Source organism: Leguminivora glycinivorella, chromosome 18 (genome assembly GCF_023078275.1).
Source record: "Leguminivora glycinivorella isolate SPB_JAAS2020 chromosome 18, LegGlyc_1.1, whole genome shotgun sequence".
NCBI classification, from domain to species: domain Eukaryota; kingdom Metazoa; phylum Arthropoda; class Insecta; order Lepidoptera; family Tortricidae; genus Leguminivora; species Leguminivora glycinivorella.
In genome coordinates, this window is record NC_062988.1 from 11,485,369 (window position 1) to 11,557,457 (window position 72,089).

Sequence of the window (72,089 nt, forward strand, 5' to 3'; positions counted from 1 at the left end):
TTGTAATTGTTGCTCGAAATATTGTTGTTTAGATATAATTGAGTCGGTGGTTTGAGTAAAATCGACGGTTATTTTCGTGACGGCTTGTTTAATTTCAGTCTGTATTATACCTGTCAAATTGTCTTTATGAAACAGAATTTTCTGCTAACACTGTTCGCGAGGTTTTGCTTTCTGAGAACGCCGATATTTGGCATCGTCGGCTAGGTCACGTATCGGATGTGCCGCGTCTAGCTAAACTGGTGAACGGTATCAAAATTGGGGGGGAACATAAAGAAAACTTTTGTGAAATATGCATTAAAGCAAAAATGACTAGAAAACCTTTCAAAAATAATAGAATTAAAGCAAAATTTCCTTTAGAAATTATCCATACGGACATTTGCGGTCCGATAGAAATTCCCACTTGGGATAATAAAAAATATTTTATTACTTTTTTGGATGACTTTACACATTTTTGTGTTGTCTACTTAATTACTTTTAAAAGTGAAGCCTTTGATAAAATAAAACAGTTTGTGACTTTAGCGGAGAACCATTTCAATACAAAAGTTAAGAAAATCAGATGCGACAACGGAAAAGAATACTCGAACAATAACCTAATGTCTTGGTGCAGCTCTAAGGGCATAATTATGGATCTAACAATACCCTACACTCCTCAATTAAATGGAAAAGCAGAGCGATTGAATAGAACCTTGTTAGAACGAACGAGAGCATTAATATTCGATGGTCGAGTTCCAAATTATCTATGGGGTGAAGCTCTTATAACTGCAAGTTTCTTAATCAATAGAAGTCCTACCGAAGGCAAAGACAAAACTCCAGCAGAGATGTGGTTTGGCATCAAACCTGATGTATCACATGTAAGACGTTTTGGTTCAACAACTTATTATAAAATAAACTCTGGTGTACGAAAACTAGATGTCAGATGCAAAAAGGGAATCCTGATTGGCTATATCAGGAATGGTTACAAAATATGGGTGGATGAAACAAAAACAATTGTAAGAGCGAGGGATGTAAGAATAAATGAAGATGAGCAAGGTATATATACAAATGAAGAAAATGATGAAAGTATTAGAGGTCTTTGGACAATCGACGAAGAAACTGAAGAGACAGTTAGAGAAGGCACAACACAAAATGAAGATCAAATAAACAGGCAGGAAGAAAATCAGGTCAGAAGAGTCAACAGTAATGAAGGTCGAGAAGGAGATACATTAAGAAGAATTGAAACAAGTAGCAATGGAGAGGAGGGTCGAGAAGGAGGTACATCAAGAAGAGTTGGAGGAAGTAGTAATATAGAGAAGAGTCGAGAAGGTGATATGTTAAAAAGAAAAGTAAGAAGTAGAAATGCAGAGAATGTTCGAGAAGGTGTTATTCATTTAAGAAGATTAGGAAGCGAAACAAGTGAAGATGAAACAAAAGAAGATGAAACAAAAGAAGATGAAACAAAAGTAGATGAAACAAAAGAAGATGAAACAAAAGAAGATGAAACAAAAGAAGGTGAAACAAAAGAAGATGAAACAAATGAAAGCGAAACAAATGAAGGCGAAATAAATGATGGCGAAACAAATGAAGGTGAAATAAATGAAGGCGAAACAAATGAAGATAAAACAAAAGACAATAATGAAACAAATGAAATAGAAACAATTGAAGAAGAAGAAAATAATGAAGTATTTTATGATGGGAATGAAGAATTTTTTGATAATGAAGAAGTTGAAAATCGAGTTGGAAGTATTGAAAATCAAAATATTGATAGTGATGTTAATCAAAATAGAAGAGTTCAACCGGCTAGAGACCGCAGATTACCTGATAGATATAAAGATTATTTAATGAATTATGATACTGAAGCTTCAATGTTAACCTACGAGGAGGCAATAGAATCAAAAGAAAAGGATAAATGGAAAAAGGCAATAAAAGAAGAAATTAAATCACTTGAAGAAAATAAGACGTGGTCATTTGTGGATGAACAGGAAGCAAAAGGAAGAAAATTAGTTACTAGCAAGTGGATTTTTACAGTAAAGTCTGATGGCAGATATAAAGCCAGACTAGTTGCAAGAGGTTTTCAACAAAAGTACAAAATAGATTATGACGAGACGTACAGTCCGGTAGTTAATAGTACGTCTTTAAGAATCTTACTATCTATTGCAGCGGCAAAAGGGTTAAAAATAAAACAGTTTGATGTGAAGACAGCCTTTTTACATGGAGACTTGAAAGAATGTATATACATGAAGGTACCCAAAGGCTATAGCAACAAAGAAGGCAAAGTATGCAAACTAAACAAGAGCTTATACGGTCTGAAACAAGCTCCACTAATGTGGAATATTAAGTTTACAGAGTTCTTAATAAAGATGGGGTTCAAGCAGATGAAACTTGATCAATGCATTTTTGTTATGGAGGGTGAAAGGAAGATTATTCTTGCGGTATATGTCGATGATGGATTAGTTCTTGGAGAGAAAGAAGAAGATCTAGTGTACATAATAGAAAGAATTAGAAAGGCTTTTGAACTAAGAGTCTTAGATGAAGTCACCAATTACATTGGTTTGGACATTAAGCAAGATGAAAATGGGATTAAAATTTTTCAGAAAACATACAGTGAGAAAATCATTAAGAAATTTAACCTAAACAATGCCAAAGAATGTAAATGTCCAACAATTCTGATAGAACAGCATCCGTCAGTAAAGGTTGATACTAAGTCTCATGAGCTTTACCGAGAGATGATAGGGTCATTGTTATATCTTTCGAATAAAACGCGACCAGACATTAGTTTTCAAGTGGGTTATTGTTCGAGGCATCAAAATTCTCCAAATTTAAATGATTTGAATAATGCTAAGACAATTTTGCGATTCCTGAAAGGCTCAACAGAAAAAGGGATTCACTTTAATAAAGATGATAAAGTACTCAGGGGTTATTGTGATTCGGATTTCGCGGGAGATCCAGACACTAGGCGCAGCACTTCTGGTTTTGTGATTTGGCTGAATGGTGGACCAGTGGCATGGAGCTCAAGAAAACAATCAGTAGTCGCACTGAGCAGCACAGAAGCAGAATTCATAGCAGCAGCAGAATGTTGTAAAGAACTACTATTTATAAGGGATCTGATTTTTGAGATAACCAAGGAAAAACTAGAAGTTGAGATGAGAGTAGATAATCAATCTGCAATTTGGCTTATGAAAAAAGGAATCATGGGGAGAAGAAGCAAACACATAGACGTAAAATACTATTACCTAAAAGAGAAAATTGACGAAAATCAGATTACAGTTAAATACTGTCCGACGGGATCACAGCTGGCTGATATATTAACTAAAAGTTTACCGGCTGTAAAGTTTGAAAAATGTCAACGAAGATTAGTGTTTTAGTGATATTGTGGCTAAAATGAGTCATTGAGTGTAGTATAAGTGCGGGCTAAAGTGAACGTTAATAATATTTTCGGCTCATGTCGGGGTTTGTTTATAATTATCGTAGTATGTAAGTTTTTATAGGGTGTGTAAAAATAATACAGGAATGTGTATTGAAAGAAAACTTGAGGATTCTGGAAACATGAAATAAAGTTAGAATTAAGGGGTGCTTAATAATGATTCACTTAAGGGGTGTAAGTGTATGTACTAATGGTAAGTGAATCAATATAAAAGCAACCATCAAGCGAACTTGAAAAAAGAGCCACACATTCATTTAGTCATTATTTACACAGTGTTCTGAAGTTATCCTTAAGTATTTTTTCTAAATTTTATTTATTCCAAATATTATTATAATTTTTAGTATTTTAGTATTTGTTTAGAGAAGGGAAGGATACGTAAATTTTATAATCGATATATATATTTGGCAATTAGTAATGATGTATCGAGCGGTGGAGAATAAAGATAAGTATGAGTCGAGAGGTGGAATAAATAAGGAGATAGATGTAGTTAATTTATATATTAGTAGCGATGTATCGAGTGGGAGAATAAAGATAAATATAAAGCGAGAAGTAGAATAATTAACTGTTTATTTATATATTTGTAGCGATGTATCGAGTGGGAGAATAAAGAATAATATGAGGCGAGAAGCTGAATAATTAACTACTTATTTATATATTAGTAGTGATGTGTCGATTAGTGGGAGTTTATATTATATGAGAGTACATGTAGATATGTACTAATTAATATTTGATGATAATGTTTTTTGAAACCTTTTGTTTTTTGGTAAACTAATGTGATGAAAGTTTTTGAAATATTGTTCTGGAAATGAGATTGTGGCCTTTTAAATAAAAGTTGTAAAGTATTAGATAAAAGTTGTAAAGTATGTACTAACGCTTCAAGCAGAGTCGATTGAGGGGGTGTGTTATTGTGAAGGTTGAATATGCAATCGACTCATGCTTGACCAAATTTAAGTTTGGAACCTCAGTTGTCTATGTGCAGACTTTTGAGTTTTCAAACGACACTCTTTTGACAGGACTCATGATGTAAACATGTTTGTGTAAATATATATCAATAAATTATAAATAAATAACGTTCGGATAAACCAAAGTGCCTTCCTATTGTTCCAAGGACCTCCTGTGGGAATTACCACATATATTAAAATTAATGCCGGTTGGAGTCCAATACTCCTAATAATAAATCGGAGTCCTATACTCCTAACAATAATAATTTGGGCTACGCGCCTCTGCGTACCCTATACTTAATACATGGGAATCGTTCCCGAGGGTCTGATCACCCTATGACATAAACACGGCTTATCAGGCCCATCCTTTAGGGATATCCTGTACTGTACCTAGGCACATCTACATTAAGACAACAAAGGTCTCCTACATCTTTCACGGAGGAATACGGTTATTCTCACCATGATCAAGTATGAAGGACTTGTGTTCTAGCTGTATGAGGTCACACAACTTGGTGTGCCTCCACGTTTGCAGTAACTATTTAAGACATCCCGTCTCCAAATTGTTGATTTTATCTAACAAAAAGGACTAGTTACGCAACGCTAACCTATCTTACTCATATATTAGTACCGCTAGCTAATATTCACTATATGCCTGGTAAAATAAGTTGTTTTTTTTTTTAATTTAAGAAAGTAAATAAATTCTACATTCACTACAATCAGGTGATCAGTCTAAACGTAGTTAAGTAGTACTAGTTAAGTTATTAATTGCAATAAAATAATTTTATTGAATGAAGTTTGTAATTATTTTATTGTTGGTATCAAATTTCATTCATTGGATAATTAAAATATCGTAAAGTGGTGGCGATAACTCGCGACCTAGAAAAATTATGCTGACGCGCGGAACGTGCGCTGCCGTCGGCGCGTGCAATTTCGTAAGCTGTTTACTTGGACTAGATTCGACACTTACAATTTATAATTTAGAATATGACTATAAATTATTTAACCATGTACGGTTAAAAGAGAAGTTATGTTGCAAAAACAATAGTAAGGGAGTTAAGATTATTCTGATTATGATTTACATTTCTTTTTTTTTCTTTTAAAATTGGAGCTTATGAAATTTTGTTAACAGTAATGGGTTGGCGGCAACCTTCAAATTTAGAAAAAGAAAGGGGAAAAATAATATACTCCATCCACGTTCTCTTGATACTGTACAGGGTTGGCGGAGTGGTGGGTATGGTGGCGGTTGAACGGTCACTGGTGGGTACCTGACTGGTTCGCTGTGCCGATGCTGATGCAGACTACGTGCCCTTGTAAACGGCGTGGTCTGTGCTGGTGTGCTGAGCGGCGGGATTTCCTGTGCCGTCGTTTGAGGCAGTTGTGCGGCCCGTGGTGGCATTGGTGCCACGGTGGCTATCGGTCGCACGATGGTCCGCGGGGGCTGCGACGGGGCCGTTGGAGCCTGGCTCGCCTGGTCCTGGCAGGCTGGAGGGTTCCCTTGGCCTGCTCGCCTCTGGTGTGTCGGCGGGTCTTGGTAGGCTGGCCGCGCTGTCGTCGTGTTGCTTGATACTGTGATGGCTCGTGGTTGATTCGGTGGCGCTTAGATTGCCACGGTGACCGCTGCGTTAATCGTTAGTTCCACTGTTCGGTTTCCGTCGCTGTCTAGGGTTATCCGCAACGACTGGTTATATTCCACTGGCTTCTCGAGTGAAATGTCCTCTCCTTCCATGGTGATGTTTACTGTCACTGGTGCTGGTGCCATATTTAATTTTGAATTTTCTTTCTGCTTCTGGTTCTTCGGAGTCTTGATATCTTGAAGATTAGTTATTGGTCCTGTTTGCAATTGATCTGACTGCGTATTTGAAGATTCTTCACTGGTTCAAGTGGCAAGGGTCGCTGTACAAAGATGTACATTTTTTGCAACAATGCATATGCACTCTGACCCAAAACAACATCTTAATGCAACTGATGCATCTGGACTTTGTCCAAAAGTAGACCGTCATTTTGCATACGCATCAAAATCTCCCACACAACCTAGTTGTAATTAACCATAAGAATTTGTGTATTCGCATTACATTTTTTACCGTGACAGTAAACACACCTATTCAGATTTTATGCATTTTTGCTGATACCCTGGCGCCCGTACCTTGACATTCTCTTACAGTCGCCATGTAATTAGAGTTTGCATTATCCGACGGGTTTTTAATATTCGAATAATTCGGATAATACAATTTTTATTATTCGAATATTCGAATAATTCGGATAATTTCGGATAATTTATTAAATGGAACAAAATTAATGTTCCAGGTGCGTATAAGCGTGGAATTGATAACGGCTGAGATAGATGAGCGCCATAATGCGAAATTTACCTACATATTTTATTTATTTTTAGTGTAAATCAGCAAACTGTAGAAATTAAAACACACCTAGCTCTCTATATTTACTTCTATGACTAGAATCTTGCAATCAGATAGTGAGCTGTTGATATAAGACAGTAGTAGTGATTAGTTAGGTGTTAGGTATAAGGAGAAGTTTTTCTGACAACATCTTTACCTTGGAAATGGATGGTAGAGAGGATGGCTTGTGTAGAGTGGAACGTGAGACAACATCATTGGATATGATGATGGTTATAGGGCTATACAGCGTTATCATATTATCCGATCCGATATCGGATGTAGGAAAGAGGTCAAAGGCAAAAATCAAAGATGGCGCCTCGAATGATTTCGAGAATGTATAGGAGTCGGTCCTTCGCTCGATCGGATCGGATACTCATCTTAAATCTGCGGGGGCCGCTTCCGGATACACTTCGACCCATCGGGATCTTTTGTGCAATTACCCCCTTCGATCCTAAGATCCTTCAGCTATTCAGAAGCTTCTCGACCATCTCCACGTATCGGATGATGAGGCTCATGGGTAGCTCTCTGATGTCCTTTGGTACTAGGTAGCATGCTCCAGAGTTCTTAATTCTTTGTCTGGCGATGGCGTGACATTCACACATTAGATGTCTGACGGTCTCTTTCTCTTCGCCGCACATGCGACAATCAGTGTAGTCAGCGTGTCCCATCTTGACCAAAATTCCTTTGATCCCGTAATGGCCTGTGAACACCCCTGTTATAATTTGGAGTTGTCTTTTGCCTAGCTTTCCTAACTTTTTGCTCCATCCAGAGTCTACCCTCCGCATAAAGAGCTTTGAATGCTTCAGACCTACCAGGGCATCCCACTCTTTTTGGTGATTAGCCTTTGTTTGGTCTTTCATAGCCGTTTTAATGGTTCCTTGTAAAAGGCCCACAAAAGGTTCCGGACCTAAGCAGTTGTCTTTAGATCTGGCCTTGGCAAGTTCATCAGCATTTTCATTGCCAATGAAGCCTTCGTGCCCCGGTACCCATACCAGTTGCACCTTGTTTTGCCTTCCAAGCTTGTTAAGAGCTTGGATGCCGTTTAATATCAGTCTAGAGTAAACTCTGGGCGATGTGAAGGCTTTGAGTGCCGCCTGACTGTCGCTGAGTATATAGATATTCTTTCCTTGGGTTTGTCTAACTATATTCTTATGTACACAGGTAATTATTGCGCATTTCTCGGGCTCTCGCCTTGGAAGACAGTGGCATAATTGCCCATGCTGATACTACCACTGTAGTCACTAGTCATTTGCATTAAATGCCTACGCCCGTGCCAGATGCCATCTTGGACCGGATCAGATACTTAATATAAAAAGTTGAAAACTCTAAACGGCTCTAAACAAAAGCGTCCTGGTTAGGGTCTTCGAACAGGAATGAGCAAAGATATAGGTACTCGTTCAAAACAGAATAACCAAAAAAGAGAAGACCAATTAGTCGAAGACACTTCCTATCCAGGTGTGGATCATTTTAGACCTTAGTTGCAGAGTGGCTGGTACCAAAGTACCAATTGAAGGGGAGAGGTGATAAATAAGTAAGTAAGTAAATTCTTTATTGTACCACCAACATAAAATATACAAGACATCAAATTTAAAAGAATGAAGAAGGAGGAGGTACAAATGCGAACTTATTTAAATATTCAAATCCAAAACGCCTCAAATTGCTCGGCAGCGATTTGATAGGTTTTACTTTCCAAGGTAATCAGTAGATCGACTAAGATTTCAAAGTATAAGTAGTAATTAGACCGATTTTTGTGTATGCGTGTAACTAAGGACTTAAAAGAAAAATACCTTATATTTCTTAGTGAAGTGGAGGGAATTCTGGCGTAAATTGCTATGGAACTGATAGCAGCTAAATTCGGAATGAGGCGCTAAATTTCAATTTCAAAAAAAAGGGACCAGGAAATCTAGGTATAAATCTCATTATTAAGTTCGGTTTTACAGATAACTTCACTTTATCTATTAGCAGTAATGATAGTAGGTTGGGGTAACGTTTTCATATTAAAAAACAATAATTGAACCTTTTTCTGTTTTTAAACCATCCAATTAATAGAATAGTTTGATTTTGAAAATAAATAGGTATTAACTTGTTAGCAATAAACATTATCCGTATTAAGAATTGATCGAAATTGGTTTCAGTGACGTCTAGCTATTAAATATATTACTTATAAATAAAAAATAACATTTATAGAAATTATCCGGATAATTTCACTTGAATTATTCGAATATTTTCGGATAAAAATATTGGCGGATATTCGAATAATTCGGATAATTGGGAATCTTGCTCGATTTGAAGGATCATACACAACACATTAGTGAGATGTATCGGATGAGAGAAGTGGGGCCTTATCTCAGTGGGAGTGTAGGCGTCCCCTAACTCTAGGTTCCACAAACAGTGATTATTCTCCAATCTGTCGAAGAGTGGGCTTCGGGCAACCTCGATCATGTGGTGGATATAACCTTGTCGGTATTGCGGCACCGACAGCATGTGCTTGTTCGTACATGAAGGCGTTAAAAGGTAATTTCCTATATTACTTTCCCCCAATATTTCAATTCTCTCCGATGGGGTTGCTGATGGGTCCTTGGGTCTCCCTATAACGTAGAATTCATGGTTATGCGGGTGACTGGACGACGGTTTGATGATACTCAAGTTGCATTGGTGAGCTTCGAAAATCTCCCTGAGCATTACGATCTGATACGGGTGTCGAAGGAACATCTTGTTAACAAAGGTGCCCTCTGCATGCAGATATGGCCTTACGATTGGCAAGTAGAGTAATATCTTATCATAGTTGTCTGTGTCGGTTTTCGTCTCCGCATCCATACAAAATACCATTATGTTTCCGTTCAGTCGTGCGATTAAGTCCTTGAACTTGCTAACAAACCCGATCTCTGTGATATCAGTGGCACCCATGCACGTTTCTGTAATGCCAACTAGACGATTCATGGGATTGCACACATCCCCCATTAAGGACGGAGGGGATACATTTAGTATATTCTCTTTGATTTCCACCGTCTCGTCTTGGAGGGTGTTATATATCAGGGAGGCCACAGGAAAAAGATGTGCCAAGTAAGACAATATCCCTCCTGACCCTTCCGCCAGCGTGATGACGATATCTCTTGTATGAGTTAGAACAGGATTAATGCAGCCCAAAGTTTCATGAAGTTTAGAAGCAGCTGTGCTAATCCTACCTATTGGTCGAGTAATGTGGTGAATATATCGTGTCCAGAGGGGTGACTTGTCGCTTCCTGTTCGTCTCAGAATTGATTCACTAAAGGCATAGCATGGTGATTTCCTTGCCGGGTAAGCGAGAAACCCTGACGTCAAGCGAGATATGTTTGCCTTGGTAGACAGCTTCTGGTCGATCGTATCAGCAAGAGGCAGTGCAGGTGAAAGATGCTCAGTGAACTCACCCTTCAGGTCTCGCCAGACCAGGATTGCAATTGCCTGGTCGAACCCGTAGAAGTTTGAATACCCATTCAGTGCCACTACAGGGCACAGGTCAAGCCATCGCCTTGCTCCCTGCTCGTGAACGCGTGTGACGGATAGAGCTCCTGCTTTTTCGAATTTGCTCATCGTCGTTGTCATATCCAAGTATTTCTTTAAATATAAGTTCCAAACGTGTTGCTGATACCCAAGAGTGTCTGAAGCAAAGAATATCGTCAAGGTTGCCTCATAGTAGTCACGCGCGTGTTCTGTTATGTGTTTCTTGACAGATTCCGCCAAGACTCCGGATAGACTCCTAGGTTGGGTAAATATTGCATGCTTTAAAGGTGGAATTTGGAGCCACCTAATGACTTCATTCTCGCGACCGCCATTTAATATTAGATAGGCTAAATGGTCAAACATTCCCTTCGGATAGACAAATGTTTTGCCATGAAGGTAGTTTGTCAAGTCGACACTTCCTTGCATTAATCCTACGATCAAGTAAGGTAGGCTCGCTGAGCGAAACTCTGTCATCAAGTTACTCGCAAGCCTGTCAGTGCAGTCATTAGTTTTGCTCAGGCCTATTGACTCTTTCTCATCGTGAACATCTGTATGTCTGTCTAGCGTGTTGGCCAATTTACGTCCCAGGTCAACTGACATAGCTGCAACACAGTCCCGGATGTTTCTTTCTCTATCACCATCTAGTAAATAGCAAGGATTGTACTCAATTTCTCTTGCTACTCCTATGTTCGGACTACGCTCCATCTGGACTTGCGGGTCTGTGATCAAGTAGGTACATTGCGGACACATAAGCGGAACACCGTACTCTTCTGGAATTCGAGCATCACAGGTAGCTGCTTCGGCGGCATAGTTTTGGATGTAAAGGAAAAGCTCCTGGAAAAATAAGTTGTAATCTTCCTGACCTCTGAGTGCCTGCCCCAACTGATTTGTGTTTATGCTTATATGGGTCGCCAATGTTGTCGAGAGTGCATACAAGGCCGAACGCTTCTGGGATGAGGCTCTAAAACGGTGTTCGTAACTACCACCATAGTTAATCCCGCACCATCTTGATATAGGCTCTGTTGAGAAAATCTCAGGCAGCCCTGCCAGTTTGTTCGCAATCATCTGCTTAATCAAATCTATTAAATTACTCTGAGGGTTCATCCTCTCTAAATAGGATTGTATGTAATACAATTTCATTACTGATTTAACTGCTGGGTTAGGGCTGATCACTGACAGCTTGGGCTTCATTATCTTTTCCGGGGTCGAGGATCCTAGGTACGGAGAGTACGGGCCTCTTTGCTTCATTGCTGCTGCTTTTTCTGTTCTCAACAAATTCGATGTCTTAGCTACGATGCAGTTGCTCTTATCTCTCGGGCGGAGAGAGTCGATATCTACGACTGTGACTTGTTCACATATCACAATCCGGATATTCGAATATCCGGATTGCAAACCCTACATGTAATATTAGAGGACAGTTAAGGATGGTTGATTCATAGGCAAAGTATGAGTCGTATATGAAGCGGTTTATTTAATAAAACATGCCTATATATACATGTGTCGGTTGCCGCTGACCAAGCAATATGCGTTATGTCGCAGTAAACCGTTGTGTTACTGCTAAACATAGAAAGTGGCTAATATGCCATTACACCTCCCCCGAAAGTCCCTTCACCGCCGGGGTGGCAGAAGAAAAAATTTAAACGCATGTTACTTAGTTTACAATTTTTTCTGAAATCAAAGTATTGTAAAATAAGGTTAAACTGGGTATAGTAATTTGAGATAAATGTATTTACATTAATTATTTGCTCCTTGTAATGTCCTAATAGTGTCGTAGTCCTTAATAGTGTTATTAATTTATTTCCTTGTTGCAAAATAAAATTCGTAAAAATCAATATCAAAACTAGTGTTTGTAATTCATTGTTAAAAGTGTATTTCCAACTTCAATTATGTCATTATTTCTATACTCAGGCGAATTAAAGAAGCGTTATCGCTTTAAAAAAAATATCCATGCACTCGTATACATGAAATCATTCCAGAAGTTTAATAATATCGGTACTTTAAAAAAAAAATATATATATATATATTAAAATTAATGCCGGTTGGAGTCCAATACTCCTAATAATAAATCGGAGTCCTATACTCCTAACAATAATAATTTGGGCTACGCGCCTCTGCGTACCCTATACTTAATACATGGGAATCGTTCCCGAGGGTCTGATCACCCTATGACATAAACACGGCTTATCAGGCCCATCCTTTAGGGATATCCTGTACTGTACCTAGGCACATCTACATTAAGACAACAAAGGTCTCCTACATCTTTCACGGAGGAATACGGTTATTCTCACCATGATCAAGTATGAAGGACTTGTGTTCTAGCTGTATGAGGTCACACAACTTGGTGTGCCTCCACGTTTGCAGTAACTATTTAAGACATCCCGTCTCCAAATTGTTGATTTTATCTAACAAAAAGGACTAGTTACGCAACGCTAACCTATCTTACTCATATATTAGTACCGCTAGCTAATATTCACTATATGCCTGGTAAAATAAGTTGTTTTTTTTTTTTTAATTTAAGAAAGTAAATAAATTCTACATTCACTACAATCAGGTGATCAGTCTAAACGTAGTTAAGTAGTACTAGTTAAGTTATTAATTGCAATAAAATAATTTTATTGAATGAAGTTTGTAATTATTTTATTGTTGGTATCAAATTTCATTCATTGGATAATTAAAATATCGTAAAGTGGTGGCGATAACTCGCGACCTAGAAAAATTATGCTGACGCGCGGAACGTGCGCTGCCGTCGGCGCGTGCAATTTCGTAAGCTGTTTACTTGGACTAGATTCGACACTTACAATTTATAATTTAGAATATGACTATAAATTATTTAACCATGTACGGTTAAAAGAGAAGTTATGTTGCAAAAACAATAGTAAGGGAGTTAAGATTATTCTGATTATGATTTACATTTCTTTTTTTTTTCTTTTAAAATTGGAGCTTATGAAATTTTGTTAACAGTAATGGGTTGGCGGCAACCTTCAAATTTAGAAAAAGAAAGGGGAAAAATAATATACTCCATCCACGTTCTCTTGATACTGTACAGGGTTGGCGGAGTGGTGGGTATGGTGGCGGTTGAACGGTCACTGGTGGGTACCTGACTGGTTCGCTGTGCCGATGCTGATGCAGACTACGTGCCCTTGTAAACGGCGTGGTCTGTGCTGGTGTGCTGAGCGGCGGGATTTCCTGTGCCGTCGTTTGAGGCAGTTGTGCGGCCCGTGGTGGCATTGGTGCCACGGTGGCTATCGGTCGCACGATGGTCCGCGGGGGCTGCGACGGGGCCGTTGGAGCCTGGCTCGCCTGGTCCTGGCAGGCTGGAGGGTTCCTTGGCCTGCTCGCCTCTGGTGTGTCGGCGGGTCTTGGTAGGCTGGCCGCGCTGTCGTCGTGTTGCTTGATACTGTGATGGCTCGTGGTTGATTCGGTGGCGCTTAGATTGCCACGGTGACCGCTGCGTTAATCGTTAGTTCCACTGTTCGGTTTCCGTCGCTGTCTAGGGTTATCCGCAACGACTGGTTATATTCCACTGGCTTCTCGAGTGAAATGTCCTCTCCTTCCATGGTGATGTTTACTGTCACTGGTGCTGGTGCCATATTTAATTTTGAATTTTCTTTCTGCTTCTGGTTCTTCGGAGTCTTGATATCTTGAAGATTAGTTATTGGTCCTGTTTGCAATTGATCTGACTGCGTATTTGAAGATTCTTCACTGGTTCAAGTGGCAAGGGTCGCTGTACAAAGATGTACATTTTTTGCAACAATGCATATGCACTCTGACCCAAAACAACATCTTAATGCAACTGATGCATCTGGACTTTGTCCAAAAGTAGACCGTCATTTTGCATACGCATCAAAATCTCCCACACAACCTAGTTGTAATTAACCATAAGAATTTGTGTATTCGCATTACATTTTTTACCGTGACAGTAAACACACCTATTCAGATTTTATGCATTTTTGCTGATACCCTGGCGCCCGTACCTTGACATTCTCTTACAGTCGCCATGTAATTAGAGTTTGCATTATCCGACGGGTTTTTAATATTCGAATAATTCGGATAATACAATTTTTATTATTCGAATATTCGAATAATTCGGATAATTTCGGATAATTTATTAAATGGAACAAAATTAATGTTCCAGGTGCGTATAAGCGTGGAATTGATAACGGCTGAGATAGATGAGCGCCATAATGCGAAATTTACCTACATATTTTATTTATTTTTAGTGTAAATCAGCAAACTGTAGAAATTAAAACACACCTAGCTCTCTATATTTACTTCTATGACTAGAATCTTGCAATCAGATAGTGAGCTGTTGATATAAGACAGTAGTAGTGATTAGTTAGGTGTTAGGTATAAGGAGAAGTTTTTCTGACAACATCTTTACCTTGGAAATGGATGGTAGAGAGGATGGCTTGTGTAGAGTGGAACGTGAGACAACATCATTGGATATGATGATGGTTATAGGGCTATACAGCGTTATCATATTATCCGATCCGATATCGGATGTAGGAAAGAGGTCAAAGGCAAAAATCAAAGATGGCGCCTCGAATGATTTCGAGAATGTATAGGAGTCGGTCCTTCGCTCGATCGGATCGGATACTCATCTTAAATCTGCGGGGGCCGCTTCCGGATACACTTCGACCCATCGGGATCTTTTGTGCAATTACCCCCTTCGATCCTAAGATCCTTCAGCTATTCAGAAGCTTCTCGACCATCTCCACGTATCGGATGATGAGGCTCATGGGTAGCTCTCTGATGTCCTTTGGTACTAGGTAGCATGCTCCAGAGTTCTTAATTCTTTGTCTGGCGATGGCGTGACATTCACACATTAGATGTCTGACGGTCTCTTTCTCTTCGCCGCACATGCGACAATCAGTGTAGTCAGCGTGTCCCATCTTGACCAAAATTCCTTTGATCCCGTAATGGCCTGTGAACACCCCTGTTATAATTTGGAGTTGTCTTTTGCCTAGCTTTCCTAACTTTTTGCTCCATCCAGAGTCTACCCTCCGCATAAAGAGCTTTGAATGCTTCAGACCTACCAGGGCATCCCACTCTTTTTGGTGATTAGCCTTTGTTTGGTCTTTCATAGCCGTTTTAATGGTTCCTTGTAAAAGGCCCACAAAAGGTTCCGGACCTAAGCAGTTGTCTTTAGATCTGGCCTTGGCAAGTTCATCAGCATTTTCATTGCCAATGAAGCCTTCGTGCCCCGGTACCCATACCAGTTGCACCTTGTTTTGCCTTCCAAGCTTGTTAAGAGCTTGGATGCCGTTTAATATCAGTCTAGAGTAAACTCTGGGCGATGTGAAGGCTTTGAGTGCCGCCTGACTGTCGCTGAGTATATAGATATTCTTTCCTTGGGTTTGTCTAACTATATTCTTATGTACACAGGTAATTATTGCGCATTTCTCGGGCTCTCGCCTTGGAAGACAGTGGCATAATTGCCCATGCTGATACTACCACTGTAGTCACTAGTCATTTGCATTAAATGCCTACGCCCGTGCCAGATGCCATCTTGGACCGGATCAGATACTTAATATAAAAAGTTGAAAACTCTAAACGGCTCTAAACAAAAGCGTCCTGGTTAGGGTCTTCGAACAGGAATGAGCAAAGATATAGGTACTCGTTCAAAACAGAATAACCAAAAAAGAGAAGACCAATTAGTCGAAGACACTTCCTATCCAGGTGTGGATCATTTTAGACCTTAGTTGCAGAGTGGCTGGTACCAAAGTACCAATTGAAGGGGAGAGGTGATAAATAAGTAAGTAAGTAAATTCTTTATTGTACCACCAACATAAAATATACAAGACATCAAATTTAAAAGAATGAAGAAGGAGGAGGTACAAATGCGAACTTATTTAAATATTCAAATCCAAAACGCCTCAAATTGCTCGGCAGCGATTTGATAGGTTTTACTTTCCAAGGTAATCAGTAGATCGACTAAGATTTCAAAGTATAAGTAGTAATTAGACCGATTTTTGTGTATGCGTGTAACTAAGGACTTAAAAGAAAAATACCTTATATTTCTTAGTGAAGTGGAGGGAATTCTGGCGTAAATTGCTATGGAACTGATAGCAGCTAAATTCGGAATGAGGCGCTAAATTTCAATTTCAAAAAAAAGGGACCAGGAAATCTAGGTATAAATCTCATTATTAAGTTCGGTTTTACAGATAACTTCACTTTATCTATTAGCAGTAATGATAGTAGGTTGGGGTAACGTTTTCATATTAAAAAACAATAATTGAACCTTTTTCTGTTTTTAAACCATCCAATTAATAGAATAGTTTGATTTTGAAAATAAATAGGTATTAACTTGTTAGCAATAAACATTATCCGTATTAAGAATTGATCGAAATTGGTTTCAGTGACGTCTAGCTATTAAATATATTACTTATAAATAAAAAATAACATTTATAGAAATTATCCGTTTATCCGGATAATTTCACTTGAATTATTCGAATATTTTCGGATAAAAATATTGGCGGATATTCGAATAATTCGGATAATTGGGAATCTTGCTCGATTTGAAGGATCATACACAACACATTAGTGAGATGTATCGGATGAGAGAAGTGGGGCCTTATCTCAGTGGGAGTGTAGGCGTCCCCTAACTCTAGGTTCCACAAACAGTGATTATTCTCCAATCTGTCGAAGAGTGGGCTTCGGGCAACCTCGATCATGTGGTGGATATAACCTTGTCGGTATTGCGGCACCGACAGCATGTGCTTGTTCGTACATGAAGGCGTTAAAAGGTAATTTCCTATATTACTTTCCCCCAATATTTCAATTCTCTCCGATGGGGTTGCTGATGGGTCCTTGGGTCTCCCTATAACGTAGAATTCATGGTTATGCGGGTGACTGGACGACGGTTTGATGATACTCAAGTTGCATTGGTGAGCTTCGAAAATCTCCCTGAGCATTACGATCTGATACGGGTGTCGAAGGAACATCTTGTTAACAAAGGTGCCCTCTGCATGCAGATATGGCCTTACGATTGGCAAGTAGAGTAATATCTTATCATAGTTGTCTGTGTCGGTTTTCGTCTCCGCATCCATACAAAATACCATTATGTTTCCGTTCAGTCGTGCGATTAAGTCCTTGAACTTGCTAACAAACCCGATCTCTGTGATATCAGTGGCACCCATGCACGTTTCTGTAATGCCAACTAGACGATTCATGGGATTGCACACATCCCCCATTAAGGACGGAGGGGATACATTTAGTATATTCTCTTTGATTTCCACCGTCTCGTCTTGGAGGGTGTTATATATCAGGGAGGCCACAGGAAAAAGATGTGCCAAGTAAGACAATATCCCTCCTGACCCTTCCGCCAGCGTGATGACGATATCTCTTGTATGAGTTAGAACAGGATTAATGCAGCCCAAAGTTTCATGAAGTTTAGAAGCAGCTGTGCTAATCCTACCTATTGGTCGAGTAATGTGGTGAATATATCGTGTCCAGAGGGGTGACTTGTCGCTCCCTGTTCGTCTCAGAATTGATTCACTAAAGGCATAGCATGGTGATTTCCTTGCCGGGTAAGCGAGAAACCCTGACGTCAAGCGAGATATGTTTGCCTTGGTAGACAGCTTCTGGTCGATCGTATCAGCAAGAGGCAGTGCAGGTGAAAGATGCTCAGTGAACTCACCCTTCAGGTCTCGCCAGACCAGGATTGCAATTGCCTGGTCGAACCCGTAGAAGTTTGAATACCCATTCAGTGCCACTACAGGGCACAGGTCAAGCCATCGCCTTGCTCCCTGCTCGTGAACGCGTGTGACGGATAGAGCTCCTGCTTTTTCGAATTTGCTCATCGTCGTTGTCATATCCAAGTATTTCTTTAAATATAAGTTCCAAACGTGTTGCTGATACCCAAGAGTGTCTGAAGCAAAGAATATCGTCAAGGTTGCCTCATAGTAGTCACGCGCGTGTTCTGTTATGTGTTTCTTGACAGATTCCGCCAAGACTCCGGATAGACTCCTAGGTTGGGTAAATATTGCATGCTTTAAAGGTGGAATTTGGAGCCACCTAATGACTTCATTCTCGCGACCGCCATTTAATATTAGATAGGCTAAATGGTCAAACATTCCCTTCGGATAGACAAATGTTTTGCCATGAAGGTAGTTTGTCAAGTCGACACTTCCTTGCATTAATCCTACGATCAAGTAAGGTAGGCTCGCTGAGCGAAACTCTGTCATCAAGTTACTCGCAAGCCTGTCAGTGCAGTCATTAGTTTTGCTCAGGCCTATTGACTCTTTCTCATCGTGAACATCTGGATGGTGATAAGCAATAATGTGTCAACCCACAAAAACTAAAAAAATGAGATTTTAATGCCATGTTATAGCTGGATTTTTAAACTTCTATTTGCAAAAATGACCTTTTCATTTTGAAAATTTTTACTATCCCAAAAGTAAAAAAATAGGTTAACACAAATCCTTTATCGTGTGTTGCCTGTTTTGCATTAATGTGTCAAGAACCTTAACTTATTATAGTAATTGGCAGAAGACATATTTAAATTACAATAATGTGTTATGAGGGTTGACTCAACGATTTTTTTACACTTGACTCATTCTTGCAAAACGCAAAAAATGACATAGTTACCCACTATGAGACTTGAATGATTATAGCAAAATGATATTTTATTCGTTGTTTTATGCTACGACCCGTGTTATAAAACATAAGTCATTATTGTTAAATTATATTCGGGTCATAAATTGTTCGTTTTTGGTGTAAGTACCATGACACTATATTGTAAAATATAACTGTTCATATTAATTTATGTTTGAATAAGTTATGACTTAGTCCATTAGTATATTTTTGCACATGAATGGTAAATTCAGTACGAAATTGAACATTTTAAGTCATGAATATACATATTCGTTATTATAATTTGCAAACATTTTTTACAAGTACGTGTTTATATAAAAATCTAATATAAGCTACTATTTTTTTATAATTACTAATTACATTAAGACGTGTTAATGAATGCATAAAAATATTGTTTGATTTTTGAATACTTACTGAATGGTAGTTTATTATTTTGTTAAAGATATTTTATGTTTTGTTCTTGTACAAGTCATGAGTTATTCATTATTTAAATGACTTAGTCTATTTCTTAGCGTAAAAAAATATTTTGTTGTATATTTTAGATAAGTAGTTTATTTTTTTTAAAGATGATTTTTTGGTTTTTGTAACGATTTTTTGTTGAAAAAGCACAGATAATTTAAATATGTGTCTATAAATGATCATTACTCTAATAGTTAATTTATAGTATTTTATTCAACAGGTGTTTAAAGGAGGTCAAGAAATATGAGTGGCGTACTTTCCACGAGTATTTTGGAGTCAGTTAAACACCATTGCATACAATACTTTTACAAAGACCATGCACTTAGTTTTTAATAGTTTTTTTTAAATAATTCTCGCGAAATTCACACTGTTTCCTGTACTGCAAAGGTTTGCACTGTCAGCTCAGCTGCCCAAAGCCTTCCCGCGCACGCACGCAGTGTCGTTAATGCAATGCGTTGCCATGATTACAGAACCAAACAATGCGTTTTCAGTTTTTTCGATACGCACAATCCTGTAAATGACGAATATAACAGTTCGGGAGTAGAAAAATCATTAAAAGGTTTGATTAATAAATAATGTATTGATTCCTACATACCTAATAACATAAGTGACCATGACTGATATGTTACTTAACACTTATAAAGTTAAAAATATGCATAGGTAGAGTATTTTACAACAACAATTTATGTGCTTTAACATGTTTATTTAAGACTCATAGATATTTTTAAACAATTAGCAAAAGTGGGTTAAGTATCATAACACAGTCTTGAAAAAGTTTGACGTCGTCGAACAATTCGCAATAAAAGAAAAGGGCATTATTTCGTCAAATTGAAGTTTGTTTTGAAATTAAGCTACAATAATCACTACTACTGAACGTATTATAGCTGAAAAACACAACAATCTATATAAAATCATTTTTTTTAAAGAGAAACACAAAAAAATGAGAAAAAATCTTTAGACGCCATTTTCTCAAAATGGTTGGCGTGTGGGTTGACACATTGTTGCTTATCAGCATCCAATTCTGTATGTCTGTCTAGCGTGTTGGCCAATTTACGTCCCAGGTCAACTGACATAGCTGCAACACAGTCCCGGATGTTTCTTTCTCTATCACCATCTAGTAAATAGCAAGGATTGTACTCAATTTCTCTTGCTACTCCTATGTTCGGACTACGCTCCATCTGGACTTGCGGGTCTGTGATCAAGTAGGTACATTGCGGACACATAAGCGGAACACCGTACTCTTCTGGAATTCGAGCATCACAGGTAGCTGCTTCGGCGGCATAGTTTTGGATGTAAAGGAAAAGCTCCTGGAAAAATAAGTTGTAATCTTCCTGACCTCTGAGTGCCTGCCCCAACTGATTTGTGTTTATGCTTATATGGGTCGCCAATGTTGTCGAGAGTGCATACAAGGCCGAACGCTTCTGGGATGAGGCTCTAAAACGGTGTTCGTAACTACCACCATAGTTAATCCCGCACCATCTTGATATAGGCTCTGTTGAGAAAATCTCAGGCAGCCCTGCCAGTTTGTTCGCAATCATCTGCTTAATCAAATCTATTAAATTACTCTGAGGGTTCATCCTCTCTAAATAGGATTGTATGTAATACAATTTCATTACTGATTTAACTGCTGGGTTAGGGCTGATCACTGACAGCTTGGGCTTCATTATCTTTTCCGGGGTCGAGGATCCTAGGTACGGAGAGTACGGGCCTCTTTGCTTCATTGCTGCTGCTTTTTCTGTTCTCAACAAATTCGATGTCTTAGCTACGATGCAGTTGCTCTTATCTCTCGGGCGGAGAGAGTCGATATCTACGACTGTGACTTGTTCACATATCACAATCCGGATATTCGAATATCCGGATTGCAAACCCTACATGTAATATTAGAGGACAGTTGAGGATGGTTGATTCATAGGCAAAGTATGAGTCGTATATGAAGCGGTTTATTTAATAAAACATGCCTATATATACATGTGTCGGTTGCCGCTGACCAAGCAATATGCGTTATGTCGCAGTAAACCATTGTGTTACTGCTAAACATAGAAAGTGGCTAATATGCCATTACAGCACCACCCTTTGCGCTCGACCATTTTTTTTTATACCACGTCGGTGGCAAACAGGTATACGGCTCGCCTGATGGAAAGCGGTCACCGTAACCTATGGACGCCCGCAACTCAAGGGGTGTCACGTGCGCGTTGCCGACCCATTAGAAACTTTTACATTCCTTTTTTGAAGGACTCCATACTGTAGTTCATCGGGAATACCTCGACAGGGAGCTCATTTCACAGCCGGAGCGTTCGTGGGAGGAAATTCCTCTGAAATCGTACGGTGCGCGACCATTTAGGTTGTAAGGTGTGTGGATGAGCGCCCTGTCGATGGCGAGCGGTGCGATGATGAAAAGTGGCCGTTGGCATCATGTCAAACAGTTCTTCAGAACACAACTCATTGTACAGGCGATAGAACACACATAAGGAGGCGAAGTCCCTCCTTAGACTTAAGGTTGTCTGGAAGAGATCGCTCTTTAGCGATAAGACCGCCTGTTGTCTACCATAGTTAATTAAAATTATGTGATGTAATCTTGTTATATTGGTGAACAATAAAGAATATTGTATTGTATTGTTCAATACCGCCCGTGAGTTTGGGATCGTCGACAATTCGTACAGCGCGTCTCTGGATCGAGTCAAAGGGTCCAAGCTGGTATCCAGGTGCTCCTGCCCAAAGGTGACAGCAGTACTCCATGTGGGGTCTAACTTGCGACTTGTACAAGAGCAGTCTTTCTTTGCCCCGGAGTAAAGTATCCCCTCGCTCTATTGAGCACACCGAGCTTTTTGGATGCCAACGCAGCTTTCCCTTCCAAGTGACAACGGAATTGGACGTTACTCGAAATGTCGACTCCGAGGATTCCAATACTTCCTGACAAGGCAAGGGCTTGGAACTGTGAAACCACAGTAAATGGGGTTTTCTTAGCGGTGAACGCACACGTTACACCTGTATCTTAGTGGGATTGAAACAGACTAGGTTGTCCCGACCCCACACCGAGACTCTGGATAAAATCCTCTCGATGTCCGATACAAGCTTTTCACGACTTTCCAGCACCACTGAACGAGGGATATTAGCACGGCCCGTGTAAAATGTATCCCCAGTACTGTCATCCGCATAGCAATGAATGTCGCCGATAGACAACATGTCATTGATATGCAGCAAGAACAGCGTTGGGGATAAGCACAGAACCTTGCGGGACGCCAGCGTTTATGTCCACGCTATCGGAGCAGCTACCGTCTACTACAGCTCGTATGCGTCTGCCGGACAAAAAGCTGGCAATCAATTTGCATAATCCCTCGGGCAGTCCATAAGATGGTAACTTCGACAAAAGGCCCCTATGCCACACCCGATCAAATGCCTTCGCTATATCTAGGCTAACTGCCAATGCCTCACCTTGACTCTCAATGGCCGAAGCCCAGCGGTGAGTTAGGTACAGTCACGGACTTTAATTGATGAGCCACTTAGAAGCTATGTAATTTGGTTGCTTAATACATTTTGTTTATTAACTCACCATGACGACGTTTTAACGTAACCATAGGAACTCTAAATATTAATACCAACATACAAAAAACAATGACATCCATCACATTATGACATACCTGTTGCAAAGTTGCAAAGATTTGATTATGCACGGTAAACCCGCCATCTTGAAACGAAATACTTTAAACTTTGCGAAACAATATTTGACATGTCATCTATTTATTATCAGTGGTTATCGTTAAATAAAAAGTCAACATGTAGCATTTTTTTTATTTATTTATTAAATTAATATTTAGTATAAGCTCCATGACTGTCCGATACAGCTTGTAGTCTTGTTCGCATAGAGGCGACTAATCTTGCTCCAATATTCGTTCCTCGCATACTTTCCCAGACGTCTTAGCAATGTTGAGCCAAAACATCTTTCCTACGTTCATTACGATGATCCCATCGCTGCACCATTAAACCCCATAGATTCTCTATGGGGTTCAGGTCCGGAGACTTAGCTGGCCATGGAATTACCGTAATGGCTGGGTGTGCATTGAACCAGGCGGTTACGATTCTTGCTTGGTGTATCGAGCAGTTATCATGCACGAAATTAATGTTTGGCATTTCGTGCTCCGGATACACATTCCTTACAGAAGGGAGCATTACTTCTTCCAAAATGCTGATATAGTTCAGGGAATTTGCACGTGGTGGCAATTCGACGAGTTCGCCAACACCTTCGGAGCTCATCCAACCCCACATATTGACACATATCTAGGGTATGCAAAAACCGGTTAACTTAAAAAACCGGTTAATAACCGAGACTTTTCCTTCAAAACCGGTTAACCGGTTATTAACCGGTTTTGAGGATTTTTAGTAAATGGCCGTACTACGCAATAATTACCATTACCTTTAAGAATTCTGATGTTGATGATATCGTAGCAGGTATTACTTGCACGATGAAGATCATTTTTAGCCAGTTTTTGTAAATTTGGTAAATGCGGAAATTGCTTGTGTGGTTTGAATGTGATTCGACAGTTGCGTTTTCTAGGCATGTCACGAAGGTCTACAGCTCCCATAGCCCCTAGTAATACAAGCAATTGATGTATGAAAACCAAGATCTCCATTTTACCTTTCTTTTAAAAAATATAGTTTGAAATATACGGTAGACTCCGGTTACAACGACGCTCAAGGGACCGCTGATATTACGTCGTACTAACCAGATGTCGTACAAAACGAATTTCATTTCTTTTAATTAAAAGTTGTCTACATCTCTATTACTAAAACATTTCAATCAATAGGTTTATTTACAGGGTATTATTATCATCATTGTATTAATGCCTTATTTTATTGTGACTTGTTTAGTTAGAAAAGTCCTTTTTAGTATGCGTGCTTGCTCATCATTTGTAAGTAAAGCTAGTTTATACGCAATCGAAAAATACAAATTGGATTCTATTTAGCTTATAAGATTAGACTCGAGGCGAACAAATTGTTAAAATTTTAAATGCAATACTCCAAAAAGTTACGTGGCCACAATGTAATCTTGCTACTTGTTGTAGGCAAGACTGGGGGCCGTGCTCGGATGTAAGTAGCCTTGTTTCCTCAATTTACTAGTAAAACTGAAAACGTTGTCCTCGTCTTTGCAACCGGACTTGACGGACGGATTCTGTGTAAAATGTGTCGTAAAAAGCGGCTGGTCATTAAAATCGGAGTCGTAATAAACGGATGTACTTTCATACTATCACATACGAAAACCAAATAAATACGTACCTGTGCTTATGTCGTTGTAAGAGGTTGGACGTTAGGTCTATGCGGAGTCGTAATATACTAACCGGACTCTACTGTATTGTATAAAATGTGTAATTGAGTAGACTCGGGACTAATTTTTAAAATAAAATCATTACAGATAATAATGTTGTCAATGAAAAGTAACAAATAAATCTTTATTATTACAAAACATTAAATAATTACGTATTTTTGAACCTTTTAATGCAAAATTTTCCAAATTTTGAGAAATAAATACGGTTTCGGTTATTAACCGGTTAGAGACTATAAAAACCGGTTTTTAACAGAGGCCAAAAAGTCTCGGTTAACCGGTTTTTCGGTTAACCGGTTAACCGGTTTGCACACCCTACACATATCCTGCCTGATTGCCTATTTGGTATGACATGATCTATGTCATACCGTGTTGAGTTATATCGCCACAAATGCAGGCGACCGTGTTCACTTGACTGGAATGTCTTTTCGTCAGTGAAAATTGTTGAAGTCCAGTCGAAGTTTAGGAATCGGTTGGCAAAATTTTCGCGGGCGATTTTATGATTTTCCGTCATATCAACCTTACTAGCCGGAACTCGGTGATGCATATTCATCGAATGCAGGTGCCTTCGGATAGTTCTGGGATCAACATCAAACCGTTCCGCATATAACTTAGTGGGCGTGAATCCATTTAATTCGTAATCATGCAGCATTTCTGCTCGCTGCATTTGGCTTAAAGCAGCAGGACGATGATTGTTCTGGCGACGGTCAGCAACATTCCCTTCTGCAGCATAACGATTTACCCATAACGTAACGGTGTTCCGCTAAAAATACAAACGTGAAGTTAGTGACTTATTTTTATATTCATTCATCAGACTAGGAATTATAAAAAAAAGTTATGGTATTTATTAAACCGTCAAGTTTTCCCTAGTGTTTTATTTATTGGTTTAATGAATCCCATGACTAAAATTCACAATGGTTTTAATAGAAACAACAAAACAGCACTCTTATTTTTAGTTTATTTTTTATAGGTATCATCAATACTTTTACTGGAAATTGCAAATTTTATTCATGGGACCCAGTAAGCTGCGATTTCATTTCAAGCGACCATTAATTGCATTGGGGTAATTTCGAAATTCACATAAAAATCACCATTATTTCCATCATAATATCAAGATTCTCCTTTCGAAATTACCCGAGCATTTCTGTGCTTCGAAATTACCCCAATGCACCCTATAATTGCATAGTACAGATACGAACGCATCTGAACCAGTAGCCGAGACGTACCACAAGTTGACATCGGCCGTTATCGCCCACGAATGCGTAAATTGACTGTCAGTGTATCTCGCTCGCACCGCGGCGTATCAGTATGAGTGAGGTGCAGTGCGAGCGAGTTATCACAGTCGTTAATGAGTACGGCCGTTTGTCAACTCGTGGTAGCCGCGCTGATCCAAGCGGTCCAAACGCTATCGAAACACATCATGCATATTCAGATCCCTGTAAGGAACGATCAATCACTTGATGATTGTGGCTTACGTGATCTTGCCAGGCCCTGTAGCCGAATGGCATTTGCTGCGATGCCAGACGCCGGTCGAAGGACCGCTATTTCTATCGTCCTTTCGAATTGGCGCGACAGAGCCAGCAGCGGCCTTTCGATCGGCGCCTAGCGTCGCAGAAATGCCATTCGGCTAGCAGACCTGGCATGCTTCAATGGCGCTTGGATAAGGATCAGGTACAGATGCACCTGCAAACAGAAATCATGGTTAATTACAAGTCTCTGGCCCAATATTACATGGTGTTATGTTACAATTTTAGCATCTATGTTAAAATAAAACCGGAAAAAACTTCAATTTTATACTTGACCGTTGAAGGTGAAACATAGAACTCTGTTATATTGAGCGAGAAAAGTGCATAGCCCTTCAGCATGTACTTTAACAAGGAACAAGGTGTTAATTGTTTATATTTTGACAGCTACTCTTTAAATAATATGAAATGCTCAAATAAATCTAAGTATAAGGAATGTATGAAATAAGTTTAGAATGTAAGGTCGGAGAAATATGACAACAACATTCAACTTATTGGTAATTTGAAACTTTCAGAAAATTAGTAGTGCTATATTATTGTAACATGACAAATGAAAACTAATATTATAATATTGCAAGGATGTTTTGATTACAAGTTATTTTAAATGTTCATTTATTACATTGCTGCAACAAGGTATTAGCTATATTACATATGCAACGTTACAGCAACATTAACTTTTAAACATCAAGTTTTCAATGTTACTTCAATGTCTAAACTTAAAGTTTCCCAAATGTTCAAAATCAATATTACTGCAACTGACCACTTGAAATATTGGTTTTATGCAGTTGCTGCAATATCACAAATTAAGATTTACTTCAATAAAACCTTTTGATATAACCGGTATATTTATTTTGTAACATTACAGGTAATTATAAATACAATGTCACAGCAATTGCTTTTTTTAAAGAATTCATTTCTCAATGTTGCACCAATTTGTAATATTTACGTTTATTGAACATTTAACATCAACATTACAGTCATTGACCGTTTTAAATATACGTTTTATAATTTTGCTGCGATATCACAAAATTAGCTTTCTTTCAATGAGTCTATTTATAAGGGCATAACATTACGCTAAATTATAAACAGTGTAAATGTTTAAGCTAGATTTTTTTACATTGTTTTTCTACTCCTCTTTTGGAGATTTCACATTCGGTTATTCTCGAGAAAATTCAAAATTGTTATTTCTTGATTAAACTATACCTACTCTGTCAAACAAGTCTGTCAATAAATAAGAACAAAGTAAACTATATGCATCCTATTCTTTAGGTGCGGTCGCTAGACGGCGGACGCAGATCTGGACAATGAATATACACTTAACCGTGCAAATTATCGGTCGACGGTCGCAGACGTGGCCTTGAGCGCATGGACGTCCGATCGAAATCTGGCTCGCTGGATGTTTTGGTCAGCCGAAGCCACGTCCCGAAGACCGTGCACACTGATCGGTCGCGGTCGCGGTCGCTCGACGGCGGACGTCCGCGTAGTATGTTCCTAGCTGTAATAGTTTTCTGTTCTGAGATTAAAGCTAGGAACATACTACGCGGACGTCCGTCGTCGCGCGACCGTGGACGCGGATCTGGATAATGAATATACACTTAACCGTGCAAACTATCGGTCGAAGGTCGTGGACGTGGCCTTGAGCGCATGGACGTTCGATCGAAATCGGGCTCGCTGGATGTTTTCATCAGCCGAAGCCACGGCGTGATACTCTGCAGCCGTACCACCTCGCTTTATTGTGCTCAGATTACCATGGTGGAATGTACCTCTGACGTACCTCTTGTACCTCGTCGGAAATTAAATGTACTGTACATGTAGTTTACCAGAAATATGGGTTTAAAAGGGGTCCGACTGGGGAGTACTACTCCCCAACTTGAAGTTAGGTTCTGTAGACCCTGATGAATAGGTCAGATGGAGAAGGCGGTATTCCTAGGCATGGCACACATAGTGTACCCTTGTTTCGCCGATAAACTTTTCATCGACAACAAATCATCGAAAATTTTGTTCGAGTAATTTTGTTTCAACTACTATTTATTTGAAATTTTCTTAGGTATTATAAATACTATTCCAGTATTCAACTAATATTTCGTCATCACCCAGCAGCAGATGGTTGCTCAAGACAGAATGGCGTGAAAGAATCTTGTAGGGGCTCTGCACCTCTGGGGTGTCCTTAGGATAGGCAACATAATATATGACTACTACTTTACTTTAATTCCCTCTTCTAAATATTTTATATGTACAAATAAAGGCCTTCTAACACATGTCCCTCATTGACTAAGTTATTTATGATTCAAAAATTAAAGAAAAAGAGAAAAACGAGACAATGATTCATGGTTAAATACAGCATTATCAAGTTGTTGGTGAAAGCCAAATATATTGCGACATGTCCTTATTCTCATAAGTAACAATAACAACCAACCTGTCTGGCCTAGTCGGTAATACTCTTTATAATACTGTGTCGGTAGTAACTTAGACTGCTAAGCCACAGTCCTGGGTTTGAATCCTGGTAAGGGCATTTATTTGTGTGATAAGCACAGATATTTGTTCCTGAGTCTTGGATGTCTTCCAAGTGTATAAGAGTTGTATATAAGTACCTACACTACAACACAAGCCTTCTTGAGCTTATCATAGGACTCGGTGAGTCTGAGTAAGAATGTCCTATATTTATTTTTTTAGATCTGGCTGTCCCCGACTTGTGCAATAAGGTTGAAAATAAGGTTGCTTTTAATGATATTGAAAGCCATTCAATCATAAAGTAGTCACTATATTTAGAACTTTTAGAAGAGATGTTAGAGATGCAATCCTTTATACAAATAAAACTAAAATATATTTAATAAAATATTTAGAATTAGTGTAGATCCTGTGGTTGAACAATGATGGTACTGAATTTGAAGTCTTCTGCTTGTGATGGTTCTACCTGATTATTACAAATATACTCTTGCCAGGGGAGGCTCACTCAACTTTTCTTTCATACATTCCGGCAGCCGCAAGTCCTGGCTTAGAGTTTGATGACCGTCTCCCTGCACAATAGAACTCAAAGTTGCATGCAGTCCGTTGACAGGTTGATGATAATGACAGTGCAGAGCCTTCTGTACTTGTACTTTTATAATTATGTGCTCTTGCTTCTGTCTCAGAACTTGCTTCCTTCAAATGATGGGAGGATCCACTGTAAAATAGAAGAGGTAGATTAACTAACAATAAATAATTATTATATTATTAGACCTGTGGCCCGTCTTTCGAGAAACGGGCCCCTGGTATTTAGCAATATAAACAATTCATACTAAAAGAAAGAATATGGTTTATACTTACATAAGGTTTTCTTTGGTGGACAAACAGGTGTTTCTTTAGCTTTCCAGAATGGTGAATTTACCAATACTGAAACAAGTCTTCTTCTTGTTCTTTGATTCTTTCCACTTCATGTAGGGCTGACAATTCAAACTGACACTGACAGATCTGTATAATCTCTACATTTTGAGTTACGTTTTGATCCACATAAAATTTCATAATATATTTTAAAAAGTATTTTTGTGTCATTAATAATTGTTGTAGAAAGAATATACATTTAAAGTGAATCGATACTAAATACAATGTGATGGTAAAATATGCACTTTAAATACTTTTTAACATTCTAGAGTGTAAAATCTGAAAATGAGTTATATGGTTTCACATATTTCGTCAATCGAAACGAAACGTCAAGGAGTTTTTGTTATGCTGACAGCACTGTAACGTAATTATAGCACGACCAGTGTTGTCAGTTCAGAGATTTTTCTCCGATTTGCGGAGAATTTGAGCCTCTAGCGGAGATCAGATACAATCGGAGAATTTCGGAGATTATGAAAAGGTCTCTAATTTTTTGAAGTTAAACCGCTCGGTAAACCTGAATGCATGAATTAAAGATATCAAAATATTCTCAATGTTCTGTGCATTTCTGATATAAAAGCGTTAATTAATTAAAAGTATTAATTCACTATAAACATTTTTCTTTGTTTAAAGACGGTCAACCAAATCTCGGCAGTAAAAAAGCCGGCAATGTAGAAAAATGTATCCTAAACATTGAAGTTGGATGAACGGAATCATCGAGGAGCCATAACACTTAAATTGACCGTCTCGAAAGCCTGCTGGCGTCCACCGTCTGAAAAATTCATAATCTGAATTTGGATTTGTATGACAGATCTAGTGCACGGATTTCCATACAATTAGCAACTGTCCGTGTTATTTTTTAATATTATGTTTTTTTTTCAGATCGATCTGACAGATTGCGAATAATCTGAATTTTCATTGCACTCGATCTGATTTCATTTTTTTTATACTACGTCTGTGGCAAACAAGCATACGGTCTGCCTGATGGAAAGTGGTTACCGTAACCTATGGATGCCTGCAACTCAAAGAGTGTCACATGCGCGTGGCCACCCCATTAGAAACTTGTACACTCCCCTTTGCTGTGTTAAGTATAAGTACACAGCAAAAAGGAGTGCACAAGTTCAAAGGAGGGTTTGGGTTGCCAACGACTCAAAGGACAATAGACGGAACAAATTATTTCCTTAAGTCCTCCCGTCGTCAGCACCCCGCACCCTCGTTGAGCTCTGGGAGCCTTACTCACCGGCAGGAACACAACACTATGAGTAGGGTCTAGTGCTATTTGGCTGCGGTCTTCTGTAAGGCGGAGGTACTTCCCCAGTTGGGCTCTGCTCTAGATTCGAGCGAGACGATATCCGTGTGCCCAGCGCCGGCCCGTGCACTCGATTAGGGTAGAGCGAGTTTGAGTTTCGGCGCCCTTGGGAATAAGTTTTACGACGCAGATAAAAAAAACGCGAGCGTAGCGAGCGCGAAATTTTTTTCATAGTATTGCCGTAATTTGAAGATTAACGCAATACCTACAGATTTTATGGATTTCATCATACAGAGTACGAATAAAAGGACAAGGGTTGAAATTTCGCAGTCGCGCCCTAGTATGGTTGTGGGGCTGAACGTGGATATCAGGGGCCCATTTCTCAAAACTGAAAGTTACAAGTTACAAGCGGAAGTCTCTTTCCAACTTATCATATTAGACATTGACAACCACTTGTAAATTGTAACTTGTAGCTTCGAGAAATGGGCCCCAGGTACATAAAATAAGGAACAAAATGGAGTACTATAGTGGCCAAGTCAGGAAAGCAGACTTGAAATGAAAACGCGAGCGCGGAATTTTTCCTAAGTAACTAAAAGAGATCTGATATAAATAGTGAGCGCGAGCGAAGCGAGCGATTTTTTTTTCCTATTGACGCAATTTATTAAGACTCAACCCGCTAGCGGGGAAGCAGCGAGCTTTCAAGCTTTGATCTACTGCAGAGCTGCGGTCTTTGGCATATTTTAGGGTATTTTGACTTTACAGCGCCTATGTTCCCGACTTTTAGGCCTTATATTTCGCCATCACTATTATAATTAAGACATTAACTGCGAACTCGATCGTCACCGTCGGGATGCCCATTTCGGTATTTTGCCACTAAGTGCCCTTCGGGATCTTAGTCCTTTGAAGTTCGCTCATTAAGTATCTCCTGTGACTCACAAAATTGCGCCTCTCTGAGACGTTTTGCGCCTTTGGCTTTATGACGAACTCCGCTATGGACTATCGGATAGACTCATAATTTTGCATTTGGATAACGTAACTTTGTCGTTGTGCCGCACAACAATGTGGTTCGTCAAGGGCTAAAATCCTCTTTTTACGGCGCCCTAGCAACATCGCCCTTATGAATGTTGGTATATGTTAGCAATCTGGTGCAACTTTCCACAACCTGAATTACAAATCTAGATTTTCAATAGCTGGATTAATTCCCGACTCCTCTCGCCGGTTTGTGATAAATTTTTTTGTATGGATTTTTCCACATTCTCGATTTTGGCGCCCCCTTACCATGTGGCGCCTAGAGCGGCCGCTCCACTCGCTCTACCCTTAATCCGGCCCTGCGTGTGCCCTACCACAGAAAGCGGAATATCATTCGCTATGCCCTACCTCCTAGCGATAATATTATGACTTTTTAAGATTATGAAATGAAGACTGTATGCATAACTGACAGTTCAAACGTACACTGACAGATTTGTCAGTGTCAGCATACAAATCTTTTTTCAGATTATGATTTTTTCAGACTGTCTCTTTCAGACTCTGTTGCCGTTCTTAGTGCCCTTAGTGGATGCCAGGCTTAAGGCGGAATCGAACTGTGTCGAATCGAGTTCTCATATGCGATTCGACGCGTCGCTGATGGACGCTGTTTAATAAGAAATGCAGATGAGAGATCGCTCACGAAGCGACGCAACTTTTCATACAAATACGTAAGTTGCCGAGCAACTTCGACGACCGTGGGCGAGCTGCGCACCCTTAACAGATATGTTGTAAATAAAAATAAAAAAATTCAGCTCTGTAGGTGGCGCATTCATAGCACAGGCACTAGTTTTCATGTAAAACCAATTAAACTTGAACTCATTATTTTTATGACTTAGATACTACAGTGACAGCTTAAAAAACTACTTGCTAGAAATCTGCCTATTCTGCTGCACGTATTAATTAAGGCACACCACGCCACAGTGTGGAAAAAAAAAGGTTTTTATGCAACCTTTTTTTGTATGCAACCTGTCAGTTCAATCTGAAAATTCTGTCAGTATGAACTGACAGGTTGGATGCAAATCTTTTTAAGATTATGAATTTCTCAGACTGTCTATGGCGTGCTTAAGACTAGGGAATGCAATAACCGACCAAATTTCATAACCGGTTACAATTTTTTATTATGTGAAGAATAACATTAAAAAAAAAACACTCACGATATTTTGTACCCATAGGAACTTGAAAATATTATAGAGAATTTATTTGCATACCTCATTCATTCTGTACACCCATGGGCCCACATACATATGTACATACATGGACCCTGATACGGGTGTAGCAAAGTGTAAATGTGTCACTTATTAATATAAATATCTGGGTGACCGAGCTTCGCTCGGTTTTGTTTCGTATCATTGACATGTGTCGCCATCTAGTTCAAAAATTAATAGTACCTACATCGAGCGAAAGAATTCTCAGTCTTAAAAACACAACTACTCCACACGAGATGGCGCGCGTTTCGCCACTAAAACTCAAATAGTGTATTTTTCTATTCATTTTAGCCTTGACCTGTGTCGCTATCTAGTGTTTGCAATAAATAGTACTTACATCGACCGAAAGAATTCTGTCTTAACAGTACAACTACTGCACATGAGATGGCGCGCGAAGAATAACGCATGAAAACTCGAAAATTCGCGTTTTCCGGGACCTAAGGATAAGTTAGACCGATTTTTCACCCCCAAAAACCCCCACATAACAAATTTCAGCGAAATCGTTAGAGCGGTTTCCGAGATCGTCAGTATAAATAAATATACAAGAATTGCTCGTTTAAAAGTATAAGATTGTATTATATTATATTCCATGTACGGGCAGAAAGTTTCAATTTCTAACTAAATGTAATGTACTCGTATAGCCTTCCCATCAGTTGCTCATACCAAGCGCCCCAGTCTTATAAGATGTGCTTGAATTTGATATAATTATTATTGTTGCACAGCTCAGCACATAATATGTGCAGTGCAGTGCATTCCAACTTTCATTATCATTTAATATGTTATCTTTTATTCGAGATACCATTAGTACAAACTCCGTGTTAAAAAAAAATAATAAATATGAAAAAATTTAAAGTATCAAAACTATTTGTCAGTTATTTCTTAATTGCATTGCATGCATATTTTACGTAAATGAATACTTCTTTAAATATACTTACTAATAAATGAGACTAATTACTAGGAAATCAAATCAAAATAGGCAATTTCGTATTTAATACCACACAAATAAATGAAATAAATACCTCGTTCTCAAAGTATTGCTTTTATAAAATTTTGTAAGGATTGTAGCGAAAACGAAAAAGTAGTGGTAAAACATTTAAGTTGGTAACCCTGACGCCCCTTGTGACGCCACGAACAAGCTGCGACGCTGCGAGTGCGCCACCAGTCCGCCATCTTTCTTACCTTTTTGATGGTTGTTGACTTGTAAATTTTGTAATTAGTTTTTGCCGACGTCCGTTTTTTAAGTAATTTTTGGTATTTTACAAATTGTGTTACTTTAGTGGACACGTGGAGACATGGACGCTGACTGTTGGAAGAATTCGTCAATTCAGACTGGCGCAAAGAGCTATCAGGGCGCGATGCCAGGAATTTCATTGCGAGACAGAATTCGAAATGAGGATATTCGCCAACGCAATAAAGTTACCGACATTGCAAAAAGGATTAACTCAAGTGGGAATGGACCGGCTATATTTTTCGCAGAGATGACGATCAATGGGGTCGCCTAGTATTGCTGTGGAGACCTAGCCTGGGTGGCCGAGGTGGCGGGAAACCACGAGCAGATGGTCGGATGACACATATAGAACGGAGTGGAAACCCACGGAATGCAGACCAGGATCATATAGTAAGTATTTTGTTTCTTAAGTTTTGTATGGATTCTTTGAATGAAATGAGTTCTATCGAGTTAACTGCACTTTGCGTTAGGCGTCCATGTGTTTTATTCTTAGCGCCAGGCAGGCAAGCATGGGATGGCCTAATGTTTTATCATTTATCGCACGACCATGCTTGCCTGCCAGTTCTGGTTATTTATTGATTTAGGTCGAGTTTGTTTGTTTGGTTTAGTTTTTAGTTATTTAAAAAATAAAATGCCCTAGGTATGCTGATCTAGGCCTAATCAAGCCAGCAGCAGTGGGACATGTTGCCCGCTCTAACGTTATCCTGTTAATTAGATTATATGAGATAGATTAGATAGAATAAATTTTATGGTATGAGGAGAAAACCATTCAAATCTAATTGAAACCAACTACTTCTACTTGTGTAAATATATTAATGATGCTGATTTATTCAACTAATTTTATATTTTCAGCTTTAGGTATGAGTTTGTTACTTTTGCTCATAATAACATGGAGTATGTCACGGCTGCTCCACGGGCTGCATTGAAGGGCAACAGGAGCGAAAATGTTAAAATGGAAAGGAGCTCCCCCTTTCAATTAGGGAATCTTAGGTAATATACTATTGTTTTTTATTTGCATACCATATAATTTTTACAATATGTACATATTTGGACCCTGAAAAGGGTATAGCAAAAATCTCTTACTAGTTTGTGTTATTAACTAGATTTATAGAATAAAAATTGAGGTTCCACTCTCAACTGTTTCCTCCTCTAAAACTTAATCAATCAGGATGAAATTTGAGGATTTGAATAATAATGAAATAATCTGTGTCATACCGTTTGGTTTTTTTGGCTAATTGTTGACCCATTTTGACTATCCTACGACAGTCCGACACATATATAAATGATAATAAATATTAATAATCTGTGTTGAAAAAACCAGGAGGAAATAGTCGAGAGCTTTTGTATGGAGAATTGACCCCTGCTGTAGTAAATCGCCCGTTTCTGCTGAAGTAATTATGGATTGAATAACACTGACTCTCTTTTCTCTTTTTAGGATATGCTAAGGCAAACAGAAGGAGGCAAGGAACGGGACTGCATCAATTGCTGTCTGGAACCAATCTTGTGGGATGACTTCTGGACCTGGAAAAACAATTTCATCATCTACCCTAATACTGACGAATGTTCTAAAACGTAAGTACTTATGAACCCTTCATAAAGGGCAATGTCCATCTTTTATTACAAGCTTTTATTCAACTTGCCTTGTTAGTGTGTTAGTGTTAGTTTGGGTCAAAACGTAGAAGCTAAATTTGACCCACTTCCCGGTTTCCGATTGAGCTGAAATTTTGCATGCATATGTAAATCATGTGACAATGCAATATTATGGTATCATGGCGCTGATCTGATGATGGAGCAGAAAGGTGGTCATAGGAACTTTGTTATGAAACGTCGTATCCCCATTGAGTAAAAGGGGTTTTTAGAAACATCTCGGAGAGCAGTAGACAACTGTTGAAAGAAAGGTACAGTCGGCGATAAAAAAGCTTGTGCCAAAAATGATGTTTTTGCAAAAGACTTATTCATATGCGTTTAGTACAAATTGATTTAAAATAATATATCTAAAGGTTTTCTAACATTTTATAAATTTTACAGGTGCTGTAAGGCAGACATTTCCAAATGTAACGGAGGAAAGTTTCGAGACATGTAATGGTTTCAACATGCTGCTGAGACCCAACTCAAGAGACGTCAGTTTGTACTGTTTAGTCCATTCTCTATTGGGCATGCTTGTATAGAGAGGTATATATATATATATTGGAGTACAGACATGGTGTTTGGTATGAGTATTATATACATCCTTTTGAGTCAAATAGGACCGGTAGCCACTTTGAACTCCGTGTCCGAAAGGGTCAAAGTATGGAGCTCCCGGTACTCAGAAAAAAAATTCTGGCCTATTAGTTTTGAACTTTCGAGTCAAGTTTGGTGTCATTTTTAAACTGTTCGCTTCGTTTTTAAATTGAAGAAGATTAAAAATCACAGTAATATTATAAAGGCAAAAGTTTGTGAGCATACCGTGTTTGTTACTTCCTCACGCCACGCCCAAGTGCCTTAACAAATATTATTTATAAAATTAAGTATGGAGGAAGTACGATATACCCTAAGTTAACACGTCGCTTCTTCTTGATCGTGGGTAACACTCGGGGCGCAGTATAATGATTATTAAAAATCTTTATGCTGTCCCCTATGGTGCGATGGCGATCGTTGCAGTACTTTCAATATTTTTTTTACATCAAATATTAGAATCATCAAAGATTACTAATAAAATAGGCTTTTTAGAAATATTTTTTAAAAATCATGATTAGTATAAAAATAGTGTGTGTGTGGATTGAGTGAGCACCTTCCGAAAATGAAAAAAAATATGCTGATCATTTAGTAAAAGTTCTAAAACAATTGTAAAACGAATCTCTGAATTTGTAAAAAGATAAATCAAAAGATACAGCCATTAACATGTGCTCACTCAGTTCTCACAAACTACCAACGAAAACAGTGAATATATTCATTTAACATATAATATTTATATACTAACATTTAGTAAAAAATAGGCCAACCTACCTCTATAAATATTAGATCACCTAGTGACGTATTAAATTTTTTACAAATAGTTTCTTATGCTCACTCAATCCACACACTTTTGAAAAGCCGAATTTTGATGAAAAACATAAGATTTAGACCGCTATTATATGTGTATAGTTTAGTAAAAGTGAAATGGGAATTTGTAAAATACAAAACGAACCACTAACGTGTCAGGTTTTTTTATAATAAATTTTTGTAAGTGCTCACTCAGTCCACACGTTTTGAGAAAGTTAAAAATGTAAATATCTTACGATTTGTAGCACCTAAGACACTCGAAAGTACTTCAACATTTAGTAAAAATTTTTACTAAATATCCACCATCTAATATTTTATATTCGTTGTCTGGTTTTAAAGATATTCAGACATAACTTTTCTCATACAAATGTATCAAGTAGGGTGACCACACTATGTCGGCTCCTGATTTTCCCCACCTTCCCATTGTCATATTGAGATTGGGGAGTATCGTTCGTTCAATTTTGATAATATTAAACTAATACCATATTAATTATCCATCTGCAAACTGTTTTTAGGTTATGTTCTTGGCCTAGTGATGATGTGTATTGTGTAATTTTTATCGACGTCAGGATAATAACCATATCGACATGCATGCATTAAAAAGGACATGAATAATAATTGGTAAGAAACAAAGAATATAATACTTCACTAGTAAGAAACCAGAACCTGGTAATCTAATCGCGCTAACAGATGAGCGTACCGGATTTGTAAGTGGGAGCGAGAAATAGTTATTCTTTTCTCGCTCCCACTTACAAATCCGGTAAACTATTATCAAAATTGAACGAAACTCCCCAATCTCAATATGACAATGGGAAGGTGGGGAAAATCAGGAGCCGACATAGTGTGGTCACCCTACTTGATACATTTGTATGAGAAAAGTTATGTCTGAATATCTTTAAAACCAGACGACGAATATAAAATATTAGATGGTGGATATTTAGTAAAAATTTTTACTAAATGTTGAAGTACTTTCGAGTGTCTTAGGTGCTACAAATCGTAAGATATTTACATTTTTAACTTTTTCAAAACGTGTGGACTGAGTGAGCACTTACAAAAATTTATTATAAAAAAACCTGACATGTTAGTGGTTCGTTTTGTATTTTACAAATTCCCATTTCACTTTTACTAAACTATACACATATAATAGCGGTCTAAATCTTATGTTTTTCATCAAAATTCGGCTTTTCAAAAGTGTGTGGATTGAGTGAGCATAAGAAACTATTTGTAAAAAATTTAATACGTCACTAGGTGATCTAATATTTATAGAGGTAGGTTGGCCTATTTTTTACTAAATGTTAGTATATAAATATTATATGTTAAATGAATATATTCACTGTTTTCGTTGGTAGTTTGTGAGAACTGAGTGAGCACATGTTAATGGCTGTATCTTTTGATTTATCTTTTTACAAATTCAGAGATTCGTTTTACAATTGTTTTAGAACTTTTACTAAATGATCAGCATATTTTTTTTCATTTTCGGAAGGTGCTCACTCAATCCACACACACACATAAAAATACGGAAATATGAGGATTTGTTTGCATTTCGTGGCTACTAAAAATTCATTATTAATAAGTATTGTGCTATATTTTGCTATGGAACCCTAAAAAAGTAGTTACATAAAAATGACACTAAAATTGACTCAAAGCTCAAACTAATCGGCCAGAATTTTTTTCTGAGCAGCAGGAGCTCCATACTTTGACCCCCTCTCCCCCCTTCGGACACGGAGTTCAAAGTGGCTACCGGTCTTGTTTGACTCGGGAGGACGTGTATAATACCCATGTAGATGTAGATGTAGTGTAGGGACGCCTGGCCGGATACAGGCGGGCTGTCGATCGCTGGTGCGTTCATTCAGCCCAATTCCCTGGAGTTGGAGCTGCAGGTTACTGTCCCGGCTGCCCTCCCACACTTCTCTCCTCAAATTTTCTTGTTTTCCTGCAGAACATAATACCCATACTAAACGCCAATGCTCTACTCAAAAATTCACTTTTTCCCAATAGAGAACGGACTGTGTTAGACAGTGCATGTTGTTACACGGTAAATTTTTCTAGAAGACCAAATTTATAAGTTCCTTAGTTATTCTATTTTTAACTAAATAAGTTCTTGTACTATAAGCAGTAATCGGAATAGGCAGAGTAGATATATTTATTTTTAAACGAAATGACTTCCTTGCGATAGTATTTTTTCAGTACAGATGGTATTTTTTTTACGCACTAGTGCGAGAAGTGGTTCATTATACGCCAGGTCGAAACTTCGGAGGCTCATCTGTACTGAAAAACGTCGTACGATACACGTGCGAAAAGGAAATTCGTAACTCGTGTCGATTTAAAGATTTTTATCGCTACTCGTTTCGAACTTCCTTTTTTACGCACTTGTATCGTAATGTACTATTTTGCCATATTGGAATCTTTCGCTTGCTCGAGTATCAATATTGGCACGTGCAGTTAAACTATAACTTTGCCCCCTTGTAAAACAATTAACTATTTTTTCAGTACAGATGGTGGTTTTTTTACGCACTAGTGCGAGAAGTGGTTCATTATATGCCAGGTCGAAACTTCGGACTCCGAAGTTTCGTTCGGAGGCTCATCTGTACTGAAAAACGTCGTAAGATACAAGTGCGAAAAGGAAATTCGTAACTCGTGTCGATTTAAAACACTCCCTTCGGTCGTGTTTTAATTTATCGCCACTCGTTTCGATCTTCCTTTTTTACGCACTTGTATCATAATATACTATTTTAACAGCCTATATTGTGTCCCACAGCTGGGCAAAGGCCTCCCCTAGCACACTCAACGAAGCCTACCTCATCGGAATTAATTCGTGTATAAGCGAATTTTGGTATAATTGTAGGGAATGGTGTCTAAATCCACATTCTCAAAGTACTCGGGGGTTTGGATGGAGATAACGGGTAGAGGGGGGGGTGGAAAAAGTCCCTTTTTTTTAGTTTTTCGTGAATACTTCTTAAACTGTGCCACGTAGAAAAAAATGTTTTAAGACACAAGTAATCTTCAGAAAATTCTCTACAAAAAAAATATGTTCACTTTTTATCTGGGATCATGAAATATGGAGAGGAAAAGATGGACAGAGAAGATTTTTTTTATAATGCAAGTGTGATGAAAAACATTGTGCGTAACTCGGGAAGTATGAATATTACTAACTCGACTCTTTAAATCGCTCCAGCAAGCCAACTTACTCTCGTTAGTACAATGTACTATTATTGTCCGTCTTTTCCCCTCCATACCACCATTACCACCCCGACCCAAGAGTACTTTGAGTATGTGAATTAAGACACCATTCTCTACAACTATGCCAAAATTCGCTTATACACGAATTATTTCCCCCGACAGGCAGTTAAAAGTTGGGCGTGCTACCCTGTTTTCCGCCACTCGTCATGGTTTTTAAATTTCTTTAATTAACTATTTATCTGTTAAAAAGTTAGTGGACAATAGTTTAACAACGTTTTTTTTAATATTTTATTTTCGAGTTAGGTCAGTTTGCAGTGTATTTTGACCTATTTAGAACTATATTAATTACGGTAGGTTCCCGGGACGTTAGTTACGCAAAAAAAAATGTCGTAAGGAAGTCTACTTTTTATATGTTCTACCAAGTGTAGGTAAATGTACTCTGCCTATTCCGATCACTGACTATAAAGCTTATTAAAACTCCATCGAGACTAGACTTCAATCATTTTTAAGAATTAACTTAATTGCGATTATAATAGAGTTTATACTAATAATATTCACCAGGATAATGTGTCATATTTTTATCAAAATGTGCGTGTGTACTGACAAAAATCTTTTTCAGTACAGATGGTGTTTTTATACGCACTAGTGCGAGGTCGAAACTTCGGATGGCCATCTGTACTGAAAAACGTCGCACGATACACGTGCCAAAAGGAAATTCGTAGCTCGTGTCGATTTAAAATACTCCCTTCGGTCGTGTTTTAATTTATCGCCACTCGTTTCGTACTTCCTTTTTTACGCACTTGTATCGTAATGTACTATTCTGCGTGTGTTATTTTCTCACCCCCGTGAATTTCGGCAGACTTTTTTGTAAGCAAAGGAGGAGCAGCTTATAAGTAGTATAAAAAGCTATTCGCTAGGTGCATGACTGGTGCTGTTCTCAATTTGTGGGCTTTTCCATATTAAATTAAATTCTATGGTTTAAAGTTAGTTCCAATCCAACGGCCGCTGCTGGCATTGATGTTGGACAAGCCCATGATGACGTGTATTTATAACAATCAGCGCCACTCTGTCACGCACGTTGCCAATACTTATTAGGTTATTACGATTTAATAAGCTTGTAATCGTCACTTTTGTGATATAAGCATGTAACGATCAAAGTTTTCCTTCCCTTGTCACATCCCATAACAATTTAATTTTTATTATTATTCTCAGTATTTATTTTCTTTCTTAGGTTAGGTGTTTTACAATATGTATATAAAAATAAAATATAAAAACATTTACAAAACAATATACAATAAAAACATATAAACATATTATAAAAAACCTAACCTAGGGTGCCGCCAGCAGCGGGGCAGGGCCCAAGCTGCCGGTGGTTAGGGCCGCAGAGAGAGGAACCGTTGAACTATCCGTGCTGTGTCCAAGATCACCGCCTTCTGCATCCCCTTGATCCAGCCACCTAGCGAGAGTCTCTTAAGATGTTGGTCGAGACTCTTCGCTATGAGACCGTTCGCTGAAACGACTATCGGAACAATGATCGTTGATTCAACATCCCACATGGCGGTTATCTCGTGAGCCAAGTCTAGGTACTTACTGGACTTGTCCTTCTCGGCTTTCACGAGATTCTCATCAAGGGGGATATTGATGTCAACGAGCACTGCCCAGCGTTGCGGTCGATCTATTATCACAATGTCAGGCTTATTGGCTACTATAGTCCTGTCAGTGATAATAGATCGATCCCAATAGAGCGTGGCACGACCATTTTCGAGAACTGGCGCAGGTAAGTACTTGTAGTACGGTACTTCGCGGTTCACAAGGCCGTATTGAAGAGCAAGTTGCTGGTGAATAATCCTGGCTACGAGATTATGTTTGTGCAAGTACTCGCCGTTAGCAAGATGAGAACAACCGGAAATGATATGCCTGAGTGACTCTCCGGGACGGCGGCATGCCCGACAAATGTCGACCGTACCCTCCTTCAGGATATATTTCCGGTAGTTGTTCGTCATCATAACTTCGTTCGCAATTGCACAGGCAAAACCCTCGGTTTCTCCGAAGAGGTCCCCGAATCGTAACCAGTTCACCGATGCGAGCAGATTCGGGATCGGGTCCCGTGAGGGCCTTGTAGAATCGCCCGTGTAGCTGCTTGCTCTCCCATACCGCCTTGCGGTCCGCAGTACTTAGTACCACAGGTTTGCGCCAGTTCTCTTTCGCCAAGGAGAGCGGCGTGAGGTTTCCGTTTACTGCCACCACATCACGATACATCCCGCACTCGTTGTTAAGGAAGTAATCCCTGAGATTGTACACCTCACGGTTGTGGAGATCTTTGGCGTTTAGGAAGCCTCGACCTCCGCACTTCCGTGGGATGTACAATCTCATAACAGACGAGCGCGGGTGTAACATACGGTGTGTGATAAGCAGTGACCGGACCCTCCGATCCAGGGCGTCCAGCTCAGTCTGTGTCCACCTTAGTATGCCAAAAGAGTAAGTGAGTAGAGGCATTACTCAGGCGTTAAAGGCGCGCACTTTGTTGCCTCCTGACAAAAGACTGTTAAGGACTTTTGTGAGCTGACTGAAAAAGCGCTCCTTCACCGACTGTCTAATGCCAACATCCTCAATACCCAACGACTGTGACATACCAAGGTACTTATAGGTTTCTGATTCAGAGATAGATCTGAACGACATCGTCTCAGAAAGCTGTAAACTTTCTGAATTTACAACCTCTCCCTTTTTATTAGTATTATTAAGTACAGAGACTACATTTCTGTTTTTGGTTTATTTTTGAAGATTATTATAAATTTAAAGTGTACCCAGGTATTGGCTGTTGTATTTATTTATATCTAAATGTTTTTCATGTAATGTAAATGTTTATCATGTATTTCAGTCTGAAAGTTTAAACATATTATTATGTATATTTCATGTGCTGTGGCTAGTGACGTGTATAAGAGCCCTTGTGGCCTACTTGCTGAATAAATGTTTGTATTTTGTATTTATGATTTAAAAAACATGTTTTCATGAAAACTTATGTGCGTATTAGTTAAGAGGAAACAGGAATAGTCATTTCTTCATACAAATATTCTCGACTGTATCTTTCATTGGTTTTTTTTAAGTTAGAGCTTGGTTTTTAGTGCATTCCACGAGAATATCCTTTACGAAATACGTATATAAGGCAGCTACTCCAATCAAGTCAGTGAAGCTCGAGAAAATACTCTTAAGTCATGAAAGATGGTCAGGCACAAAATCGCTTTCTTAGCGTTGTCAGAAGTATTAGAATAATTGTATTTTGCTAAGGACATTCTCGTGGAATGCCCCTTTTACCAATACTTCATATTGTGTCTGACTGTTTTGCTTCTTTTGATTTTATTTTGACACAGCTGCAAAGATAAGCGTGGTACCTATTCAAATCTGACATCGACTATCCAAAAAACTAAACAGTCCGACACAGACAATCATTATCATCCAGATTTTAACATTTGATTACGATTGGTTAGGTTTTGGAGAACAAAACCTTGATTTTTTCGATTTTTTAGGCACTAAATAATAGTAGTAGTATTCACGCACACTGTTTTAAAATGTGTTTGTGTGTATTATAATAGATATGTCATTGTCAATTCAAATATGTAACACCATTAGTATAAATAAGTATTATCACTGTACATTAGTATGGTGCTGGTTTTCTGGTCTGAAGGGTTAAAAGAAAAAAAATGAAATAAATTATGTTGGCTGTATATCCATGTTTTTGTTTTATAAACATCAATGATTTTTGTGTGTGGTATTTTTAAAGTTTGACTTTATTTGTTTCTAGTTATTAAGCTGCACACGAACAGCAGCGAGCCTGGGCGAGCCCGCCCGCCCGCCCAGGCTCGCTGCGGTCCGCACGCAGCTCGCAGAGCACCTTGCGTGCATTTGTATTTGCGACGTCCTATCAACCACAAAAATTAATTTCCCTGCAATATCCCTATGAAATGTTGTGCGAACGATTCACGAGTTACTTACTCATGACGTGCAATTAGCAAGTTCTAGCAATATTATTTTTTGACTAAACTAGTAAGTTGCCAGTGATTTATTGACACAACATACCAAATGGTTATATACCAGAAACATTATGAGCGCTACTTTTAGGTACATTACAAGTGTAACTTGCAAGGAACTTCACTAGAGTTGTTAAAGCAATGTTACATTTGTAATAAAAGGTGCCAGTGAAAAAATTATATAACATACAATTTCAAACTTTTTGGTTTATTACAAATGTAACCTTGCCGTAATGAATAGCGTGTAAGTTACGCACAAGTTGCATATGTGCTATTGTTGCAATGTACAAAAATGAACTTCTTAAAAGTTTTCGTCATAACTTTCTAGTAAGTTTATATTTCAATGTATCAGCAACATTGCTATTCAAAGTTATAGAAAGTTGTAAAAATCCGATCTGGGAAACTTACAGGGTTTATCTACAGCGCGGCCGAAAGCGTTTAACATCAATATGGCTCAAACATTGCCCAAACGTTGCAAGCTTGCAATTGTAAGTTTCAAGCTCCCAGATGTAGCATTGAGCAATGTTACCGCAAGTTCTGCTTGCTTAACGGGAATTAAAGTGACAAGACGTGAAGGTAATAACCTAGTAGCTGTAAAAACAAAACAAGCGATTTGTTTAACTTTAAATAAAATGTCATATATTTAGTGATTGTAACTTTATTAATTATACATATATGGGCATAACATTAATCAGCTCTCTTAAGTATAATCTGCTGATCTGAAAATTACATTTTTATAGAGTAAGAGTAAAGGTGTCATTTCGTTGCCGAATGCAGACAGCACTTCCGCTACCTTCAAATGGAGCATTTTATGAGTACAGTAAAGGCTACCCGGCGCGACGCAGGACGCAGCGCAGCGTCCGCGCCGCGTAACGCCGACGCGATTCGGTTTTATCTTAACTGTAAATGCGTTCGGCAACGGACACCCTTACAGCTTCACATAAAGATAAACTTGTCTAAGTTTGAGAGGTTTCAGAAAATGTTTCACACAGTTAGTGAGAATTGTTAAGTTAATAGCTGACCTACATTAAATTTCAATAAAAACTTGATTTTGGACCTAATTTCAAAAACTACAAGTATTATTTATTACAATGTAAAACAGTTGATTTTCAATATTTTCATAGATTTCATGCTTTTTAAAAGTGGTTGTAACACTGATAGCAATTAATTTGTCTTAATAACTCACACTAATTAGTTGCAGCATTTTGAAAAATTCTTCATTTACACACAATGTAAATTATTTTACCAATTACACATAAAAAAGATATAAAAAGTCACTAATTATCTTAGCCTGTTACCTAATAAGTGATAATGATAACAGCTAGGACTTTTGTTTAGGTATGAAGTTTCAGTCAAGAGGCCAACGAGTGGTCACATAAGTAGACAAATCAGGCATGACATTAATATTATTTGTTAATATTATTTGGTACCGGGGCAAGTAAAGTATTATATGATGTATACAAACTCTTATTAGTAACCACCACTTTGTAAGCGAAATAATGTTCATCAAAATAAACGGTGTCCAGTGACATACAGGAAAATAGTATCTGATTTTGATCATCTAGAAATATATCATTTATTGAAGCAAAACTTGGCAAGAAGGTGGCCTCACACAAATCAACAGTAACGTTTGCAGACTGTTTGAAAACAATACCATTTATTTTAACCCATGTAAGGGAAAAAAACTATCTGCCTCTCAGTGTACAAAATAAATTTATCTTTTAGTTGTGCTTGCATTTCAGGATGTACAATGGTCTTTTTTCCAAATTCTACACCCAAATTATTTTGATTGCGCATGAAGATATCATTAAGTAACAACTGATGTTTAATAGATATTGATTTACATAGATTCACACGGTTGGTAAATGAACGTGATATTTTTTTTGCAATACTGTGTTTGGCTTCAAATCGCATTAACAAAATATTAGTAACAGGTCCAAATTTTTTCAACATAGAAGGATAATGCAAAAGGAAATGAAATTTCGGTTTCAAACATTCCTTACTTAACTCACAATATTTTTCGTTGAATTCAGAAATCAAACCAGAGAGTTGATCACATGTATCAGAGTATACTCTATGAGACAATAATCTGTTTAATATTGTCTGTAATAGTATATATAAAGACCAAACTTCGTTTTCTCTTGGAATGTTGTAACCTACTAAAAGACCGAAATAGCGAACAAACGTTAACATTTCAGAAGCTGACATTTTTATTTTTAGTTTATTTCCTTCGATACTTAAAGCAGTAGTTGGTTTGGAACTTGAGTCTGGACCAAAATCGAAGGCTGCGATCCGATTTTGAATGGTATTGAAATGGAGTAATTTTAAATCCTTTACAAAATGTGTAATAATGAAAGACATAACGTATCGACAACACCCCTCAAGCATATCATGTAACAAATCGACAGCAACATTGTCAAATAGATTAAAACCTTCCAGGTCGTACCAAACACATCTCTCTTTTACGCCACTTTCGTATACACCACTTCCCATTGAAAGTTGGTAGTTTGTTTCATTTCGTAATAAATTACTGTCTTCCACGATCATAGTTTGAATTTGATGCCGATCAGCAAGACATATTCTACAAGGGCGATTAGCACCGAAGCTTTCAACAAAACCTAACATACCGTTGAGCCCTAAATTGTCACCAGTTATCGCCCCCACGCGAAATTTAATTATTCCCTTAAAACAGTCAGTATTTATAGTAATGCCATCTCTACTTAAGACATTAAGTTCATCAATCACCCGCTGAAATATTCTACGATTTCCAAACATCAATCTGTCTGTGGAGTGAAATAGCGCTATTATAAAAATTTGACTTAACTGAGATGCGTATTTTGGTGGAAGGCATGGACAAGTAACATAAACACCTCCGAGTTTGTGGATACCTGCATGGCTTCCTAAGGGATTTCCAGTTTCAAAATCATCATAATAAACAAGAAGAGGGAACAATAATTCATTAACATTATCTGCGGCATATTGATTAGCAATTTCAGACCAAACAGAACCCTGGATAAAGTTTACTATTGGTTCAGATCTAGAGTCCTTTAACGAGTTTATGTAAGATAAAGTGTCTTTGAGAATAGCAGAATTTGAAAAAAAAAGTGTCAATACTCTATTTAGTGGAATAATTTGCATGGTACAATTAGTAGGCAAGTAAGTAAGTCCCATTCTAGTACGTTTTTGTTCCATCTGTTGACCTACAATAACCTCTAGCGGTGGAATATATGTGACTACTAACTAGTTCTCAAAATATTGAAGCCGTTTATATTCAGACCTAAAGTCTTCAAAAACTGAAGTTACATTGTCAAAGCATTTAACAACTGATGTTATAAGTTCAGCATTAAGGTGATTTGTTTTGCTCAATAATGCATATATCTCTGATCGTAAAGAGCTTGTTAATGTGTTTGTCAAAAGTTCTATAGATGCCAAAACTCCTTGCACGTTTGATCGCGGAATTAATGGGTTGCCATATAAATTAGATATAAATGATGCAATTTGACGAGAGACATCTTCAGAAGGTGCAATGAAATCATTTTGATATTTAACAGTTGTATCATCAACATTTTGGGCACAATCTACTGCTGCTATCTCTACACCATGATGTTGATCAATTTGCGTACGTTGGGGTTGAAGCTGATCCGAATGAGTGCTACTTAGATGTTTTCTAAGAGACGCCAAACTACTGAAATGTCTAAGACAACCTTCTTGTCCACATTTAAATGATGCTATCTGGGCTTTAAAACAAAGAGATCTAAGATGATCTGAAAGAGCTTTAATAGAATTAAAGCTATTACGTTTACACTCTGCACATGTATACATTTTTAGGATCTTTACAAAGAAATTTAGCATCTAATACCTAAATCTGTAAGTAAACTTTTGACAGTTATCAACTCTTTGTCATATTGAGTAACAATATTATAAAACCCTTTTTGTATAACCATCCACACTACAAACGCTTCACTTTGATAGTGCGCTCCTGTTGCATGAATGATTTTGAAACATATGTCCACTGCGTTCAATAACTTGTTGATTTTATAGTATGTTGCTCCGGCAACAACGTAACAGTGTGATATGTTGGCTATGGATGGCCCAACGATAATTACAAAAGGTTGTAAAGTTTTACCGTACCTTTGCAATTTCAATTTTCTGCTGGCGATTGTAGTTTCAAGTTCACTGTCTGCCCCAATTTGAGTTATAAAGCCATCTCTGACTTCGGACTTTCAAGGTTTCCACGAGACTTTTTTCTTCTCTTTCAGGGGTACGCTTGATGTTATGTACGGCAATAAGAGAAGCGCTCCGTTATTTTTCACGTCAGACCCATCAGCAACTATAAATAAAAAACATAAAACGATTAAAGATAAAAAAAAAGTTTGACATAGTGATTCCCTTGATTTTACATACTACTCTTTCTGATAAAGCCTTAGCCGTGAGCATGACCCACACACAAACGGTCGTAAGTCGTAGGATACAGCCGGCTTGGGCGGGTGTGGTACGCGGTACCGTCATGTGTGTCGTGGTGCTGCGATGATACGGGTGGGTGACGCTGATGGCAACTGGATTTTTTTTAGTATCAAGCCATCAATTTCATATATAAGCTCTTCTCTTTCGATTTCTGGTAATACCCTTAACTTGTTTGCAAGAAGCCTGCCATACAGGTCACAACTATCGTCAGTTTCTTGTTTCTTATTAGTTAACGCATTGTTAAGGGTAGCCAATGCCGTATTCATGTGCGCTCGGGTCTCGTCCAATTGAAATTTCAGACTTCAGTCAGGAAATCCACAGGAACTGAAGTTCATTTATTATTCAACTTGTCGCTAAAACTCTAGGTGGTACTTACTAAATATTACCATTTTATAAATTGATTTTATCACTACATTCGCCGACGGACATAATAACTACGTTCTAGCCCATTAAATTTCATGTTGGGAATCACAACTGTAATTGCAATAATATGTATTTCCTTTGATATTACTCTAGTTAATATTTTGCGATGTTGCTCCGTCAGCAGTTTTCCTTTATCTTTTTTTAAGTAATATTTGTGCTTGTGCACGGGAAAAGGTCCCACTTTGTCGATATGGAGTTACGACTAGTTCCTAATACTACGGAACATAAGCTATCTTTTGGTGAAAAAATCATGTCTATTAGGTGCTATAGTTATTTTGTTACTGTGCACTTTAACACGGACTAGATTGGTGTCAGGAATTGCCTCCTAACCTGGCGTTTACCGGTATATCCACAGTTTGTTTACAAACTCCACACTGTGGTTAACTGTGGCATGACCACGCATGCCTAACGTAGACGCCGGTGTACGAGCGGTGGCAATCCGACATGATAAATGAATCCTTTTTTATATTTTCCGCCATTATCGGGTCCACGTCGCCCTACTTTTGTCGACGATAATCTCGACGTGGATTTTTTTGGTAAGTCGACAGATACACCCGAAAGCCCATGTTTGGCGTTTTAGTACCCGCCCCCTGTGATACTTTCGGGTGTATAGGTGAGTTTCGTCGACTTCAACGATATCATCATCCCCACGGATCATCTCACGGTCGTGGGCTTCAGCTGCCTCACACACTTCTCTCTAAAAAATGGTACATTTGCACGGCAGTTTTCTCAGTCACTGCCGCGTCTTTCGCTGCTTGTGTAACCTTATCCTGTCTAAAAAAATGCATCAGCAGCCGAAGCGTAACCCTTATTGGAATGTGGGTCTTGTCGAAAAAAATATTTTTGGTTGGCGAAACGATGATGTTGTTACATCCTTTTTTGTAACAGCGGAATCTGAAAGTTGAAATCCAGTTTATAGGACTGCTTGTTCTCCTTCAACATGAAGGCCCTACAAGATGGACACTTCATGTTAGTTGGCAAAAGGAGCCAGTCCTGAGCAGCCTTTATTGCGTCCTCCTCGGTAGCAATAACAGCCGCGTAATTCCATACATTAAAATTACGGGCCAAAATTACATCTACAGGCAACATTGTATGCTAAAAGTAGCTTCAAAGACTAAAGCGTAAAACCCAATCAACTAACCCCAACTAAAAAGACTACTACAATTATGAACTGAACCCCAACCAGGGGCGGCTCACTCTACGATCCTATCGCCGCACTACAAGTATATGCCGGCGGCCGCGAGTTCGCGGCCCATTCAGTGGAGACGACCTTTGCACTGAGAGAAAATACAACCAGTTTTCATGTTCGTTCAACAAGTTTTTTGGTTAAAATAGCGCCTACGTGCATTAAGCATGAGATAAGGTATTTGGTTCAAACAACAAGCTACTTGTCTATTTGAATTTACAAAACCAAAATTTACAAGAAACAATCCTATGTTAAAATAACCCAAACTAATTGTATCTATGGTGTATAAAATTGACTCATTGCGTATCAGTTGGCTTTAAAAGTAAAATTTTAAACTTATTTCACTGTCCATATATTTGAATCATAATTGGAGAAAAAAACAAGTTAACTATGAAGAAACCGATTCTGCAATTTGAAATGTAGAAGAAGGAAGGAATTCAACCTGTATAATTTTTACATTTATCATGAAATATGATTTTTTTTCTTAAACTTTAAACATTTGAACGCAATATATTTGAATCAACAAGTCGATTTTTTGACACATATTGTTTTAAACATACGTTTGGCTGATTCAAACGGATAAACCGCAACAAGTCGAACTTGTTAAATTCACAATGCAAATTTCTCTCAGTGTGCGCGGCGCAATAGAATACAATGTCGGCTGCTCGCGTGCGGTCCCTTTGTTACATTAACAAGTAAGAAGTGGTAAGAATTTAGAATAACGGCATTTTGTGAACATCAAAGGAAAGAAACAAAACAAAGCCTAAACTAAAGAAAAGTACGATAATAAACCCAAAGAAAAACCCAATAAACCAGACAAATTAAAACCCCAAACGATTACCACAAAACATAAAAAACAAAGACGAAAGACTGCGCAAACACTGCAAATCCGAAGAAATTAGTATGTAATTTTCATTGATACGAGGGGCACACCGAAATTATCCGGAATAAAAAAAACTATGAACATATTATCGATACCTTTGGGTTCAATTGGCGTAAAGGACATTTTGGCGAAAATGAGTTATATATACAGTCTTGTTCAGAATTTCAAGCGCTATCGATCTGTATAGTTAAAATTTCGATATCTCTTAAAAAGGTGCCTTTACGACCAAGATTTTCTACTATGGACTTGCAAAAATATCTTTTCTGAAGGGGCGTAAATATCAAGTCATTAATTATAAATTATTATTTGTGTCGTAAAGGAAATCTACAAATAAAAATATAGTCGTAAGTCACCTTGATATATATTGTTGCCCTTTAAGCCCTTACTTTCTACGGATCACTTTCTATAGTGGTTGATAAAGTTGGGCGTAAAGGACAAGTTTTTTTGTTCTTCGTCCTTTACGACCAGCACTAAAAATATTTTATCCGCAACTGTAATCGATATCTTTGGGTATCTATTGTCGTAAAGGACATATAATGCAGGTTTCCAAGAGAAAGATAAACCCACTTTTTTTGTTTTTTTTACCTATATTTGTGACGTGTATAAGAAAAATATGCAGATTACGAGTATCTTTAACCTAGTGTAGCAACCGTAGTGATAAACTAAACGATTTAGAAGATAGATGGTTGTAAAGGACACGTCAAATGCTATTAACGTCCTTTACACCCATGATTTGATAGGGTCGTAAATGACGGTCTTAGATGATTTTTATACAAAGTCGGGGCGTAATTGTAACCGAAATGGTACAAATGTTGTGCTAAGTTTACAATTAAAAACTGGAAAAATGTATCAAAACGTACTTAATATGGCATAGAATAGCTGCATTAGTTTAATGCAGTGTATTATTTATCTAAGCTATCTTAGCAACAAAAAAGAACAAGACTAATATTTTATATGCAGTTTTGTAATAAAGAAACAATATTTGCTTAAAAACTATCTAATATTTTGGCAACAAATTCAAAGTTATTTTTTTAGTATTCGCCGCTGTCTGAATAGTCAGTAGGTTACGCATTCAGTCTTTGATTCTAGCAGGGAAACGCTTTCGTAGTATTATTATACTGCGGCGAGATGTAGGTAATTAAAAAAAACACTATGGTAATCAGGGTATTTAAATGCACAAACGCTCACGATAATATCTATTTCGTAGCTATGTATCTTTATCGCTCTTGCGTATTGCACCAGACTGCATTTTTGTCGGCGTCTGGCGTCGACGATTGCCATTCAGCTACGCCGGCAGTAAACTTTAACAGTAGACTATACTAACATTTAGTGCGACAATAACAGGTGCGTTTCGCTAGCGAAAGAGCGTTAGCGTTTGGTGACTTAGCTATGTACCCAGGTACTTAAAGCATTGACTATAATATTTAGGATTTAACTCATAATTAAGATTATTCTTATTTAACAGGTTTAAGACTAAATAACAATCTTCTGTTTTAAAATTATCAAAAATATGAATCAACATAGTAGGTAGTCTTGACTAATACAGTTTGTATACCCGTCCTAACTTGCGTTTATAAATAAATACTTAACTCTTAGTTATTATTAGAACTTCTTTCTACTTTAGACTTAAAATGACTGTCGTATTAATATAGTCTACTGTTCACAGTTGCTGATTAAAGTTTACGTGATTACCATTAGTGTTTTTATATTTCCTTAAACTACGAAAGCGTTTCCCTGCTAGAATTAAATACTGAATGCGTAACTTATTGAGACTAGGGAATGCTCCCGGGAATTCCCGGTACCAAAAGTACCGGGAAATCCCGGGATTTTTGAACCCTTTGGGTACCGGTACTGATGTTATAAAATCCCGGTTCTTCGGTACTTTTCGGTACTGAAAAATGGACAAAGATTACAAACTAAAACGCATAAATTTAATCACTTCAAAAATTTGAACGTAAACGATGGAATATCCATTGAATGCTGTACAAATGTAATGTAAATAGTTTCAAACGCGTTAGACTCGTCCCGCTCGGTATTCATCGACTATGATCGGGACTCGGGACCTCGGCGTCGGTTATACTTAGAGGGTAAACCAAACTAACTTTGCTAATGTTAGAATTAGTTGAGGTCTGTATGGTTTCTTGCACATGTCGTCCAGGTTTTCGAAAGTATGCTTAGAACGCAGTCTGGTATACTATAATTTTGGTCCTAATAGGCGACCGGAATAAAATTCTAACAATAGTCACCAAATTCTACAAAACCCTTTACTCCGAATCTCCCACATACCCACAGCCTGTGCCTGATTTAGAAGAAAGCTTCAAAGCTATCCCGCCAGTTACGGAACAAGAAGTATTTAATATATGGCTCTTATTATGGTTCTTCAAAAAATGAAATACACGGGAAAAGCCCTGGCGAGGATGGAATCACCACCGAAGCACTGAAAGTAGGAGAACATACTTTGATCCCGTATAGTATATCACCAAACTGTTTAATACTATAATAACCACTCAAACTTTTCCACAAAAAATGTGCCACTCCAACATCATTCTGCTTCATAAGAAGGAAGACAAGTCTGATATAGGAAACTCCCGTCCTATCAGTCTTGTCTCCCATCTGTACAAGATATTTCTTAAAATCGTAGAAGACCGTATCTCGGGAACACTCGATCGGCACCAGCCGCCCGAACAGGCTGGATTCCGTCCAGGCCTCTCCACCATGCACCGACCACCTACAAGCCGTTAATCAAATTATCGAAAAATGCCTAGAATACAAAATCCCAGTTTACATCGCATTTGTCGATTACTCTAAAGCTTTCGACAGTCTTCATCACAATTCCATTTTCACAGCTTTACGCAATCAAGATATATATCCCAGTTACATTCAACTCATAACTTAAGCGAAAACTCATGGACATGGGACACCACGCTGCGCTCCAAAACAAAAATAGTCAATGTAGTTCGGAAAGCGGCAAAGCTGAAGTGGGACTGGGCCGGTCATGTCTGCCGAATGCCGAACGAGCTATGGGCCAAGATTACCACAGAGTGGCAGCCCAGGCTAAAACGGGGACCCGGCAGACCACGTATGCGATGGCGGAACGAGTTGGACTCCTTTTTAAAAGAATGGCCGAGGACTGCACAAAACCGGGAGGAATGGAAAAAGCGGGGGAGGCCCTTGCCCAGCAGTGGGACATCGCAGGCTCTTAATAATAATAAAAAATAATGAGATGTTTGGCCAATACGTATCCAACAATCTCTGCATCAAGCGAGAGATTGTTGGATACGGTCGACCTAAGGTAGCAAAACTTATCGACGACTTCCATTTTATGTTTTATTCATAATTTTACAACAAATGTACTAGTAAACCCTCAGTACCGAAAAGTACCGAAGAACCGGGATTTCCCGGTTCTTTCCCAGTACCGGAAATCTCAGTCCCGGTTCTGGGACTGGTACCGGTTCTGCATTCCCTAATTGAGACAGCGGCGAGTACTAAAATAATAACTTTCCAAAATATTAGATAGTTTTTAAGCAAATGTTGTTTCTTTATTGCAAAACTGGATATAAAATAGTCTTGTTCTTTGTCTTTGCTAAATATTTAGATAAATATACACTGTAACACTAATGTGGCTATTCTATGCCATATTAACTACGTTTTGATACATTTTTCAAGTTTCTCAATTGTAAACTAAGCTAAAAACAGTTGCCATTTGTACCATTCCGGTTACATTTACGCCCCGAATTTGTATAAAAATCATCTAAGACCGTCATTTACGACCCTATCAACTCTAATTGTTCAAAAAAATCGTGGGTGTAAAGGACGTCCATAGCATTTTGACGTGTCCTTTACAACCATCTAACTTCTAAACCGTTTAGTTTATCACTACGGTTGCTACACTAGGTTAAGGATACTAAAAATCTACATATTTTTCTATATACGTCACAAATATAGGTCAAAAAACAAAAAGATATAAACATTTTTCTAAAAAAAAAGTTGTTTTTTGCTTCTCCTGAAAACCTGCATTTTGTCCTTTACGCCAATTGAACCCAAAGGTATCGTTATATTGAAAGTATGTTTTATTGTTTTTCAAAGTATTCGCCCTTGCAATTAACGCATTTTTTAATTCTTTCAAACCAGTCATTAAAACAGTAACTCCAGTCTGAAGCAGACGTTGCCAAAATGGCCGACTTGTAGGCTTCTACGACGGCATCCGGGTCTTGAAACCGCTGACTACACAATAAATCTTTAATGCTCGGGAATGTAAAGAAATCGTTTGGACTTAGATCAGGACTGTACGGATGATGGGTCAACAACTCAACGTTTTCCTGCTCCAAAAAGTCACTTGTCTTACGGGCGGTGTGGGAGCTCGCATTGTCGTGGTGTAACATGACGCGGCGGGTCGGGTTGCCTCTGCGAAGCTCAGCCAGCATTTCTGGTAAACAAACCGATGTGTACCAATCAGCGGTAACCGTTCTCCGTTCTTGTAAGGGAATCGTGGCAATATGCCCTTTTTTTTAAACAAACGAGGCGACCATTTTCTTCGACACACTACGGGAACGCACGACTTTCGTTGGCTTGACCTCGTCTTCGAAGACCCAAACTGCCGATTGGTGTTTTCATTCAGGTTCATATGAATATACCCACGATTCGTCACCAGAGACGATATTATACACGGCTTTTGACTTCCCTCCATTGAATCGTAGAGTAGATCGGAACCATTCATTTTGAGATAACCCTCGGCGAAAGTTGTGATAAATTATCGCACGGAAATTTTCACGCGTAAGCTCCATTTTGTTCGACGACTTATCAACTTTAAAACGCGGTATATTTTTTTTTTGTAACTTTTTTTATTTTGTCTATGACATCGCAAATGTAAGTGGCCAGTATGCATGTAACAAAAAGGTTTTTTATCCTAGCTCAATCCCGAGTATTAAATTCCAGATCATTTCGGTGTGCCCGTCGTAATATCAACCAGTCTTCCAACTCCTACGAGTGGGAAGCCATACCCCCATAATTAATTACTTCAGGAAACTGATCCAGCCGCATTGCTGGAGAGCAATGCGGCCTTCGGGTCCTCAATGTTGACTGGAGCAGGAACACGCTTCTGAACTCTTCTTTTGAGGTAGTCCCATACATGCACGATCGTGTTCATGTCCGGATGGTCTGGGCTCCGAGATGGTCAGTCCAGCGTCGGGATACAACGTCATGAAGAAGGTCTTGGTGATTCTCGCGGTGTGACAAGGGGCGTTATCCTGCACCAGATGAAACCCCTCGTAAAACCCAGCGAAAGGAACCACATGCACCTCGAGGATGTCGGTAATGTATCTTGCCGCAGTCAAACCACCGCCACGGCCTCCACAAGGCCATTGGTAGAGGATTTACAGCCTGTAAATCCCTTATCTATGTTTTGTCGCCTAGAACCTAGAGAGATGAGTTGGCCATTAGACGTTTAATTTTGCCCTAGACCAGAGCTCCCCAAAGTCCAAACCCCGGTCCGCGCGCCTAATCCGGCCCGCGACGCGTCCCAATCCGGCTTGCGAACACCCCACTCGAAATCGTACAGTGCGGCCCGCGAAGCGACTTTGTTGCCATTGCAAAACGAAAACTTGCATTTTCACCCTCGTATACGTAGTATGAAATCACATACGGTTCGTCATCATCCTCAGGTATTTAGGATTTATAAATCCACCATTAGTTTAATTCTCCTAGACTGATAATAGAAGCCGTAGAAGGGCCATAAATAACTCGGCGGTGATCAGAAAGGTAATTGCTTATCCTTTCGTATTCGGGACCGTGACCCCGCTTCGAACGTCCGGTGCGGGGTGCGGGAAATATTGAGCGAGAAGAGCGATAATTGATTGAATGAACCATATAAATGTTATAGTGTCCCAAAAGGATAATAAACGAGGCTTCGAAATTTTATTTCACCAGAGGTTCAAACAAAACTATTAAAAATTCTAAATTTCAAACAACACTACCATTTCCATCTACTTAATTCCCTGAGCGGAGCGCACCCAACCCAACAGCAGAAGACAGACCATCCCTGTGAATAACCAAGCACAATTATGAATAAACCCATAACGTTTCACGCCATTATGGAGTTGATCTGAACAATTCTCAAATACTCACATTTTCGTTGTGCTATTTCAGCAAGGGAGAGACTAGTAACACTGACATATTTAGCGACTGGGGATTCATATACTAGTCTACAGTATCTGTTTAGAATATCACAGAGTCAATATCTAAATTATACCACTAACTACTGACGCGATAATCGAAGTGCTAAAGGAAGTGTTAAGGTAAGTGAAACGCTATGTTATCTAATTCAAATGTTTTAATTGAATAAAATTACCTGGCACTGAAAGGACTATTGCGGAAAATCATTGTCAAGTATTAAGTCTAGTGCCTCAAAATGGTCTTGTGTTGGGGCGCTTGCGGTCTTGGCATAGGTGTTTGCGGGCTGCGCTAGGTTGCTGGCGGGCTTGATATGGGTGCTTGCGGGCTGGGCGTGGGTGCTTGCGGGATTGGTATGGGACTATGGGTGCTTGTGGGCTGGGCGTAGGAATATATATGTGTTGATTATACGTAGGTGGATGCAGAAGATGACTCATTTTGATATTGTTGCGTACAATATCCATAATTGCTCTGAAATCTTCCCATATCTGCGTCGAAAATTATGTCCATTATAAATTCATCTACACATGATAACGTGCGGGTGTCATATTTCCTTAATTCAGATGCTAAATACTACTTTTCCGAACACTGAAAAAATAGTTTCGTTGATTTTACGAAATTTTTTACGAAATTTATGTGTTGATTTAGGACCTACACACAAATATTGTCAAATTTACCAAACATACTTTGGTCGGCTTTTTACAAAACTAGTTTAGTAAATGGAATATACAAAACTAATTTCGTGAAGGACTTTACAAAAGTAGTTTGGTATAACTAATCATTTGTGGAGTCACGCCAATTTACTACATTTGACAGAAATATTTAGTCAATTTTACGAACTTTATATTGTATCATTAACGAAATTGATTTCATAATTTGCCAGAAGGTTTTATGTTTTTCGCTAAATTACTTTCGTAGCATGTACGAATTAACTTTCGTAAAAATAACTCAATTTAAAAAAAATGTATGACGTATAATTTTGATAGATACAACTAAATGTCTTGCGTGGAATCAATTAATTTGCTTTCATAATAGTTACCGATTTCTTTAGTCTGTATTACCACTGAACTTTGGTAAATATCACTAAACGCCTTTAACTAAAGGCGTTTAGTGATATTTAACTGAATTAAGTCATTGACTTTTGTAATAGTTACTAAATTTGTTTATTATGTTTAGCGTACTGAACTTTCGTAGATATCACTAAACTTGTTTAGTAGGATCAAGTAATATACTTTTGTAATAATTACTAAGTTTCTTTCGTATGCATAACGCACTGAACTTTTGTAGATATTACTAAACTAAGGAATGTATATTGTATAGGTTACGAAAGTAACTTAAGTTAATTCTACTTAACAACTCTAGTAATATATACTACTTAACTTTTGCATATTTTACACAAGTGATTTTGTACGATTTACTAAAGGAATTTTGTAATTTTAACTACTTTACTTTGGTGCAATGTACTAAATATCTTTAATAAATTTTACTAAACGGCTTTTGTGGAATTTAATAGGTTACTTACAAAAGCGCTTTCGTATATTTGATTGCAATTGATTTTGTACGAATTACTAAACTAACTTTGTAGTTTCTACTACCCTACTTAGGTGCAATTTACTAAATATCTTTAATAAGTTTTACTAAACGGCTTTTGTGAATTTTAATAGTTTACTTGCGTACAAATTACGAAGCATGATTTTGTTACACCAAACTAATATATATCGTATATTATGCCCAAGTAATCTATTTAAAATCCTCAAAAGCCGTTCAATAAAATTTAGTGGGTACAGCACATTTATTAAATAATTATAACACAATAAATAATAACACAAGTATTAAATAATTTAAAGCACACATCGACAGCTTTTAGCAGTTGGTCTACCTTGTAGAGAACTGATTCAACTGCTACGTAGAAATGTTGCAAGTCCCTGCTCGTTGGTCCGACAGCAATCACCAGCGGTTGGAAAGTGGTTCCTCTGGCTAGATGCATTTTTTGGAATTGCTCCAGTTTGGTTTTAATTTCACTCTGGTTCTGCAACAAAAATATTATACTGTGGGCGATTCTTAGAGATGACGTTCGGTGCCTGACTTCGGTAATGATGTTTTTTACTACTTTAAAGCTCGGCCACACTAGCGCGTTTTGAGAGCGCATCGTTAGCGGAGCGCAATGATGGCGGTGCGCCGGACGGAACAGATCGCGAGCGTTTTCAAAGCGTGCACATGGTAACTTGTAAGCCTATATTTTGCAAATGTAAACTTCTAATAAGTTTTGAATGACACATAAGAAATCAAAACAACATTTTGAAATTTTAACTGTGTCAAAAAATACTCGTGGCGTCTTAATAATAATTTTCGGCTTCACCTCAAATTGTTACCCACGCCACTCGTCTTTTTTGACCTCCTTTAAATGCCTGTTGCATAAAATACTATTCCTAAACAACTAGGGAACAAATCAAATTATTTTATTGAATATTTTTAGATTTTGTTCTTTTTTCAAGTAGTCACACTACTATATATAAATTATAAATTTAAATAGATATCATATAATATATACATATATCATTTAATAGATTCCCGGCTCGGCCACCAGTGGGCCTTGTCATTTTTTCTTTCGTGTATGATATCTATTTAAATTTATAATTTATTTTCCTAAATTTGAGTAACTTCTGCTATTCAGATTTTTTTTCTCCGATAGATACAATAAAATGGTCTACGCATGAAATGACGTCGATCTGCGTTTAAAACAAAAATCATTAATAATATCAATTTTTAGGGACTACTCACACTTGACCAAAATTGTTTTCACACAAAAATACAAGTTTTTGGTGAACTTGTAGTTTTCAGAATATCTTTCAAACCAATTTGTTCCTAATAGAGAAACAAAATAAAAAAAAATTAGATGAAGAAGGAATAAAACTATTCTAGTAAAATGCATAAAAACTTACATGAGATTTCTCTGTGCCCCGTTAACTCATTCCGGAGCTAATGGTCCTTGACGGCGAGCTTGGTGAAACCAACTCATCGCTTATTGAAGCTGTATCTTCAGACGCAGTTTCCTGGAAAAACAAGTGGTATTTTTTTTACAAGATAACACAAAAACCTCTTTATGGAATGCTAATAAATGAATTTCAACATAAAAACATACATAAATCTATACAAGTGCCTGAATCCCATTACGGTAGGCACAAATAATAAATATTATGGGGACACCTTACGCAGATCAACGCAGCCCCTAACTAAGCGAAACCAGGTGACGATAAACAAACATACTTATAATTATAGGTAGAAATACATATATAATTGAATGATGAATTATGAATATGTACGAGTACATAAATAACATCCATGACAGGAACAAATATCTGTGTTCATCACACAAATAAATGCCCTTATCGGGATTGGAACCCAGGACCATCGGTTTAGGTTACGACTACACCAGACCGGTCGTCACTACAGAACGCGAACAACTATGACAACAAATGGGTGTTTTTTTAAATATTATATTTGTAAATACCATGGAACAAACAAGTCCATTTTGAGATTGTTTAGCTATCTCCAAGCGCCTTTCAACCATCTGCTGCAAAAAAATCCTCAAATCCTTTGGGCATATTATGCATTCCACCACCATTTCCTATAGTCACGTAGAAGAACACGATACAACAACACATAAGTAAATTACGATACAAGTGCGAAAAAAGGAAGTTGTTTTTCGCACGTGTATTGTATGATGTTTTTCAAATTAATTCCAGTATAGATGGCCCTCCGAAGTTTCGACCTAACAAGAAATGAACCACTTCTCGCACTAGTGTGTAAAAAAAACACCATCTCTACTGAAATAGTACATTACGATACAAGTGCGTAAAAAAGGAAGTTCGAAACGAGTGGCGATAAATTAAAACACGACTGAAGGGAGTGTTTTAAATCGACACGAGTTACGAAATTCCTTTTCGCACGTGTATCGTACGACGTTTTTCAGTACAGATGAGCCTCCGAAGTTTCGACCTGGCATATAATGAACCACTTCTCGCACTAGTGCGTAGACAAAACACCATCTGTACTAAAATAGTTATTTGTTATACAAGGGGGCAAAGTTGTATTTTAACGCCGAGTGTGGAATTGAAAAACGAGCAAGTGAAAGGATGCTATAGTTGAACCACGAGCGAAGCGAGTGGTTCGAGAATAGAATCCTGAACTTGCGAGTTTGTTTAACACACGAGAAGTAAAATACATTTGCACCCGAGTGTAACACAAAACTTTTCCCCTCACTATAGCGAGAAAACTGCAACGCAAAAAAATGCGTTTATCACTGCTTTCAGTAGTTCCACAGGTGGTAAATCATGTCAATTACTATATTCACCTACTTTTATCAATTTTAATAACTGCATTAAAATTTGACTTTATGGTCAAATTACTTTACCCACTAGTGGATAAAATGCGTTTTTACCCGCTGGTATTAAAGGACAAAACGTGTTTCCGAGCTAGTGAGGGGAAAAATAATTTCAACACATGAACATAATAATCAGCTAGGTAAATACTTACATAAATAATCCCGCGTAATTTTTAGAGTCCTTTCTTGAATAAAATTCTTTCTTTTAGACTTGGCACTAACTCCTTTAATTCAGCGTCCTGGATCTCTTCCATCAAAGTAAAACCAATGTCATTATCTAAAAAAACAAGAGACGCCATTTTAGTTTGCTAAAAGTGGCAGTTTGGTAACGAGTACCTAATTACTTTTGTTGATTTTTAACCCCCGACGTAAAAACGAAGGGGTGTTATAAGTTTGACGTGTCTGTCTGTCTGTCTGTCTGTCCGTCTGTCTGTCTGTCTGTTTGTCTGTGTGTGTGTCTGTCTGTGGCATCGTAGCTCCCGAACGGATGAACCGATTTCGATTTAGTTTTTTTTATTTGAAAGCTGTGTTAGTCGGGAGTGTTCTTAGCCATATTTCATGAAAATCGGTCAACTAGGTCGCGGTCGGGGGTTTTTTCAAAATTTTAATTTTGTGGTTAGGTTATGTAAAATTAAGTATTTTGTTTTGTAACCGCCGCTTTCGGCATTTGTGTCTCTACAAACATATTTTTTTAAAAATATGATTAGTCGTAAGTTATTAATTAATTCTTAGATCAGACCAAGTGCGAACAAACATTAGTAAAATCTGGAGTTCGTACATTTTCAAATTAACACTTTCATTGCTAAGAACTCCACCGTGGAGTTCTCTTAAACTTTGTCCACATGCGACACGACTCCCGAGAGGAGTTCGTACTATATAATTATAGATGACTAAACGCCATGCTATCCGACTCCTCTAGCGAGTTCTTACGAAACTTACGATATTTCAGGACTGTCACTTTACCTCGTTTTTTAGGATTAGAAAAATCGTGCTTTTTTAGGAAAAACAATTTAAAAGCTTGCATATTTTCCTCATTTTCTTCTACATAACGTTAATAATGGAATAAGTATTAAATCTTATTCTCTTAAATGTTTTTTTTAAATATTTTTGAACTCGGATGAACCACGAATTCAGATAGAATCAAAAGATTCCAGATCCATTTGTAGTCGCGCTCATGGTGTTTTTGGCTAAAATAAATTACGAGTTTACTAGGTCCCAACGAATGGTAATTGAATTTGTTGACTTCGTGCCCATATAATAAAGACGAAAGTCCTTTGCAAAATAAAGTACTTATAATCATAATGCACTTAGCCGTCGCAAAGTTGTTTATTACTTCTTATCTATCTTTTCTTATCCGCCGGCTGCGAACCCGGGGTTTACCTGGACTGAAGTGCGCTTGGGTCTAGATACATATTGTGGTCTTTATGCCAATAATTATTAATTATAACAACATTTTTGAACCCGGCTATTGAAAGCGAAGACTACAAATGGTTTACAAAGAATATTTATTAGGTACTAAAACATCAGAACAAACAAACCGACCGCCAGAGGTCGGCAGAGGAGACCTAACTGAATGTACGTACAGGGTCGCGTTTTATAAAGTTATAAGGGTGATTCCATAAAATTCGGTTAACTTTGTGTTTAGGGCAATTTAATAGATTTGTAATAAATATATTAGGTATCTTATGTTATAGGGGTTGAATATAAACACCGTTTGATTAGGTCATCCGATTTGGTGTTGATCACTGCATTATTTATTATAGAAAATAATTATCAAATGTCTTAAAAGTCAGTCCCTAGCCATGTCACATTTCCAAATTTCAGATTAAGTTTCTTCAGTATTCATGAGTTTTAATGATATCACTAGATTTTTTGTGTTTAAACCAATGTAATGTTACACAATGCAAAACCCCGTAACAGTTTTATGGAAGAAAATTACGTTTATGATAATAATTTTTATTCTATAATATTGTTATACGTAATTAGCGTCAGTACCTAGCCACTTAGAAATTTAAAAAATACGCGGCACTCGAGCAAAACCCGTTCTGTTACACTACATCATTCGAAAGTATCTATTGAAGAGTAATAAGGCGCAGTGGATTATCAAGGAATATATTTGATTCACAAAACCAGATGAATGATGGTTGATTGTACAGACATTACAATAACAATAGTTTCATAGCAACCTACCAACACTTCCTCTCAAGCAACCATCCATCATCATGTGAACATCCACAGTATCATCAAGAACTCAAGTTTAAACCTAAACCAGTCACACACCTTTCAAACTTAACACGGGGCAATGGCTTGGTTAAGACATCAGCCAAGTTATCTTCAGTAGGAATGTACTCCAACTGAATCAACCCCTCATTGACGCAGTGACGCACGTAGTGGAATCTAATATCCACATGTTTAGTGCGTCGGTGAAAAACGGGATTGTTCGCCAACGCCATAGCGCTCTGGTTGTCTACAAACAACTTGACTTTCTCAGAGCTCCCTCTATTGATTACGTGACTCACTAACCTCTGGAGGTATACAGCTTCCTTGGATGCTTCAGATAATGCGACAAATTCCGATTCCGTTGAGGAAACCGAGACGCAAGTCTGCTTCCTGCATTCCCAAGCTATCAGATTCGGGCCAACTTGAAACACGTATCCCGAATAAGACTTTCTGGCGTGTCGCGTCCTTGGAGCGACTAATAGTTCTTGGGTAATTCTTCTTTAATAAAACTTAATCGCAAAGTTTACTCTTGTAGAAAATTAATTCAATCGCGGCAAGACGGCAATCGCCAAGTATCATCTACTTATTTATGACATTATATAGATTTTTATGGTATCACTTTAATAAAAACGATATTTATCGGTTACCAATTAGGTAATTAATCGAACTAAAGAGTTTCTAGTTTAGTGTAAGTCTTACTTTAGTGACAGTGGCACTTAAAAAGTCATGTTCGAGGTGCCGAACACTGCCATCTTCACAGTGAAATAGTAGGTTGGTTGCATGTTCGGCGTGGCGAACACCGCCAGCTACGCAGTGTTAGAGTTCCAGGTTTGCATGTTCGATGTGACGAACATTGCCAACTAATCGGTGGACTTTATACCAAAATATTTATTTCGCAAAAGGGCACAAAAGTAAATTACATTACTCTTACATCTGAATACGTAAAATGAATAGCTAACTCTAACCTAATTACGCACATCCCGATGCAAAAGTACCTACCCGTGCTCTTACCGCTTTACGTGTTGAACCGCGATGGATACCCTTTGCATCAGGAAGGTCCTACAGCGAGGATTTAGATCCCTCTTCCTCATGAGGACAAAGTATTTTAGGGGAAGTGGGAAGATTCCCCAAAAATACTTTGGCCTCCGTACACCAGAACCCGCGCTGTGAGGCATCCATGCCCGAGGTTCGCTTCACTCAAAGTATAGTTAGGCGTGCAATTTCTGCCCTCGATGTCAGTAATTCCAACGGGCCTGATGGTATACCAGCTATTGTGCTGAAAACGTGCGCTCCGGAGCTAACCCCGGTTTTAACGCATCTTTTTCGCTTTTATACTGCTCAGGTAAATGCCCGTCATCCTGGAAGACTGCTTGAGTCCATCCAATTGCAAAGAAGGATGATCGCACAAACCCTGCACACTATCGGCCCATTGAGGCCCACATTAGAGAATCTCTCTTCTCTCCAAGGTAATGGAGTAAGTGGTTAATAACTAGCTCTTAGCGTACCTGAAGAGCACCAGCTTATAGTGACCGGCAATACGGCTTCCGCCATGGTCGTGGCGCTGGTGATCTTCTGGTATAGTTGACTCATAGTTGGGCCACCGCCATTGAGAACAAGGGAGAAGCTCTGGCGGTTAGCCTAGATATCGTTACCTAAAGTTTTTGATAGAGTTTAGCATAAGACTCATCTTCCCTAGTTCCCCTCGTACGGGCTCCCAGAAGGGCTTTGCACGTGGGTAGCCAGCTTTCTACCTGGGCGGAGCTAATCAGTTTTCATCGACGATCAATGTTCAGAAATCCGACCCATTAACGGTGGTGTACCCTAAGGAGCTATCCTATTAGCGACCTTGTTCATCCTTCATAACAATGATATGCTAGTAACTAGCAATATCTATTGTTATGCGGATGACATCACAGGTGATAGACAGTAGACAAGTCGTGAAAATGCCTATCGTGAGCAGATTTTGCTATGCAGAATGCAACTTGTGTCTCAAGTCGAGGCCTCTTTTGAGCAGGTATCCGAGTGGGGTAAACATAATCTTGTCGAGTTGAACCCCAGTAAGAAGTTTTGCACATTTTCCGCATATAAAACCCCATTTGACATAACATAGCGCCTAAATTCGAGGACATTCCCCTTACCGTCTCCAAGAGTACCGGGATATTCGGTGTCAACATTACGAAGGAGGTCCAGTTTCGAGGTCATAAAGTACATAAAGGACACACAAAGTGTAAACAATACTTTTATGTTCATTTTCTACAAATAAATTTGCATGTTTCGTAAAATTTATATAGCAAATTATTTCGCACTTTTTATTCTTGATTAGCTGGCAGTGTTCGCCACACCGAACATAATTTTCCTGAAAAACTGAAAGATTGTGATTTTTTTCATGATTTTTTTGGAGCTCCTTATGACCCACAAAAATAGTATTCAACAAAAAAAACTGTATTTTTAATGTTTTCTATGTCTGCCAAATTAAGGGTTAATCAGTTAAATTTACAAATTGTCCCGACAATGATTACCGATTGATCGGTACCGAGCGCGTCCGAAGTTGGGAACGAACTGACGACGGTCGCGTCGATGGCTTAAAAGCTACACTACTTAATCAGCACGCGCACACACATAACACCCCCCTTATCACTGAGAAGACCTTCCCGTGAAGAAGGGCTGGCCAGCAGGGGCCAACTCGACGTCCTGGACATTCGGGATCGTGGTTGACCGACGTGTTTTTAGTTTCCTCCAAAGCAGTATTCCGGCGGCTACGGCGATGAGTGCGTATAAAGGTATGATCCAATACAGGTGGTCATTATCCTTGATGTCAATTGTTCGCAGTTGTTGCAATGGTTCCTCCTTTTCTAGGAGAGCTTCGAGTTTATACAATTGTTCCAGAGGAATTCTTTCCAGTTTCAACGGTTGTGCAGTATTTCTAATACTAATATTTGACATTTGGAAGGAAATAAGCTTAATAGCCTGGCCTTTAATTTCATTTTTGTAGTTTTTAACAGATGAACTTGCGGTGGTGAACATACAGCCTTCGGGGACTTCAATCAGGTAGGTTCCTTGGATAAATCTAATTTCTTCGCTGTCGCATAAGAGTTGTAATTTTGTTCGTCGCGGACATGTTATTGCGTAATGGTAGTCGTCTAATCTTTGAAGCATCTCAAAGTCACTCGTAAATGCTGTATATTGGCAGGTAGCAGAAATTTCTTGGTTTAGGATCAGCGAGTAGATGCAATCGTCGGGTTTTGATGCCAAGGTAAAAAGGTTTCTTCACAGTAATATGTTTCTTGGAAACGTTTACATTCTTGTTCCATGTACTGGTGTTTCTCGTCGTTCATTGCCATATAAGGTTTAGGAGGGATCAGAATGGTCGAATTATAAGTCGGAGTGGGAAATAGATGGTAGTAGGTGTATGTATTCTTGTACATTACAGGAAATTTCAATGCAAATACGACTCTATTCTCTGCATAAAAGGAACCACAAGTAATGATGTCATAATAGTCTCGAAACGCGGTGTTTTCATTGATAAGCATTTCTTGTTCCTTGTAAAGTTTAAACAAGACGTTTGATATAAACATGATATTATCAGTGCCGACTACACTGTGGTGGGTTATACCCAGTTTAGAGAAAGCAATTGCATTTTCAAGCATGGTAACAAAGTCAAGAAGACTCCGTAAATTACTTTTTATCATGTTACATAGACTGTTAATTTTGATATAGTCTGATAAGCGGTAGTTAGTCATATTCACATCAATTATGATTTCGTTCAAGGCAACATGAATTTTATTTTCGTTAGAGATCATAGCTAACAACGTGTTATTGAATGATTCTAACATTTGTTTATTAATGCTAATTCCAGAATTCAATTTATTTCCAATTAGATTTTGATTTTCCTGTAATGTTTGTATGGCTTGGTTATAATGACGTGCATCGTCGTGATCCAAATTTCCAGTAATGCTTTTTATGACAGTACCCAAACCGTTAAAAAGGCCGCGTTTTTGCTTAGGGTGAATCGCGTACAAGGCATTGAATTTACCATAAATGGTGTTGAGGTCGTTCAAGAAAATCTGGGTGGTCGTCACTGAGGTATCTCTAAAATAAAGGGGGTCGGCAGATTTCATATAATCTAAGTAACTACCTATATAGTTCTCTATATTACTAATACTATCCTTAATACTATTTAGTTCATAGTAGTGTAAAAACACATGTTCAGTCATCTGAATCTTAGCGGTGCCCAGTTTAAATGGCAGGACTCCGGGGTTGTTATCCAGCTCCGTGAGGGTTACTTGCCGGCCCTGGGTCGCTCCTATCAGGAGGGTCCTGGAACAATGGTCTTTGTTGTTTTAACGGCACCCTCAGCGTTCTTTTATGATGACTGATATCCTTATCGTCTATAACTTTTAATTCTAAGTTTCTCTTAATTCTACGACCTAAATAACGTGGTTTCGTCTTTTGACGAGCAGCCGCGGGATTTTTAATGTACACGGCTCGGTTTTCTTCGTATACGGGAGGTTCGGATCTATAGCACCATTAGATTCAGGGTTATTAACGCTGATAAAATGAAGTTTTATTTTATGTAATTTTGCTAGTTCCTTTATTAACTGATTTTTGAACTCCGTGCCTTGATCAGCAGTGATACACAAAGGTGGGCCATGATGGGACATATATATGGAAAGGGCGTTTAGCACGCTTAATCCAGTGCATGATTGTAAGGGGTATGCCTGAGCATATTTGGAAAATATGTCAATGATAGTAAGGAACTTTTGGCCATTGACTGTAAATGTGTCTACGTGAAGGACTTCGAACGGTTTCGTAGCCACAGGTACGAATTGATATAATTGTTTATTAGGGTGTCTTTCATATTTACTGGTTTGGCAGATATCACAATTGTTTATAAATTCTGTTACGCTATTGTTTATATTTGGCCAGTAGTACTGTAATTTTATTCTTCGTTCAGTTTCCTGTATTCCTCGATGATTAGTTGGACCGTTATGTATGCGTTGCATGATTTCGATTTGTTTTTCGCAATCAGTTACATCTTCGATGTGGGTTTTGCAGAAAGTTAAATTATAAGCCATATTTCTGAAAGTCATTTGTAACACTGATGTAACCTCTGGGATGAATTCGTGGGGCATGAAGATGCCATGAAGGAAACTAAATAATTAATGAGCTGGAAGAAAGCTACCACGATACGTTTCGCCATTTATTCCTAGAGTGACATACAGAAGAACATAACAATCAATAAGAAAACATAAATTTAAATATTTTGACATTTAACTTGACCACAAACACTAAAAGAGTTCGTAACATTCTCCCACCTTTTGGGGCAGAGGCCCAAAACTCTTCCTTATATTGTGTCTGATGGCACTTCAAGTGGGTACAAACGTTGAACTGCTCGTGTATACTCTCCATCAGCAGTGCGTACCTTGGCTACTCTTATGTAACCGTCAGCACCAGCAAAGGTTTCTACAATCCTCCCTAAAGGCCACTTAATACGCTTAGAGTCTGTCTCTATTAAAACTACATCACCTACCCTTAAATGAGAGTCCCTCTCCTTGCCCTTCTGGATGAGCATCCCAATGTACTCGTTCCTGAACCTTTCTCGTAGATCTTCCCTCAACTTATGAAGATACCTGAGGCGCCTGTTGACTGAGTCATGATCGAGCTGGTCTAGGTCCGGCATCTCGCTCGAAGGAAGCCCTTGTGTGAAGCACGCGGGAGTGATGGGTTTCAGCTTATCGGAGTTGTCCGCGACGTAGGTTAAAGGTCTTGAATTGATCAAAGCCTCACAATCGTGCATTAAAGTCATCAGCTCTTCGTACGCTAATATCTTCTGGCCTAAGTTTCGTCTAAGGAGGTCTTTGAGAGAACGAGCAATTTAACGTATTAAACGCTCCCAAATTATCCATACCTCCCCTCCCGACCGCAGAAAAAGAAGACCGGCTAGGTTTATACTTGTCAATTCGAAGGCGGTAGCCGGTTATATTCTGTCATGAGGTAAAGGTGGTGGTAAAGCAATATCAGCATGCTGTAATAACTACGTAATAGCTTCTCGCTTATCTACGTTTAATTGAGAGTTAGGCCATTCACTTTCTTTTGCTTTTAGCCAGGCAGGTCCCTCCCACCATTTGCTTTTCAGCAGTTGTTTTGCGTTGCAGCCTCTAGATGGTAAGTCGGCAGGGTCCATTATGCCTGGTAAGTGACGCCAATCTTCCACGTTTGTATGTCGTCGGATTTCTTTAACCCTGTTCTTGACAAATATGTTCCAATCACCTTCAGTAGTAATCCAGGTAAAAGCTACACTTGCGTCAGTCCAGAAAAAAACGCGGCAGTTTGACATATCTAAGGCTTGTTTAACCTGAAGATATAACCGTGTAGCAATCAATGCTGCCATCAGTTCCAAACGCGGTATGCTGACCTCATGGATTGGGGACACGCGCGATTTGGCTTGGACTAGTTGTACAGTGACTTCTCCTTCATAACCACTTCGTAAGAAGATAGCAGTTGCAAATGAAACCTTGCTTGCGTCACAAAAGACATGCAGACTGTTTTCATATTTGTCTATAGGCTTACAAGTAAGTCGACGTGGGATTCGGCAGTCGTTCAGCAAGTGAATATGTTTAGACCACTCCAAAAATTCCTTTTGTAAATTATCAGGTAGCTCACTGTCCCAACTCAGGCGTAAATTCCAAGTTTTCTGTAATATTAGCTTAGGTACAAGTGTCACTGGACATGCCAAGCCGACAGGATCAAAAACTTTCTGAGTTATAGAGAGCAAACTTCTTTTTGTAACGTTTTCTTTTATGCCAGTACCATGTGCGAAGTTGACGTTACAGAATAGTTGGTCCATATTGACGTCCCACATAAGGCCGAGTACAGACAAGTTATTTTCATTTGAAATAGTTTCTATACATTTGGACATGGGAGTAGTCACCCAACCTCTTAAATCAAATTTCGCATCTGACATAACTCTTTTTGCTTCTTCTATGAAGGTTTCGGCTTCTTCTTCCGATTCTAAACTGATGACACAGTTGTCAACATAGAATGAGTCTCTTAGTCGTTTGGCTGTATCCTTAAACTCTTCGGTGTACTTCTCTAAGTGGTAGTTTATTGTCGCACTTAGAAGAAATGGACTACAAGTTACACCAAATACGACTCGACAATGGCGGTAGGTTATAAACTCTTTCCTTTCATTATTCTTCCACCACAGGAATGACAGATATTCTCTATCTTCTTTTTTCAATGATATCTGCAGGAATGCTTTTTTAATATCGGACGTTATCCCAATAGCATGTTTTCTGAACTTTATCAATAGTTTTGGAATCAATTCCAGACAATTCAAGCCTTTTTCTAGAAACGAGTTAAGCGAATTATTCTTAATGACAGCGTAATGGCACAGGTAGTGTTTAGGCTTCGATGCGTCATCAACTTCTTCGATTATGCCGTCCTTTAACCAATCTTCGAAGACAGGTGCATAGCTATCAAGCTTTTCTAGCTTCTGCGTTGTTGACATCAGTCTCTTTTCAGCTAAATGTTTGTCATCAAGGAGTTCTCCATGATTTGGTTTCCACGGTAAGTCAACTTCGTACCGTCCTTCGTCATTAATCTTGATCGAGTCTCTAAACTGATCCATTATGACTGTATCTGTCTTCGCCTTATTCGCAACTTCCGCTGGATCTCGTATTCCAAGAGTTTCTAAGTCCCAAAGCTCTGATATCTGCAAATTATTCACCAATACTACGTTCGTCAAGACACTGCATGCGTTTGTAATAATGGGTCCTTGAAGAGTCCAACCGAATTTGGTTTTAATCGCAACGAGGTTATTGTTCAGTTCCAGAAAACTTTTAGTGAGCAAGGCGCCTGCGTGATCCGCGCCGATCAGTAGCCCGATGTCGGGTGCGGCCGCGTCGCCGACGTCGCTCAAGCTCAACGTGATGTTATTCCTTTGCAACTCTTTGAACATCT

General features: G+C 38.4%; 1 protein-coding gene and 2 long non-coding RNA genes across 3 annotated transcripts; 1 reads left to right on the forward strand and 2 right to left on the reverse strand.

Moving 5' to 3' along the window:
- Positions 1-5,639: 5,639 nt before the first annotated feature.
- Positions 5,640-21,425, reverse strand: LOC125236136. Its single transcript, XM_048142836.1, has 3 exons — positions 20,296-21,425; positions 9,967-10,768; positions 5,640-5,886 (listed from the first exon to the last, which is right to left on the reverse strand). The coding sequence occupies exons 1-3, from the start codon at positions 20,987-20,989 to the stop codon at positions 5,640-5,642; spliced, it is 1,743 nt and encodes a 580-aa protein (XP_047998793.1). The 5' UTR covers positions 20,990-21,425.
- A 12,661-nt stretch (positions 21,426-34,086) lies between these two features.
- LOC125235996 lies at positions 34,087-36,885 on the forward strand. Its single transcript, XR_007178152.1, has 4 exons — positions 34,087-34,563; positions 35,026-35,163; positions 35,609-35,745; positions 36,202-36,885. It is a non-coding gene; the product is annotated as an uncharacterized LOC125235996 (long non-coding RNA).
- Positions 36,886-59,347: 22,462 nt separating this feature from the next.
- On the reverse strand, positions 59,348-62,279 carry LOC125235710. The gene is made up of 3 exons (XR_007178123.1): positions 62,060-62,279; positions 60,466-60,576; positions 59,348-59,552 (listed from the first exon to the last, which is right to left on the reverse strand). It is a non-coding gene; the product is annotated as an uncharacterized LOC125235710 (long non-coding RNA).
- Between the last annotated feature and the right edge of the window lie 9,810 nt (positions 62,280-72,089).

Bases quoted from the DNA above. Each gene is read 5' to 3' on its own strand.
- LOC125236136 (XM_048142836.1), bottom strand. From the start codon at position 20,989: ATGAAGCAAAGAGGCCCGTACTCTCCGTACCTAGGATCCTCGACCCCG. The intron at 10,769-20,295 runs ATACAGAATTGG...CGCTAGACAGAC, and splicing joins GGCCAACACGCTAGACAGAC to ATACAGATGTTCACGATGAG. The intron at 5,887-9,966 runs GTCACCCCTCTG...ACACGACGACAG, and splicing joins AGACGAACAGGAAGCGACAA to CGCGGCCAGCCTACCAAGAC.